Consider the following 72,089-nt stretch of genomic DNA (forward strand, 5'->3'; position numbering starts at 1 on the left):
TGCACTTATATTGCAAAGTTTAGGTCATTTTTAGGTCAAAGTCAATTCGGTCAGTTTTTGTAACCCAAATTTGGCGATTATTTTGACTTGGTAATTGGCATTTCTGGGCTTAGTGGTCTTCGTCAAAGTTGTAGCCCTATGTCTAAGCTTTCCAACGGTATAAATTTCAGGTCATTTGGACCAGTTTTGAGTGAGTTATGGCAAAAAAACTGATTACTATTCATATGGTCAAATTCTGGGTTCATATGTTATGCTAATCTGGATTTGGTCATTCTTTTAGGTCACTTCTACGCAGAATTTGGGCAACACTTTTGTAAGAAAGTTGGCCTATTTTATGTCTAGTTTCACCTCTAATTGGCCTCATACCAGTTGGAGTCACAACTTTACACTTATAACCTAATTTATACACTGCCAACAATCAAAACCTGCATAAGAGAATTTACACTCCCAATTTGACAATCCTCCTCCTCCTAATACTTCAATATTCATTCTTGGCACTTCTATATTTATTCAACACAATTCCATCAAAGTAAACTGGGCAGAATACTCAAGTAATATAGGCTCCCATGGCTGCCTAAAATTGGGCAGTCCAATAACTCAACAATTCCATTAATTTTCATCACCAATCAACTCATCTCAAGCTAAACATAAACTTTACTTAAGAAAGGAAGTGAATTGGACACTTACCTCTTTTGGAGCTTGCTTAAACCTTAACAAAACTCCTTCTTTTTGCTCCCAACATGCTGCCCAAGGTATGAGGATAAAGTTTAATGAAAGAACCTTGAAGATTTCATGGCTTGATCTTGGTGGATGAGAGCTTGAAGCTTTGGCCATCCATGGAGTTTTTGGGAGGATTGGATTCGGCTTGAAGATCAAATGAAGAAGAAGAAGAAGAAGTGGCTGAAGTGGGATATGCTGTCCACTTAATCCATTTTATAGGTCCACTAATTTTAAAATAATAATAATTTAATTAAACTTTTAATTATCCTAAACTTTACCCCTTTAATTTCCCTTAATTACATTTCATTCCAATTTCATTTTTCATGAAATTTTCAAAATTTAATACCACTTTATTTTCATGGACATTTAGGTCAAAAGCCAACTCTAGGTGTCAAATGACCAAAATGCCCCTCTTCGGGTTGCATTTTTTATTTTTCGGTACTGCCGATTAATTCCTTAGCTTGTTGATTTCTTTAATTTTTATTTTCTTTTATACTGACTTACTAATTTTTTTCTTGACATTTTCATTGTAAATTTTACCTCCGTAGACCTTTAATTAGGTCTTGAAAATATTTCCCGGGGTTCCCCATGATCCAGGGCTAGTCAACAGTCCTTGACGTAACTTCCTGGTGCGGTCACCCATCGCTACGGTTTCGGCTCGTTTAGCTTACTTTCATTTCGTCTCTTTTATTTTTTCTTAATTTTTCTTATATTTTCTTTTTATTTATTTCATCATTTTATGCCTGTTTATTATCACTGAAGTGTAGTTCCAGACATTCTGACTTGTCCGGACCTATATTAGGTCACCAGAGTAGTCGAATGTACGGACTACATAAAGTGAAGGCGTTACACCAAGAGCACCACTTGTTCCTCCTCTAGCTTGTCCACCACAAGCTTCCACCAAGATCACCTTAGGCAGCCCTAGTCCTCTCTTTGATGCTTGCCAACCACTAACTTTTAGGGTATTTGCTTTAGGTGATATTCTATGGATGTATTTGAGCTAGAAACCTTTTCTAGTGTCTTTGATTCAAGAAAGAAACAAGCTTTCTTTCTATCATCAATGGAGGAAAAAACACAAGAAGGAGAGAAAAAGAAAGTGCCGTCCAAGGTCTCAAGGAAGAAAAAGAAGTCAATTCTTCTTATCTTGTATTTATATACAAGAAATAAAACCCATTAATGGAGTGCCACATGTCAAGCTCTAATTTAATCTAGCTTTTTATGTGTCTTAATCTCATTATTACACTTGTCAAGACAAGATTAAATTATCAATAATCATCTTCCATCACAAGGAAGACAAATGGCATACATCCATTAGTGCCACATGTCACCATCTCATGGTGCCACGTGTCACCTTATAAAATTATCGTTTTGCCCTTGCAATGAAATTTGAATTCTCAATCCAAAATTGTAATTTCTCCCTCAAATTAATTTATATCACATATAAGTTAATTAATTAATTAATCTCCATTAATTAAACTCACTATTGAATTCATATTTGAACTCTTTAAATATAAATTCAACTTTCATCATACATCTAATATTCAAGATTTGTTTCAAGTCATGCTAGAGACTTGCATTCTTATTGCAAATTGAATCTATTTAATTAATTAATTAAACTCTTTAATTAATCAATTAAATCATAATTTACTTGGTGGTTAACTTATGTAGGTGTGTGACTTACTAGGCTCATTACAAATTGGCAATGAGAAATGATATTAACCCTTAATATCATTAGAACTCTTCCAGACCGCAAATGATTTCCCCAAATTATTTTAGGTATCTCATAGACCATGGTTGACACCTACCATAGCATGCCATGGCCACCCAATTAGCAATAAGGTTTACCTTAAAATGAACCTTTAATCATATGTTACCATGCACTAAAATCCCTTTGTATTATGTCCCAATTGTTAGTAGTATGCCCTAGAGCATATCATTTACTATGTATCTTGTATATATTTTTATTAATAAAAGGCATTTCCACTTTTCCGTTTACATAATATATTTATGTATAATAGAAAAGGTCCATTGATATTTTGTTAGAAATATTATTCTTAAGTTGTTAAGAATATGAGTGACAATATTTCTAGCACAAAGAATCATAAATAGGTTCACAATCGAGGATACTTCATAATAAGGACATGACTTATCCAGAAAGATTGTATTCATGTTTGTTCCCAAGTTATTTATATGAGATATAAATAAGATGGAATGGTGAGTCTCATGCCATATGACAAACATGATAGGCACTTATAAATGATAAGTAGGCCGAACCAGTGACACTTATGACAAGCACATGGAGTTTACTCTTGTCAATGTTTTGTCATAAATCATATCAGTGCATATAATCTTTAGACCTGAGATAGCACAGTTATCTTGTATATAGGTAGTTTGAGTTTGATACTGCTTTCATACTTGTACTGTGTATGGGTATATGGGCATGTGTTGGCTCCTACTAGATATATATGGAGGTAGGTGTTGATCAAGATGGAATCTGTTCCTCTAAGTAAATAGAGATAAAATCCTATGTTCATTTAATTGTTCTTGATGTTTCAAGTTCCTGGCCAGGACAGATAGATTTATTCGAAAAGAGTTTACGATGAGAAAATCTTTTAATCAAGAACTGGAATTAAAAGAGAACATAATATTCATAGCAAATGAAGTTTGACATAAACCATGACTCGGCTTGAGTTGGGATTTTGTATGTAGAGATTCTAGTGCATGGTAACATATGATTATAGGTTCATTTAAGGTAAACCTTATTACTAATTGGGTGGCCATGGCATGCTATGCTAGGTGTTAACCATGGTCTATGAAGTTCATAAAATGATTTAGAGTAATCATTTATGGTAAGAAAGAGTTCTGATGATATTAAGAGTTGATATCATGTCTCATTGCCAATTATTGATGAGCCTAGTAAGTCACACACATACACAAGTTATCACCTATTTAAATATGATTTAATTAATTAATTAAAGAGTTTAATTGATTATTAAATAGGTTTGGTTTGCAATTAAATTGCAAAGTCCCTAGCATGACTTGAAACCAAATCTAGATTATTGGATGTGTAGTATAAATTAAATTTATATTTAAAGTGTTTAAATATGAATTTAATTGATGAGAAATTAATTAATAGAGATTAATTAATTAATTTATATTTGATATAAATTAATTAGAAGAAGAAAATAATTATTTTGGGTTAAGAACTCAAAATTAAGACACAGAGGCATTTTGATCATTTTGCAGTGTGACACGTCGCACCATGAGATGGTGACACATGGGATTACACATAAGCTTGCCAAATGTTTTTTAATCATGTAAGATGATTAAAATCAAGATTAAATATAGGTTTGACACTTGGCACAATGTGATTGGGTCACATAAACCTAGAGCTAATCAAAGGGTGACATGTGGCAAGGGTTTAATGTGTTAACCTAGCTATTTAAGTGTTGTTATGAGAAAATAAAACATAACCAGCAGCCACACTCCTTTGTCACGCCACTTTGAGGGTTTTTATCTCTTCTTCTTCATCTCTTATCAATTCAAAGAGATTAGCCATCAATCTCTTGAATTAAGAACGCTAGAAATTGTTTCTAGTGTCCTGTTTACATCTCTAATCTCTTAAAAGGCAGAACTTGAATTTCTAATTAATAGAAAAAGCTTTAGAGGCTGTTCAAGGGCTGCCATAGGTGTTCTTGGTGTGGACAAGCTAGAGGGACAACATCTGGTGTCGTGAAGACAAATCTCAAAGGTGCAGACACGCTGCAGTGCATCAAGAGGTTAGTGTAATCGTTCTTGATTTAAACTAGGGTTCTAAAATTAATCTGATTAATTTTAAAATCTTAAATGGAAAATACAGATCCAAAAACATATTAAAAGAGTTTTAATATGTTGTTTATCATTGAAATCAAATAGATAAAAATAAATCTTGCATGGTGCATGTGACCCTAGGTGAAAATTTTTGAATTCAATGGTATAATCTTGTGTTTTTCACGCTTTCGTTCCTTCAATTGGTATCAGAGCCACTATATTTGCCATTTAGATTGAAATTTATATGATTTAATTGTGTTTTTGATCATGAGATCAAGAGTTTATTGCTGGTTGCAAAGTCAAAGTGGCGGCACAAATGATGAACACCATGGTGTGCATGGTTGATGCATCACAATGGTGTGCAAAGGTAAATGGATGGTGAATGTGCAATTGTTGTATGATTTAAGATCCATTTTATGTCTAATTAAATTGTTTAATTAGAATTTTTATCACACAATTAAATTATGATTCAAATCAGAATTTTAAAATTGTTTGAATGTGATTCAAATCTGAATTTTAAAAGTTGTTTGAATGTGATTCAAATCTGAATTTTTAAAGTTGTTTGAATCATATTTAAATCTGATTTTTTTTAAAATTGATTGAATAAAATTCAGATCTGATTTTTTAAAAAATATTTGAATGTTATTCAAATCTGATTTTTTAAAAAATGTTTGAATGTGATTCAAATCTGAATTTTTAAAGTTGTTTGAATGTGATTCAAATCTGAATTTTTAAATTTGTTTGAATGAGATTCAAATCTGAATTTTTAAATTTATTTGAATCATATTCAAATCTGAATTTTTAAGTTGAATATGAGATATTCAATTTAATTTAAGTATGTATGTTCTATTTAATTGTTAAATAGTGATATGCATGATGGATGATCATGGACTATAAAAGACCAATGTTATTGGATTTATTTCTTTTATGTTTCTTTGGGATTGTAAATTAATTAATTTATTTTAATTTATTTTGGGCATGTATTATTAAGTTTGTAATAATTTTTGGGTTATAATTTCATTTATTTAAGTTCTTGTAAATTCGCCTTGGTATGCCAAGGATTACTATGTAATATTGGATTGCAAGAAGTTCAAGGAGGTCAAGAGCATTGGTGGGACCAGTGGGAGGAATTCAAGATCAAGTGTTGATTATGTACTCCTTCAACAACTCTTGTAAAATGAATGAATGAAATGCACCTAGGAATGCCCTGATTCAATTCTTGGTGGCTCAGAATTGAATCCCTTAGAAAGTCCATGATCATACCATATTTACTGCTTATCCATGAATGCATGGGATGTATGGGAATGTATGCAATTATATGAAATATGCATGCTAAATGGATAATGTGCAAAGTGAGACCTTAATAGTAAATAGAATGACCATAAAATCTTCCAAACAAATGATTAAGTTGGAAATGCTATAATTAAAGTAATTATAACATAAGCCCTCCATTGGGGCAATTATTTTAAGAAATTTTAAATAGTTGCATGAGATGTAATTAATTTAAGAGATTTTCTTAAGAATAATTGTTAAGCATGAGATGTTGTAAATATGTAAATGGTTTAGTGGCCAATATTGGATGTACCTGAGGACATTAAAATTATTTGCATAATTACTGGCTCAATGGGATCAACTTAACTAATGCAAGATAAGTCAATAATGGATGTACCTGAGATTTTGAGCATTAGGGGCTAGGTAAAGGAATGAACCTCACATGAGATGTGATGGGCAAAGAGTTGCTCACTTATAGTTTATTGTAATTCCAATAATGGATGTACCTGAGGATGATCAATAGAATTATAAGAATTCAATCACCCACTAGAAATCCATCCAACTAGGATTTCTGTTTTCTACTTTGGAAGTGTAGGATTCGCTAAGTTAGTGGGAGGACCAATTTGATTAAAAGACCATAATCATTTTGGTTAATTACATGATACATTTACTAATTAATCTGGTTATTTTCTGCAGTTAATTTTCTGATAAAAATGATCACAAAACAACCACCACCATCCAATATCCTTGCAAGCATACTTGATCACAATAGGTTGACAAGACCTAATCATGCGATTGGCTAAGAAATTTGAAACGTGTCTTGAACCTTGAACATATAGGATATGTTCTAGATTCAAATGTTCCTGGTCCCTTACCTCCAGAGGCCACACAAGAGGAACATGAAACTTTGGACAAGTGGAAGGAGCATGATATGAGAGCTAAGTGTTACATGCTTGCTTCCATGAGTAATGAGTTACAGAAGCAACATGAGAACATGCAGAGTGCGAGTGAGATCCTCCTTCACCTACAAGAGTTGTATGGTGAGCACAAGCAGAATGCTAGGTATGAGATATCTAGGCGGTATTGCATGAGGATGTCGAGGGACATAATGTTGGGGATCATGTCCACAAGATGATTCGGCTGATTGAGCAGTTGGAATATCTTGACTTCAACATGGATTTCCAACTACAGACGGATTTGATCCTTCAGTCCCTTCCTAAGTCTTTTGGGAATTTTGTGACAAATTTCCATATGACTCAACAGGAATGCACCTTACTGGTTTACTCAACATGCTGGTTATTGCCCAAAAGAATATGCCAGGCAATAAAGGAAAAGAGGTAGCTTTGGTTACATCTTCTTCTGCTGGAAAGTCCAATAAGAAGAAGGGCAATAAGAAAAAGAAACCTCAGATTCCTGGTCCTTCTAAGAAAATAGCTAAACAGAAAAGGAAGACTAAAGCTGATGAAGGCAAAGGAAAGTGTTTCCATTGCCAACAGGAAAGTGTTTCCATTGCCAATAAGAAAGTGTTTCCATTACCAGTAAGAAAGTGTTTCCACTGGCCAGAGTATAGCAATCTAAATGAAAGCAATGCCATGGTGAAAAACAACTCAAGTTCAAAATATATTTGGCACTTAAGGTTATGTCATGTTGCAGAAGATAAGATTACAAAATTGGAGAAAATGAGGATTCTATCCTTATTGGACTTTGAGCCTACTCCAACTTGTGAATCTTGCCTTCAAGGCAAAATGACTAGATCACCCTTTGTTGGACAGGGGCTAAGAGCTGAAAATATTTTGGTGCTAATACATAGTGATGTATGTGGTCCATTTAAAGAAATGGCTAGAGGGGGCTTTCATTATTTTATTACCTTTACTGATGATAAATCAAGGTTTGGGTATTTGTATTTGATGAAATACAAACATGAATCTTTTGAAAAATTCAAAGAATTTAAATCTGAAGTAGAAAATCAAACAGGAAAGAGTATTAAAGCTCTTCGATCAGATCGTGGAGGTGAATATTTGAGTACTGAATTTGATGAATACTTGAGAGAGCATGGCATTGTTTCTCAGCTGACTCCTCCAGGAACAACACAACTGAATGGTGTATCTGAAAGGAGAAATCGTACCCTATTGGATATGGTACGTAGTATGATGAGCTATACTGATATGCCAAATCTCCTTTTGGGGTTTTGCATTAGAATCAGCTTTGTATATTCTGAATAGGATTCCATCAAAATCAGTTTCTTCCACACCTTATGAGATATGGCATGGAAGAAAACCAAGTCTTAAATATGTTAAGATTTGGGGTTGTCCAGCTTATATCAAAAAGCTGAACACTGATAAATTGGAGACCAGATCAGAAAAAGGTCGATTTGTTGGATATCCAAAAGATAGTTTTGGATATTATTTTTATTTGCCTACTTCACAAAAGGTTGTGATAAGTAGAGATGCCACATTTCTTGAACAACAGTTTGTTCAAGAAGGAGGCAAAGGAAGGCAAATAGAGTTAGAATTGGAGAATTCTGACCAACCAACAGATCAGATGGATATAAATCCATCTAGTCAACCTATACCCATTGATGAAACATCTACAGCTGTTCCTCGTAGAACAACCAGGGTATCTCACCCACCAGTGAGATATGGTTTTCTTCATGAAGAAGAACAAGAGTTGTCTACTCATGAAGAAGTAGATCATGGAGATGATCCACTTACCTATGAAGAAGCTATATAAGATATAGACTCTTCAAAATGGATTGATGCTATGAAATCCGAGATTGATTCCATGTATAAGAATCAAGTTTGGGATCTTATTGACCCACCTGAAGATATTATACCTATAGGGAACAAATGGGTTTTCAAGAAGAAAATTGGTTCTGATGAAAGGTAGAGACCTATAAGGCAAGGCTAGTAGTGAAAGGGTTTCGCCAAAGGCAAGGAATAGACTATGAGGAGACTTTCTCGCCTGTTGCCATGCTTAAATCAATTAGGATTTTATTAGCAATAGCTGCGTACTATGATTATGAGATTTGGCAGATGGATGTCAAAACAGCTTTTCTCAATGGATACATTGAAGAAAACATTTTCATGGAACAACCTAGGGGATTTGAATCCCAAGATGGTTCCAAGGTATGCAAGCTAAAGCGATCCATTTATGGGTTGAAACAAGCTTCGAGGAGTTGGAACATCCGTTTTGATGAAGCCATTAAATCCTTTGGTTTTATCAAAAATGAGGATGAGCCATGTGTATATAAGAAAGGTTAGTGACAGTGCTATCACTTTCCTTGTCTTATATGTGGATGACATACTGTTGATGGGTAATGACACAGGTATGTTGACGACTATAAAGGTATGGTTGTGAAATACATTCTCCATGAAAGACTTAGGGGAGGCAACCTATATTCTTGGGATTTGCATCTATAGAGATAAAGCGAAAAGAATAATAGGTTTTTCCCAAAGTCTATACTTGGAAAAGGTGTTAAAGAGGTTTAACATGCTTGATTCCAAGAGAGGATTGTTACCAATGAGACATGGTATCCATCTTTCTAAAGAGATGTCTCCAAAGACACCCGAAGAAAGAGATAAGATGGCTAGGATTCCATATGCTTCGGCTATTGGAAGTTTAATGTATGCAATGTTGTGTACTAGGCCGGATATCGCATATGCTGTTAGTTTGACTAGCAGGTATCAATCCAATCGTGTTTGGAACATGGATAGTATCAAGAATATCCTTAAGTACTTGAGAAGAACTAAGGATTTATTCTTGATTTATTGAGTGGAGACTTGCAATTGGATGGTTATCACGATTCGATTTCCAATCGGATATTGATGATAGAAAGTCTACCTCTAGATATGTGTTCATTTGTAATGGAGGTGCGATCGGTTGGAAGAGTTCCAAGCGAGCACGATTGCAAATTCCACTACATAGGCTGAGTATATTCTTTGCATTAGATCTTTGCAAAGGAAGTCGTTTGGATAAAGAAGTTCGTGTGAGAACTTACAGTAGTTCCTTCCATTGAGTCGGCGGTTCCACTACCTTTGTGACAATAATGGAGCGATCATCTGAGCTAAGGAACTAAGGTCTCACCCAAAATCCAAACACATAGAAAGGCACTACCACATTATCGGACATATAGTTGGGCAAAGCGATATAGCCATGCAGAAAAATAACATCGGTGAAAAATTCAGGTGATCCATGCACTAAGCCTTTGTCACAAGCTCGATTAGGTGACATCTTGAGAAGATGGGTCTAAGGTATTATAATGAATGGCTCGTGCTAGTGGGAGATTGTTAGTAGTATGCCCTAGAGCATATCATTTAGTATGTATCTTGTATATATTTTATTAATAAAAGGCATTTCCACTTTTCCGTTTACATAATATATTTATGTGTAATAGAAAAGGTCCATTGATATTTTGTTAGAAATATTATACTTAATATGTTAAGAATATGAGACACAATATTACTATCAAAAAGAATAAAAAAAAGTTTCACAATAGAGGATACTTCATAATAATGACCTGACTTATCCGTAAAGATTGTATTCATGTTTGTTCCGAAGTTATTTATATGAGATATAAATAAGATGGAATGGTGAGTCTCATGCCATATGACAAACATGATAGGCACTTATAAATGATAAGTAGGTCGAACCAGTGACACTTATGACAAGCACATAGAGTTTACTCTTGTCAATGTTTTGTCATAAATAATATCAGTGCATATAATCTTTAGACTGAGATATACAGTTATCTTGTATATAGGTAGTTTGAGTTTGATACTGCTTTCATACTTGTACTGTGTATGGGTATATGGGCATGTGTTGGCTCCTACTAGTTATATATGGAGGTAGGTGTTGATCAAGATGGAATATGTTCCTCTAAGTAAATAGAGATAAAATCCTATGTTCATTTAATTGTTCTTGATGTTTCAAGTTCCTGGCCAGGACAGATAGATTTATTCAGAAAAGAGTTTCTGATGAGAAAATCTTTTTTATCAAGAACTGGAATTAAAAGAGAACATAATATTCATAGCAAATGAAGTTTGACATAAACCATGACTCCAGCTTGAGTTGGGATTTTGTAACAGAGAGATTCTAGTGCATGGTAACATATGATTATAGGTTCATTTAAGGTAAACCTTATTACTAATTGGGTGACCATGACATGCTATGCTAGGTGTTAACCATGGTCTATGAAGTTCATAAAATGATTTAGAGTAATCATTTATGGTAAGAAAGAGTTCTGATGATATTAAGAGTTGATATCATGTCTCATTGCCAATTAGTGATGAGCCTAGTAAGTCACACACATACACAAGTTATCACCTATTTAAATATGATTTAATTAATTAATTAAAGAGTTTAATTGATTAATTAAATAGGTTTGGTTTGCAATTAAATTGCAAAGTCCCTAGCATGACTTGAAACCAAATCTAGATTATTGGATGTGTAGTATAAATTAAATTTATATTTAAAGTGTTTAAATATGAATTTAATTGATGAGAAATTAATTAATAGAGATTAATTAATTAATTTACATTTGATATAAATTAATTAGAAGAAGAAAATAATTATTTTGGGTTAAGAACTCAAAATTAAGACACAGAGGCATTTTGGTCATTTTGCAGTGTGACACGTCACACCATGAGATGGTGACACATGGGTTTACACATAAGCTTGCCAAATATTTTTTAATCATGTAAGATGATTAAAATCAAGATTAAATATAGGTTTGACACTTGGCACAATGTGATTGGGTCACATAAACCTAGAGCTAATCAAAGGGTGACATGTGGCAAGGGTTTAATGTGTTAACCTAGCTATTTAAGTGTTGTTATGAGAAAATAAAACACAACCAGCAGCCACACTCCTTTGTCACGCCACTTTGAGGGTTTTTATCTCTTTTTCTTCATCTCTTATCAATTCAAAGAGATTAGCCATCAATCTCTTGAATTAAGAACGCTAGAAATTATTTCTAGTGTCCTGTTTACATCTCTAATCTCTTAAAAGGCAGAACTTGAATTTCTAATTAATAGAAAAAGCTTTAGAGGCTGTTCAAGGGCTGCCATAGGTGTTCTTGGTGTGGACAAGCTAGAGGGACAACATCTGGTGTCCTGAAGACGAATCTCAAAGGTGCAGGCACGCTGCAGTGCATCAAGAGGTTAGTGTAATCGTTCTTGATTTAATCTAGGGTTCTAAAATTAATCTGATTAATTTTAAAATCTTAAATGGCAAATACAGATCCAAAAACATATTAAAAGAGTTTTAATATGTTGTTTATCATTGAAATCAAATAGATAAAAATAAATCTTGCATGGTGCATGTGACCCTAGGTGAAAATTTTTGAATTCAATGGTATAATCTTGTGTTTTTCACTCTTCCGTTCCTTCACCAATTCCATTTAGAGTCATGGTTAAGTGAAACTGTGACACCCCTTGCCCATTTACAATGTAGCCGAGCAAGATATGCCACACAGTGTGCCGGAGCACCAAATCATATTTCAATTCAATTTACCACTTTTTACTTATTTATTTACAATTTTTTATTAATCTAAATTTTTCCGCAAATTTTATAGAAAATCCGACAGAGTACAGGCTGTAAATTGGAAAAATAGTTCTTTTGAATCTGTTAAAAACACTTCCAATAAAATCATCACATCATTCTCAGTCAACCACCAATATATTCTCAACAATTTCTCAAATGACTTTAGTATCTCAAAATTAAATTCAATTCATATCATAGTCAACTCAATGAGAAATGCTCACACTTATTACTGAACATAGTTCATAAATAATTACAGCAAAAGCATAATTACATGAGTTTATAATAATCATTATAGAAGTTTACAAAATACAAAATACCAAAATACCAAAAGTGGCCTAATGTCTTACCAAATGCACTGCAAAAGTGAGGTGACTCTGAACTCCATGTGCAGATCTGAAAGCTCACCCTGTATGAGGTCTGCTGGACACCCCAGCTATGTCTCCAGTACCTGCCCCTGGCAAAAGTGATGCGCTAAGCAATTCTGCTTAGTGGTGACAATATAAAATAAAATAACTAAAATAAAGTAAATATGCAGAATGTATGTTTACATTTTTGGTAAACTTAATTTCTGATATTTATTGCAATATTATTTGATTAAAATTTAGTAAGATTTATTATCATTGCCCGAGTAACCCCTACTAGTCGACTGGACTAGATAAATGGGTAAACTGGCACTAGGTACTAGGTACCTCGGACCATCACAGCATCGGTCACATTGTGTCTCCCGGTGTGCAACAAAATAGCTAATAAGCTATAATAATTATCAAGGATAAAATTCAAGTACAACAACTCAATTAACATAGCCAAAGGCTATTTTATCACTGAATGGCATGGGTATACTAGGGCATATTACACTTTTAAGTTTCACAATTCTTGAAATTCAAGTTTTGGGTTACTATTCGATTCATTAGTCAACAAAATGTTGAATTTTACATTGAAAATAGGTACATTGATTTTAACACTCCCAACATACCACATTTTGCATTCTAAAATTGTTGGTATTGATTGCCAATACCATTTCTAAGCTTAATGTTAATTGTTCAAAATTTTCAGATTTCAAGCTTTGTGTTTACTGTTCCATTAGTCATTTTTGTAGTGGAAATTTGGCAAAATGATCAACATGAAAGTTGTTCCTTATTTTTTCTAGTTACATTTCCTTTTTTGAATCACTCCATTTGGAGTTTTGTAGCTCAAGTTATGGCCCAAAAACCACAATTGGTCGAATTATAATTTTTTCAGAATTTCTGGACTGACTAAATCTATAGTATTTTGAGCAGTGACTGCATGTCACTTTTTGGATATGTTATGGTCATAATTTGGGTTAGGTTTCTCCTTAAAAGTTGTAGGTATATATCTCAGCTTGTTGCTGGCAAAATTTGAGGTCAATTGGACCTTTCTACACTGAGTTATGACCAAATGACTAAACACTGTTTATTTGGTCATTTTACCCAAGTAGATTGCAGGTCACCCGGATTAGGGCAATCTTTAGGTCAACTTAGTTTGATTTTCTGGGCATGGTTTCTTCACAAAGTTGTGCCATTATGTGTCTAGTTTCATGTCCAATTGGCCTTGCACTAATTGAACCTCTACAATTCCAGTTATTGCAGCCCAAACCTACTGGACTCATGCCCAGTCCTACAAGTCACCAAGGGCAGCCACACCAACTTCAATTCCCACTAAACCAACCACTACATTTCTTATTCAAACAAAACCAAATGGTCACTAATTGACCTTTAAAACCTACTTTCACATTACTTGATCAAAGTCTCATTTTCATTCCAAACCCTAACTCAACTATCTCAAACCATGCATTAAAACTTGCATTTCATTACTCCACTTAAGAGATTAATACTAAGGGTAGCCATACTACCATTGTCACACCCTACCCCTCTGTAAGGCATAACATGAACCCGTAGTATACCTAATGAATTACCAACTCCATCTACTGATAACCTAATAAATACACTACAAGGGATTTTAAAAACTTTTCTTACTTCTTTTACAGTGGTGAGCACTATTTACAGGTGTTAAAAAAATTTGTTGAACTTAAGCGAAAGAGATAACACATTTGAATTATTAGGAATTTCTATAAAAATTTTGGCGGAGTACCATCTGTATTTTGAACAAAACAGTTCTTCAGAAAACCTGTAAAAAGCACTTCAAATAGATTTCTCAATCTCGACTCCAACAGTTAAACAACACAATATATTTCTCAAGTCAAATCCACAATAATTTTTCAAAGACTAAGATAAAAGAAATATAATACAAATTTTACAAGTCAAAATAACTCATAATTTACTTTACAACTTCAATGTACAATTTTAATTTACAACTGCTCAAAACCAAGAACACTATATACATACAGTGAACATACATTACAGTACAAAATGCAAAATGTGGTATACTCAATATACCCGATAATCTCTCGCTGGATGTACTAGTAGCTTAGTCTGCTGCCCTGTACGTCTGTCTACCTGCGGCAGCAATGAAAAGCTATCGCTGAGACGATGTCTCAGTGGTGCACAACATTAACCAAATACAGCTTTAAATCACAGTTCATAAATCATATAAATGATGGATACGTAAAACCATAGTTAAATTCAAGACAATGAACATCATAAGGAATTTAACACAATATCACAATAAATCTCAGTAATCAAAACGTAGCTAAATTCAAAAGACAGTGAATGTCAATAAGAATTTAAACTCCAGTTCACAAATTATCGAAGCTCATAATATCACAATTTAGTCAAATAATTTACGAACACAGTGTTGTCAATTCATACACAGCTTAAGCCATGACATAAAATTTCCAATCAATGCCGCGTTGTACACCACGACAAAGTAATCACAACCCCACTAATCGAAATCATTGAGGAAGGGAGCTAGCTATATAATGAGTACTCATCCGATCACCTCAACTGGTAAACCAGAGAGGGAGAAAAATAAACGATCACGACTCCATAAATGGAGAAGGAAAATAAATGATCACAACCCCATAAATGGAGAAGGAATGATATGATACTGTCATGCTAAGTGTGAACACAAAATCAATTCTAAACATTTTATTCAAATGATTCGTGAGAATCCAATAAATTTCTAAAGTCATAAATTCATTCACAAAATGGCAACACAATTCATAATTAACTTCAAATTTTCACAAATCACACTAAATCAATTTTTCCACAGTTTCAAACCATTTACAATGCTTTTCAAGCAATAAGTATCCATTCAAACACATTTCCATAATTGAAAACAATATTATACAAATAGTCATAATTTATTTCAATCAAAAAATTCAAAAGAAATAACTGTTGTGCACAAACCTCTGAGGACTGTCTCCTCGCCTTGACTCAGTGTTTCCTTCCCTTTCCCTGAGTCTTTGCTAACTGAGAAACACAATTTGAAGTGTTTCAGTACTCATTTAAACTGTCTCTAATGATAATGCTTGATAATTAATTCACTGAATTCTAATATTTACTTAGTCAACCTAAGATGTCGACCCTCGATGCATTCTAGGTAAATTAGGTTTTAATGTTATTAATATGTCACATTAGATAGTATTTTAGAGTTGGTACATGTTACCAAGTTCATTTCCATGTATACTGCATTTTCTTGCAATTTGCTGGATTCCGGGATACTAGTTTGACCTAGCCGGATGACCTAGTTCCCTCTGTTTTCAGGTTTCGGTCAAAACTACAAACTTGTAGATCTATGTCTTATGGAACGCGGGGAAAATTTCAGGTCATTCTGAGTTATGTAGACCAAGTTATGGTTATTTTACTATTGCTGGTCAAAATGCATCAAAATTGATCACTTTAGGTCACTTTAGGTCACTTTAGGTTCGGCCAGTTTTTTGACCCGAACTTGTGGAAGCTATTTGACTTGCTTATGGTCATTTCTGGGCTTTGGTGTCTTCATATGACTTGTAGATATGGGTCTTAACTATTCATGGTCAAAATTTCAGGTTAATTGGACCTTTTTTGAGTGAGTTATGGCCTAAATACTAACTGCTGCCCAAATGGTAAGTTTTCAGGCCTTATTTGCACTTAATCCGGATTTGGTCATTTTTCAAGCTACCTTGCAAGCAGAATTTTGGCAAGCTTTCTTCATGAAAGTTGGCACATTTTGTGCCTAGTTTCACCTCCAATTGGTCTCATACCAATTGGAGCCACACAATTAAAGTTCTAGGCCTAAAACTTAAACTGTCTTATTGCAATTCTTGCATACACATCAAGCATCACTTTTAATACTCACCAAACTTAACATTCAAACCAATTCTGGTTGTACCACAACCTAAACATAATTTACAACATATTATAGGTCATTTTGGTAGCTTACAATTATATTCAACTTGCACCAACAAGTGCAGAATTTGTCCAACTCAATTTACGACAATTCAATCACCAATTCATGCTCATTTACATGTCCAACTTCACACCATCATACATGCACTCAAACTGCCATAACCCCTATCACAAATTAACATCATTATTCCATAAACCAAGCATGAATTCCAGCATTCTTCAAGAGCTAACAAACTGCCACAATGGTACATTTACATTCCATTAATTTCCAAGCTTTAAATTTCATTTCACATTTACATATACTAAGTATACCTCACCCAAACAATTTCCTACACAATATACATTTAATCAATCATTTAATTCACCACTTACAAGCATAAATAAACTGCCTTCAAGGTGTTTCCATGGCTACCAAAAGTACACATTCCCATTCAACATCAAACCTCAAAATTTTCTTCATAAATCAAATATCCATAACATCCTTACAAACTTTAACAAAGCAACAATCAAAAACTCAAACTTACCTATGGATGAGACTTCTTAAATCTTCACCAAAACTTCTTGAAATTGCTATCAAACTCTTCCTTGTGATGTGGGGATAAACTTTAATGAAGACAAGTAAAGAAAGTGTAGCTTGAAATGGGTGTAAGAAGTCATGCAAATGGGGCGGCCATGGGAGGTTTGAAAGCTTTTGGATTTTCGGCAATGGTGGATGAATTGAGGAAGATGAAGATGTTGAGTGATGTGGCTGTCCACTTAGGTGTAGATAATTCCCACTAACTCTCCACTAACTTTATTTAATTAATATTATATGTTAAATTTGTTAATTACTCCATTTACTCTCCACTTTTGGCTATTTACATTAGGTACCCCAAATTTAATTTTTCATTATATTTTCCAAGTGTAATATTATTTATTTTTAATGGACATTTGGGTCAAAAGACAACTCGGGGTGTCAAATGACCACAATGCCCCTGTTCGGGTTGCATTCCCGATTTTTCGGTAACATCGGGTTTTGTCCGTTTTTCGATTTCTCACTTTTCTTTGTACTAATTATTTAATTTTTCTTTGATATTTCTAATGATATTTATACTTCAATAAATATTTATTTGAGTCCTAAAAATATTTTCCAGGGTTCCCCGCAGTCCAAGGCTAGTCAACGGTCCACGCCGTGACTTCCCGGTGCGGTCACCCATCGCTAGGGTTCTCGGCTCGCTTAACTTGGTTACATTTCTTTGCTATTATTTTTCTTTTGTTTTTCTTATATTTTCTTTTCTTGTATTTCATTATTTTATGTCTCCTCAATCATAACGAAGTGTGGTTCTAGGCATCCTAGCTGTCCGGACAACACTGGTCACCGAAACAGTAGAACGCACTACCGAACTTAGGGGTGTTACAATTATTTTAGCTCCATGAAAATCATCAAAATCTTACCACAACCAAGGCTGCTGAAAATATGGGAGGGGCATACACAAGGTATTTATTAAATTTTTTTGTAATTTTGCACTCAATCATACTCCTTCAACATGAATTTAAAGAGAAAATCAAATTTAAGTCACTAACCTCTAATGGAGTGAAATTGCAACTTGATAAGGTTCTTCTTTTTCACTTCTTTTTGCTCCCAAAAGACTCACCAAGATGAAAGATCAAGTTTTTGTGATGGGAAACTTAAGTTTTAATGGGTGAAAACCAAGCAAATCAAGCTTTGGTTAGCTTGAAAATGGTGGACATGGAAGAGGAGTGAGACGGCAATGAAGAAGGGATAAGGCTTTTTGATTTTTTTTCTTTTGTTTTCTGCCCATTAAGTCTTTTTAAATATATTAGTGCCATTTGTCAACATGTGATGGGGTGGGAGAATACTAATGACATCATAATGATGTCATAATCCTCATTTCTCTCATTTTCTATCCTTTTCTTGTCTATTTAATTTCAATTAAATTTTTAACAATATTTATTCACATTTTATATCATATCAATTATTTATTTAACTGGACAAGTTAGCCAAAAATCATCTCTGAAGACGAAATGACCAAAATGCCCTCTGTTTGGCTTAACGAGCCAAAATTATGTGTACTGATAGAAAAAAAAAATTTAAGCATTTTCTTCGCATTCTAATGCCATAAAAAGCTCAATGACCCTTCTCTGGAGTCCCAAAACTTATTTTATAATTTTTTCCTTGGGTTTAAGGTTGCTAACGGCCTTCACCGTAACTTCCCCTTCGGGTTACTCATCACTAGGGTTTCGGCTCGTTTAACCTTAGTGTATTTCGTTTCTAAAAATTTTTCCTTGATTTTTATGCGTATTATTTAGTTTCTTTATAACTCCCCACTTTAGTCTAATTATAAGTTTAAACATTCTAGCTGCCTGGACCGACATTGGTCACCGAAACAGTAGACTATACGGACTAGCTAAAGTGAGGATGTTATAACTCTTTCCCTCTAATAAAAATTTCGTCCTCGAAATTTACCTGATGCAAACAGTTGAGGAAACTGTTGCCTCATCGTCTCTTCACTTTCCCAAGTTGCCTCTTCAGTGTTGTGGTGCCTCCAAAGCACTTTCACTAGTGGAATTCGTTTATTTCTCAATTCCTTTACTTCCCAAGCTAGGATTTGTATAGGTTCTTCTGTATATGTCAAGTCTGGTTGGATTTCAATCTCTTCCATGGAGATGACATGTGAAGGGTCTGAGCGATATCTTCTCAGCATAGAAACATAGAATACATTATGGATTTTATCCAGTTCTGGTGGTAAAGCTAGCCGATAGGCCACTTGTCCCACACGTTCAATGACTTCATATGGGCCAATGAACCTAGGGCTTAACTTACCCTTTCTTCCAAACCGCAGTACTTTCTTCCATAGTGAGACTTTGAGAAACACTTTGTCGCCAAATGCATACTCTATCTCTTTTCTCTTCAAGTCAGCATAAGATTTCTATCTATCTGAGGCAACCTTCAAGTTAGCTTTGATTATCTTCACTTTCATCTTAGTCTGTTTCACCAGGTCTGGTCCTACTAGCTTATGTTTGCTTAATTCAGTCCAACACACTGAGGTTCTACATTTTCTCCCATACAATGCTTCATACGGAGACATTTGAATGCTAGCTTGGTAGCTATTGTTATATGCAAATTCTGCCAGTGGGAGGTATCTATCCCAACTCCCCTCAAACTCAATGACATAACTCCTTAGCATATTCTCTAGGATCTATCACATAATTCACATTGTTACTATCATTTCAATTTATTAACTATGAAAATTCAATTAGCTCTTAGGTTTACCTGGATTACTCATTCTGACTGTCCATCCGTCTGAGGATAAAAAGCCATGCTAAAGCGGAGTTGTGTGCCCAAGGCTTTTTGCAACTTTTTCCAGAATCTCGATGTAAACCTTGGGTCTCGGTAAGATATGATGGAAAGTGGGATTCCATGCAATCTAACTATCTCACTAATATACAATTATGTTAACTTCTCCAGTCAGTAGTCAGTCCTAACTGGAAGAAAATGTGCTGACTTCGTCATTCTATCCACTATCACCCATACTGCATTATGCTTCTTCTGGGTGAGAGGTAGACCACTAACAAAATCCATAGTGACCCAGTCCCATTTCCATTCAGGTATGCTTATAGGCTGTAGCAATCCTGATGGAACTTGATGTTCTGCTTTAACTTGCTGACATGTCAAACACTTAGTCACATAGTCAACTATATCCCTCTTCATACCAGGCCACCAATAATGAGGCTTCAAATCATTATCCATAATGTGTGCTTCTTTCAGAATACTAGTCTTCAATTCCCCATCATTTGGTACACACACTCTTCCTCTGTAGTACAGACACCCATCTGCTTTCAACTCATAATCAGTTTCCTTTCCCTCTGGAATTTTACCCATAATGGCCATTAATTTTTCATCTGCCCTCTGCCCATCTTGTATCTACTGTAGCAGGTTTGGCCTCACTTATAACTCAGCCAAAATAGCTCCATCTTGAGCTAATGACAGACGGGCATTTAGTGATCTTAATGCTGTGATGGACTTCTTGCTTCAAGCATCAGCAACTACATTTGCCTTCCTAGGATGATAATCTATCACACAATCATAGTCCTTTAGGAACTCAATCCATCGCCTCTGTCTAAGATTGAGCTCCTTTTGGGTTGGCAAATATTTTAGACTCTTGTGGTCTATATAGATGTAGCATTTTTCACCATATAAATAATGCCTCCATATCTTTTGTGCGAAGATAATTGCTGCTAACTCCAAGTCATGAGTAGGGTAATTTTGTTCATGTGGCCTTAACTGCCTGGAAGCATAGGCAACCACTTTCCCCTCTTGCATCAATACACACCCTAGCCCACTATGTGAGGCATCACTGTAGACCGCAAAGTCTTTTCCCTATACTGGCTATGTTAACACTGGTGCTTCTGTCAACATAGCCTTCAGCCTCTCAAAACTGGCTTGGCACTTGTCTTTCCAGCCAAATTTCACATTCTTGTGCAACAACTTGGTCATTGGAGCAGCTATAAGAGAGAACCACTTCACAAATCTTCTGTAATACCCAGCTAGCCCCAAGAAACTTCTGACCTCAGTTGTATTTCTATGAAGCTTCCATTCCATCACTGTTTCTATCTTTTTGGGATCCATTATAATCCCCTCAGTTGATACTATGTGTTCAAGAAAGGAGATTTCACTCATCCTGAAGTCACACTTGGACAACTTAGCATACAGCTTCTTTTCTTGCAGGGTTTGCAAAACAATCCTCAAATGTTCATCATGTTCTTCCCTGGTCTTGGAATACACCAGAATATCATCAATGAAGACCACTACAAACTGATCTAAATATGGATGAAAGATATGATTCATGAGGTCCATAAATGCTGCTGGGGCATTTGTTAACCCAAATGGCATCACTAGAAATTCATAATGCCCATACCGGGTTCTGAATGCAATTTTTGACATATCTGCATCCTTTACCCTCAACTGATGATACCCTGATCTGAGATCAATTTTTAAAAATATACCGGCTCCCTTCAACTGATCAAACAGATCGTCAATTCTGGGTAACGTATATTTATTCTTCATAGTTACTTTGTTCAACTGCCGGTAATCAATACACAATCTCAAGGTTCCATCCTTCTTCTTCACAAACAGCACTGGAGCTCCCCATGGTGACACACTGGGGTGTATGAACCCCTTATTGAGTAACTCCTACAACTAAATTTTCAACTCCCTCAATTCAGTGGGTGCCATCCTATAAGGAGCATTAGAAATTGGTGCTGTACCCGGCATTACCTCAATAGCAAACTCGACTTCCCTTTCTGGTGGTAAACCAGGAAACTCTTCAGGAAATACATCTGGGAAGTCTCTTACTGTTGGTATATCACACAGGTTTGGCTTAACCTGCCTAGTATCAATCATGTGTGCTAGGTAAGCTTCATAGCCTTTTCGCGTTAATCTTTTTGCAATTGTGGCTGAGATAACATTGGACAGGAAATCTGTCCTTTCACCCACAACAGTAATCTCATTACCCTCAGAAGTTTTCAAAGAAATCCTTTTCAATTTGCAATCAACTATTGCCTGATGACGTGACAACTAGTCCATTCCCAAAATCATGTCAAACTCGTGGAAGGGCAATTCAATTAGGTCTGCCGAGAATTCATACCCCTGAATCCTCAATGAGCAACCTTTATACACCTTATTTACTACCACACTGTGGCCTAGTGGATTTGTAACCAGAATGTCTTGATCACTCTCCTTTACTGGAACTCCCTTCTCTATGGGTACTTTGATGCAGATGTATGAATGAGTGGATCCTGGATCCACCAATGCATGCACAAAAGTGTTATAGAGGGAGAACGTACCCCTGATGACATCCAGGGTATCTTGCTCCTCCTGAGCTCTGATGGTATAGGCCCTGGCAGGTACTCTAGTCTCTGGCCTCTCAGCTGACTCGGATGCAGGCCTCAGTGATAAACCAACTACCTCAGATTTACCAGGTTTCCTACCCTTTTGTGGTGCAGGAGCAGGTCTATCAGTTTGTGTTGGAGCAACTATAGTAGTCCTCTTTGGACAATTTTTGATCTGATGGTCTGTAGATCCAAACTGTAGACATGCACCAGTCACTCACCAACAGTCCCCCTTGTGCCATTTCTGGCAGTATGGACAGGCAGAAGATGCTGGGGCTGGTCCCCTAAACACCGTCCCTGGAGAGCTGCCTACTGATGGTGTGGACTGGCCTCTCATAGGTGTGAACTGTGGTCTGGGCCCCTGTGACTGACCCTGACCTTGTGGTTGTCCTAAATCCTGAGCAGGAGGACCTTTACTCTTCTTACTGGGAGCAGAAAATGAATTGGATTGACCTGGACCCCTCTTCTGCTATCTTTCCCTTCTATTTTGTTCATTTATTCAGACTGTTTCTACTTTCGTTGCAGCATCAACTAGCTTAGCAAAATCCGTAATCTCCAATGCTGTTATCATGACTTTGATATTGTCATTGAGCCCTTCTTCGAACCTTCTACACCTCTCTGCCTCTGTAGGGACTATATCCTTCCCATAATGGTTTAGTCTGATAAACTCACGCTCATACTCTACCACTGATAATTGCCTCTGTCTCAGACTGATAAATTCTCTTATTCTCTCTTCTAAATATACTTTACTGACATATTTCTTCTTGAACTCTGTAAGGAAGAATTCCCAGGTGATCTGTTCTAATTGCACCTCACTGGTTACTGTGTCCCACTACTGATATGCATTATCCTGAAGTAGGGACACAACACCCTCCAAGTTCTGCTCGGGGGTGCAATTAAGCTGTTTTAGCACTCTGATTGTTCTATCCAACCAGTTTTCTACTGTCATGGGATCATCCTCTTTCTTCCCAAAGAAATCCACCTCCCCATGTTTTCGTAGTTTCTCCATATGGGAATTTTGTGGTGCTGGTGGAGGTTGTGGCTGTGGTTGTGGTGATGGAATTGCCCCCATCATTTATCAGTAAAACTTGGTCATTTGTTGAAATAGTGCAAACTGAGGTTGGGCAGGTGCTTCAGCTGCTGGTGGAGCAAATTCTCCCCTGCCCCCAGATTTAGCCCTTGGTGGAGCATGACTCTCCACCTCTTCATCAACTACTCTTTGAGAAGCAGGATCCATATCCTAATCAAAATAAGAAAACAAATAGATCTGCATCAGTGCCACCTTAACACTTACAAATGCAATACAATGGTATGCACTCTATCTAGGCCTAGAAACGCCTAAATCGATACTCTGATACCACTAAATGTGACACCCCTTACCCAACTACAGTGTAGCCTAGCAAGATATGCCACACAGTGTGTCAGAGCACCAAATCATATTTCAATTCAATTTACCCTTTTTACTTATTTATTTACAATTTTTTATTAATCTAAATTTTTTCGCAAATTTTATAAAAAATTCGGCAGAGTGCCGGCAGTAAATTAGAAAAACAGTTCTTCTGAATCTGTTAAAAACACTTCAAATAAAATCATCACATCATTCTCAGTCAACCACCAATATATTCTCAATAATTTCTCAAATGACTTTAGTATCTCAAAATTAAATTCAATTCATATCATGGTCAACTTAATGAGAAATGCTCACATTTATTACTGAACATAGTTCATAGATAATTACATCAAAAGCATAATTAGATGAGTTTATAATATTCATTACAGAAGTTTACAAAATACAAAATACCAAAAGTAGCCTAATGTCCTACCAAATGCACTACAAATGTGAGGTGACTCTAGACTCCATGTGCAGATATGAAAGCTCACATTATATGAGGTTTGCTGGACTCCCCAGCTATGTCTCCAGTACCTGCGCATGGCAAAAATGACACGCTAAGCAATTCTGCTTAGTGGTGACAATATAAAATAAAATAACTAAAATAAAGTAAATATGCAGAATGTATGTTTACATTTTTAGTAAACTTAATTTCTGATATTTATTGCAGTATTATTCGATTAAAATTTGGTAAAATTTATTATCATTGCCCGAGTAACCCCTACTAGTCGACTGGACTGGATAAATGGGTAAACTGGCACTGGGTACTAGGTACCTCGGACCATCACACCATCGGTCACATTATGTCTCCCGGTGTGCAACAGAACAGCTAATAAGCTGTAATAATTAGCAAGGATATAATTCAAGTATAAAAACTCAATTAACATAGCCAAAGACTATTTTATCATAGAATGGCATGGGTATACTAGGGCATATTACACTTTTAAGTTTCACAATTCTTGAAATTCAAGTTTTGGGTTACTATTCGATTCATTAGTCAACAAAATGTTGACTATTACATGGAAAATAGGTACATTGGTTTTAACACTCCCAACATATGACATTTTACATTCTAAAATTGTTGGTATTAGTTGCCAATACCATTTATAAGCTTAATGTTAATTGTTCAAAATTTTCATATTTCAAGCTTTGTGTTTACTTTTCCATTAGTCATTTTTGCAGTGGAAACTTGGCAAAATGGTCATCATGAAAGTTGTTTCTTATTTTGTCTAGTTACATTTCCTTTTTTGAATCACTCCATTTAGAGTTTTTTAGCTCAAGTTATGGCCCAAAAACCACAACTGGTCGGATTATAATTTTTCCAGAATTTCTAGACTGACCAAATCTACAGTATTTTGAGCAGTGATTGCAGGTTACTTTTTGAATATTTTATGGTCATAATTTGGGTTAGGTTTCTTCATGGAAGTTGTAGACGTATATCTCAGATTGTTGCTGGTAAAATTTTAGGTCAATTGGACCTTTCTACTCTAAGTTATCACCAAATGACTAAACACTGTTCATTTGGTCATTTTACCCAGGCAGATTGCAGGTCACCCGGATTAGGGCAATCTTTAGGTTAACTTGGTTTGATTTTCTGGGCATGGTTTCTTCACCAAAGTTGTGCCATTATGTATCTAGTTTCATGTCCAATTGGCCTTGAACCAATTGAACCTCTACAATTCTAGTTATTGCTACCTAAACCTGCTGGACTCATGCCCAATCCTGCAGGTCACTAAGGGTAGCCACACCAACTTCAATTCCCACTTAACCAACCGCTACATTTCTTATTCAAACAAAACAAAATGGTCACTAATTGACCATTAAAGCCTAATTTCACCATTACTTGATCAAAGTCTCATTTTCATCCCAAACCTAACTCAACTATCTCAAACCATGCATTAAAACTTGCATTTCATTACTCACTTAAGAGATTAATACTAAGGGTAGCCATACTACCATTTTAGCTCCATGAAAATCATCAAAATCTTACCACAACCAAGGCAGCTGAAAATATGGGAGGGGCATACATAAGGTATTTATTAAATTTCTTTGTAATTTTGCACTCAATCATACTCCTTCAACATAAATTTAAAGAGAAAATCAAATTTAAGTCACTAACCTCTAATGGAGTGAAATTGCAACTTGCTAGGGTTCTTCTTTTTCACTTCTTTTTGCTCCCAAAAGGCTCACCAAGATGAAAGAACAAGTTTTTGTGTTGGGAAACTTAAGTTTTAATGGGTGAGAACCAAGCAAATCAAGCTTTGGTTAGCTTGAAAATGGTGGACATGGAAGAGGAGTGAGACGGCAATGAAGAAGGGATAAGGCTTTCTGATTTTTTTTTCTTTTGTTTTCTGCCCATTAAGTCTTTTTAAACATATTAGTGCCATTTTCCAACATGTGATGGGGTGGGAGAATACTAATAACATCATAATGATGTCATAATAATCATTTCTCTCATTTTCTATCCTTTTCTTGTTTATTTAATTTCAATTAAATTTTTAACAATATTTATTCACATTTTATGTCATATAAATTATTTATTTAACTAAACAAGTTGGCCAAAAATCATCTCTGAAGATGAAATGACCAAAATGCCCTCCGTTTGGCTTAACGAGCCAAAATTATGTATACCGATAGAAAAAATTTTCTAAGCATTTTCTTGGCATTCTAATGCCATAAGAAGCTCAATGACCCTTCTCTGGAGTCCCAAAAATTATTTTATAAATTTCCCCTAGATTTAGGATTGCTAATGGCCTTCACCGTCACTTCCCCTTCGGGTTACTTATCACTGGGGTTTCGGTTCGTTTAACCTTAGTGTATTTCGTTTCTAAAAATTTTTCCTTGATTTTTATGAGTATTATTTAGTTTCTTTATAACTCCCCACTTTAGTCTAATTATAATTTCAAACATTCTAGCTGCCCGGACTGACATTGGTCACCGGAACAGTAGACTGTGCGGACTAGCTAAAGTGAGGATGTTACACAAACCTCTTTTAGGAATCTTATGCACTCATTTAAAATCTGATTCTTGACATATAAGACTTTACCATCAGGAAACACCTTTCCTGACAAAGTCATCCATCCTGGCCAGGAACTTAATCTTATCAAGAACAGCTCAAATCAACATAGGACTTTTAACCCTATTTACTCAAGGCTACGGGTCCCCTCTTGACTGAACACCTGTCCCAATATATGACTGATCTAAGCCAACACACACTAAAGTATCCATACATAGTACAGATATGTAAGTGGTATCAAACTCAAACCACCCATATAAGAGACAATCGTGTCATTTTAGGTCTAAGAATTATATGCACTAGTATGACACAGATAATATTTTATTGGCTCGAGTAAATGCCATGTTCATGTTAACTGAATGTCACAAGTTTGACCTACTTATCTCATAAGTGTCCACTGTATTTATCCCAATATCTCATATCAGATGGCATGAGGCTCACCATTCCATATTCATCAGTATCTCATACTGATTAGTGGAGATAAAAAGAGGTAACAGCTCTTTAGATATAATGTACTCACCAAAATATCCTTTAGTTGCAAACTCTAATTTATAACAAATGTCCCATGTATTCTGCCACTTATATTCTTATCTCATAAGAATAGAACACATAACATATTGCTAATGGACAATTTTAAATAAATATGGTATTAAACACACATAATATTTAAATGAAATGTTTATTGCCATTATAATATTTACAATGTTATTTATAAGTTACAAGATTAGCGCATGCTCTAGGATACACATAACTAATAGAAGCATCACTGTATATGGTGTACTTTTTACCCAAAGTAAGCAAGGTTAAGACTAGAGCTTCAGTTAAAGTCCTCTTTAACTCATTAAAACTCTCTTGGTACCGATTAGTCCACTGAAATTTCACATCCTTCATAAGCAGCTTAGTCAGTGGAGATGCTAGCATGGAGAATCCCTTCACAAGCCTTCGGTAGTACCAAGCTAAACCAAGGAAACTCTGAACTTCAGTGACATTTCTGGGTGGCTTCTAATTAAGGAGAGCTTCTACCTTGGTAGGATCCACCTGGATACCTTTTGCAGATACAATATGGCCCAAAAATGAATCTCCTTCAGTTAAAACTCACATTTTGATAGTTTGGCATGCAACTATTTCTTCCTTAAAGTCTGCAATACTATCCTCAAGTGCTTGTCATGTTCCTCTGCATTCTTTGAGTACACCAAAATATCATCAATGAATACCACTACAAACTGATCCAAATATGGCCTAAAGATAGTGTTCATCAGGCCCATAAAAGCAGCTGGAGCATTAGTCAACCGAATGGCATCACTAAGAATTCATAGTGGCCATACCGAGTCCTGAAGGTAGTTTTAGGTATACTCTGCTTGTGCACCCTCAATTGATGGTAGCCCGATCTCAAGTTAATTTTTGAGAACATAGTTGCATCCTTCAGCTGATCAAATAGATTATCAATCCATGGCAGAGGATATCTATTCTTTATGGTCACCTTATTCAACTGTCTGTAGTCTATGCATAGATGGAGAGTACCATCCTTCTTCTTCACAAATAATACTGGTGCTTCCCAAGGTAACATGCTAGGGCAAATGAAACCCTTATCTAGCAACTCCTACAATTGGACAGTTAGCAACCCTAGACCCATGGGGAACCCTGTGAAATAATTATTTGGGATTTAAGTGAAGATTATTGAGGTTTAGATGATAATAGAATGCCAAGAAAATACAAGAAAAATTATGTAAATCAGTATAGACAATTTTAGTTCATTAAACAAAACAAAGGGCATTTTGGTCATTTCACCTTCAGAGATGAATTTTGACCAATATGTCCATTTAAGTAGGAGAGATTTATGGCATAAAATATGAATAAATATTGATGAAAATTTAATTAAAAATAAGTAAAAGAAAGAAGAAAGAAAAATACAAATAAATGAAATTTTATTAGCATTATGACATCATGCACAAGTCATAATGATGTAATTAAAAATCACCACCCAATTAAAACTTGACAACACATAAAACAAAAGACAAAAATTCATTAAAAGGAAGAAAATGGTCTTCTTCCTCATTTCTCTTCATTTGGCCAAAACCCATACTCCCTTTCCTCCATTGTTTCTCCTTCATTAACCTTGCAAATTCTTGATTCCTTACCATAAAACCCATAATTCTGTACCTTCATTAACCTTGCAAATTCTTGATTCCTTACCATAAAATTCCTTACCCTTTCCTCCATTGTTTCTCCTTCATTAACCTTCATTAACATTGGGTGTGCTACCCTTTGTGCTAGAAATTCTGTACCTTAAGTCCAGTGGGTTTAGGTAGTCATAAGTTGAATTGTGTAGCTTCAATTAGTGTAAAGGCTAGTTGGAGGTGAAAATAGGGACATAATTCCACATTTTTCATGAAGAAACCCTACCCAGAAAACCAACACAAAGTGACCAAAAATTGACTTGAATCTGGGTAACCAAATTCTGAATCTAGAAAAAAGACCATATGAATAGTAATTATTCAAATGGCCATAACTTTGTGTAGAGAGGTCTAAATGACTTGATTCTTAACCAATGGAAAGCATAGACATAGTAGAACAACTTTTATAAAGAATAAAAACCCAAATTCGGACCATAACCTAATCAAATTGCTAACTAAATTTTGCTCATCAAAACTGCCAGAACCAAAATTTGCCTAGAAATTCTAGGCATGGACCAATCAGGACAGTTATGGTAAAAATGCTATAACTTGAGCTACAAAACTCCAAATGGAGTGATTTAAAAAGAGAATTAATGTAGAGACATTAAGGAACAACTTTGATGAAGAAAGTTTAGCAAATTCCCACTGTAGATTAGTCCAATGGAACAATAAACATAAGTAACAAAATCTGAAATTTTGAAAATACTTCTAAGAAGCTTTGAATGTTAGTAGTATGCCCTAGAGCATATCATTTAATATGTATCTTGTACATAATTTTATTAATAAAAGACATTTCCACTTTTCCGTTTACATAATATATTTATGTGTAATAGAAAAGGTCCATTGATATTTTGTTAGAAATATTATTCTTAAGTTGTTAAGAATATGAGTGACATTATTTCTAGCACAAAGTATCATAAATAGGTTCACAATCGGGGATACTTCATAATAAGGACATGACTTATCCAGAAAGATTGTATTCATGCTTGTTCCCAAGTTATTTATATGAGATATAAATAAGATGGAATGGTGAGTCCCATGCCATATAACAAACATGATAGGCACTTATAAATGATAAGTAGGTCGAACCAGTGATACTTATGACGAGCACATGGAGTTTACTCTTGTCAATGCGTTGTCATAAATCATATCAGTGCATATAATCTTTAAACCTGAGATAGCACAGTTATCTTGTATATAGGTGGTTTGAGTTTGATACTGCTTTCATACTTGTACTGTGTATGGGTATATGGGCATGTGTTGGCTCCTACTAGTTATATATGGAGGTAGGTGTTGATCAAGACGGAATCTATTCCTCTAAGGAAAAAGAGATAAATTCCTATGTTCATTTAATTGTTCTTGATATTTTAAGTTCCTGGTCGGGACAGATAGATTTATTCAGAAAGAGTTTCTAATGAGAAAAATCTTTTTAATCAAGAACTGGAATTAAAAGAGAACATAATATTCATAGCAAATGAAGTTTGACATAAACCATGACTCCAGTTTGAGTTGGGATTTTATAACAGAGAGATTCTAGTGCTACATATGGTTATAGGATCATTTAAGGTAAACCTTATTACTAATTGGGTAACCATGGCATGCTATGCTAGGTGTTAACCATGGTCTATGAGGTGCATAAAATGATTTAGAGAAATCATTTATGGTAAGAAAGAGTTCTGATGATATTCAGAGTTGATATCATGTCTTATTGCTAATTAGTGATGAGCTTAGTAAGTCACACACATACACAAGTAATCACCTAATTAAATATGATTTAATTAATTAATTAAAGAGTTTAATTGATTAATTAAATAGGTTTGGTTTGCAATTAGATTGCAAAGTCCCTAGCATGACTTGAAAACAAATCTAGGTTATTGGATGTACAGTATAAGTTAAATTTATATTTAAAGCATTTACATATGAATTTAATTAATGAGAAATTAATTAATAAAGATTAATTAATTAATTTATATTTGATATAAATTGATTAGAAGAAGAGAAAAAATTATTTTGGGTTGAGAACTCAAAATTAAGACACAGGGGCATTTTGGTCATTTCGCAGGGTGACATGTGGCACCATGAGATGGTGACACATGGCATTACACATAAGCTTGCCAAATGTCTTTTAATCATGTAAGATGATTAAAATCAAGATTAAATATAGGTTTGACACTTGGCACAATGTGATTGGGTCAATTAAACCTAGAACCAATCAAAGAGTGACATGTGGCAAGGGTTTAATGTGTTGACCTAGCTATATAAGTGTTGTTATGAAAAGAAAAAATAACACAAGCAGCAGCCACTCCCTTGGTGCTGCTACCTAGAAGCTCTCATTCTTCTTTTCTTCTTCTTCTTTAATCAATCCAAGAGAGTAGCAAACAATCTCTTGAATTAAGAACACCAGAAATTGTTTCTAGTGTCCTGTTTACATCCTTAATCTTTTAAAAGGCAGAACTTGATTTTCTAAATAATAGAAAAAGCTTTAGAAGCTATTCAAGGGCTGCCATAGGTGTTCTTGGTGTGGACAAGCTAGAGGGATAACATTTGGTGTCCTGAAGATGAATCGCAAAGGCGCAAATACACTGCAGTGCATCAAGAGGTTAGTGTGTTTGTTCTTGATTTAATCTAGGGTTCTAAAATTAATCAGATTAATTTTAAAATCTTAAATGGCAAATACAGATCCAAAAACATATTAAAAGAGTTTTAATATGTTGTTTACCATTGAAATCAAATAGATAAAAAAATAAATCTTGCATGATGCATGTGACCCTAGGTGAAATTTTTTAAATTCAATGGTATAAACTTGTGTTTTTCATGCTTCCGTTCCTTCAATTGGTATCAGAGCCACTATATTTGCCATTTATATTGTTAATTATATGATTTAATTGTGTGTTTTGATTATATGATGATTTATCCATTGCTGGTTGCAATGGATGTGTGGCGGCATGCTTGAAGAACACCATCAATGGTGCGCATGGTTTGGCTTCATGGGTGGTGCAAAGGTTTGGCTTTTTAATTTGCAATTGTTATATGATCTAAAAGCTCATCCTATGTCTAATTAAATTGTTTAATTAGAATTTTAATCACACAATTAAATTTTGATTCAAATCAGAATTTTAAAAATTATTTGAATGTGATTCAAATCTGAATTTTAAAAGTTATTTGAATGTGATCCAAATATGAATTTTTAAAATTGTTTGAATCATATTCAAATCTGAATTTTTAAAGTTGATTGAATAATATTCAGATCTGATTTTTTAAAAAATGTTTGAATGTGATTCAAATCTGATTTTTTAAGAAATGTTTGAATGTGATTCAAATCTGAATTTTTAAATTTGTTTGAATGAGATTCAAATCTGAATTTTTAAATTTATTTGAATCATATTCAAATCTGGATTTTTAAGTTGAATTTGAGATATTCAATTTAATTTAAATATGTATGTTTTATTTAATTATTAAATAGTGATATACATGATGGATGATCATGGACTATAAAAGACCAATGTGATTGGATTTATTTCTTTTATGTTTCTTTGGGATTGTAAATTAATTTATTTATTTTAATTTTTTTGGGCATGTATTATTAAATTTGTAATAATTTTTGGGTTGTAATTTCATTTATTTAAGTTATTGTAAATTCGCCTTGGTATGCCAAGGATTACTATGTAATATTGGATTGCAAGAAGTTCAAGGAGGTCAAGAGCATTGGTGGGACCAGTGGGAGGAATTCAAGATCAAATGTTGATTATGTACTCCTTCAGCAACTCTTGTAAAATGAATGAATGAAATGCACCTAGGAATGCCCTGATTCAATTCTTTAGAAAGTCCATGATCATACCATATTTACTGCTTATCCATGAATGCATAAGATGTATGGGAATGTATGCAATTATATGATATATGCATGCTAAATGGATAATGTGCAAAGTGAGACCTTAATAGTAATTAGGATGACCATAAAATCTTCTAAATAAATTATTAAGTTGAAAATGCTATAATTAAAGTAATTATAACATGGGCCCTCCATTGGGGCAATTATTTTAAAAAATTTTAAATAGTTGCATAAGATGCAATTAATTTAAGAGATTTTCTTAAGAATAATTGTTAAGCATGAGATGTTGTAAATATGTAAATGGTTTGGTGGCCAATATTGGATGTACCTGAGGACATTAAAATTATTTACATAATTACTAGCTCAATGGGATCAACTTAACTAATGCAAGATAAGTCAATAATGGATGTACTTGAGATTTTGAGCATTAGGGGCTAGGTAAAGGATTGAACCTCACATGAGATGTGATGGGCAAGGAGTTGCTCACTTATAATTTATTGTAATTCCAATAATGGATGTACCTGAGGATGATCAATAGAATTATAAGAATTCAATCACCCACTAGAAATCTATCCAACTAGGATTTTCGTTTTCTACTATGGAAGTATAGGATTCGTTAAGTTAGTGGGAGAACCAATTTGATTAAAAGGCCATAATCATTTTGGTTAATTACATGATACATTTACTAATTAATCTGGTTATTTTCTGCAGTTAATTTTCTGATAAAAATGAGCATAGAACAACCACCACCATCCAATATCCTTTCAAGCATACTTGATCGCAATAGGTTGACAGGACCTAATCTGTCTGATTGGCTAAGAAATTTGAAACTTGTCCTGAACCTTAAACATATAGGATATGTTCTAGACTCAAATGTTCCTGGTCCCTTACCTCTAGAGGCCACACAAGAGGAACATGAAACTTTGGACAAGTGGAAGGAACATGATATGAGAGCTAAGTGTTACATGCTTGTTTTCATGAGTAATGAGTTATAGAAGCAGCATGAGAACATGCAGAGTGCGAGTGAGATCCTCCTTCACCTACTAGAGTTGTATGGTGAGCACAATAGAAATGCTAGGTATGAGATATCTAGGCAGCTGTTCCGCATGAGGATGTCTGAGGGACAGAATCTTAGGGATCATGTCCACAAGATGATTCGACTGATTGAGCAGTTCGAACATCTTAACTTCAACATGGATTTCCAACTACAGACGAATTTGATCCTTCAGTCCCTTCCTGAGTCTTTTGAGAATTTTGTGACAAATTTCCATATGACTAAACAGGAATGCACCTTAGCTGGTTTACTCAACATGCTGGTTATTTCTCAAAAGAATATGCTGGGCAATAAAGGAAAAGAGGTAGCTTTGATTGCATCTTCTTCTGCTGGAAAGTCTAATAAGAAAAAGGGCAATAAGAAAAAGAAACCTCAGATTCTCGGTTCTTTTAAGAAAATAGCTAAAAAGAAAGGGAAGACTAAAGCTGAAGGAGGAAAGGAAAGTGTTTCCACTCCTAGAAGGATGGGCACTGGAAAAGGAACTGCCCAGAGTATCTTGCTTCTCTAAAGGACAAGAAGGATACACCTTCAGAAGGTATGTCCATATCTTGTTATTTAGATTCTGATGAAACTCATAGTTCATCTACAGCTTGGGTTTTAGATACTGGTACCAGTTCTCACATTTCTAATGATATGCAGGAACTAGCAAATAGTAGCAGCTTGCGTTCTCAAAATGTTAGAGTCCGGATTGGCAATGGCTCAACTATTGAAGCTTTAGCCATAGGATCTAAATCTTTTTACATGTTTGGACATATTTTGTGTTTGGATAATATTTTACATGTACCTGATGCTTTTAAGAACATCATTTCTATATCTAGTTTGACTAGAAATGGCTATGAATTTCAGTTCACAGATGATATTTGCAATATTTATTTTGGAAATAAATATGTTGGTTCGGGTTATATGAATGATGGTCTTTATTATTTAGATAATAATGATAAACACAAAATGAATGCAAGTGATCTAAATGAATGCAATGCCATGGTGAAAACCAACTCAAGTTCAAAATATATTTGGTGCTTAAGGTTATGTCATATTGCAGAAGATAGGATTGCAAAACTAGAGAAAATGGGGATTCTATCCTAATTGGGCTCTGAGCCTACTCTAACTTGTGAATCTTGCCTTCAGGGCAAAATGACTAGATCACCTTTTGTTGAACAAGGGCTAAGAGCTGAAAATATTTTGGAGCTAATACATAGTGATGTATGTGGTCCATTTAAAGAAATGGCTAGAGGGGCTTTCATTATTTCTAGGTTTGGGTATTTGTATTTTATGAAATACAAACATGAATCCTTTGAAAAGTTCAAAGAATTTAAATCTGAAGTAGAAAATCAAACAGGAAAGAGTATTAAAGCTCTTCAATCAGATTGTGGAGGTGAATATTTGAATGTTGAATTTGATGAATACTTGAGAGAGCATGACATTGTTTTCTAGCTGACTCCTCCAGGAACACCACAGCTGAATGGTGTATCTGAAAGGAGAAATCATACCCTATTGGATATGGTACGTAGTATGATGAGCTATACTGATATGCCAATCTGCTTTTAGGGATTTGCATTAGAATTAGCTTTATATATTCTTAATAAGATTCCATCAAAATCAATTTCTTCCACACCTTATGAGATATGGCATGGAAGAAAACCAAGTGTTAAGCATGTTAAGATTTGGGGTTGTCTAGCTTATGTAAAAAAGCTGAACACTGACAAATTGGAAACCATATCAGAAAGGGTCGATTTGTTAGATATCCAAAAGATAGTTTTAGATATCATTTTTATTTGCCTCCTTCACAAAAGGTTGTGATAAGTAGAGATGCCACATTTCTTGAACAACAGTTTGTTCAAGAAGGAGGCAAAGGAAGGCAAATAGAGTTGGAATTGGAGAATTCTGATCAACCAACAGATCAGATATATATATATATCCATCTAGTCAACCTACACCCATTGATGAAACATATATAGCTGTTCCTCGTAGAACAACTAGGGTATCTCACCCACCAGTGAGATATGGTTTCCTTCATGAAGAAGAACAAGACTTGTCTACTCATGAAAAATTAGATCATGGAGATGATCCACTTATCTATGAAGAAGCGATATCAGATATAAACTCTTCAAAATGGATTGATGCTATGAAATTCGAGATTGATTCCATGTATAAGAATCAAGTTTGGGATCTTGTTGACCCACCTGAAGGTATTATACCTATAGGGAACAAATGAGTTTTTAAGAAGAAAATTGATCCTGATGGACCTATAAGGCAAGGCTAGTAGCGAAAGGGTTTCGCCAAAAGCAAGGAATTGACTATGAGGAGACTTTCTCGCCTGTTGCCATGCTTAAATCAATTAGGATTTTATTAGCAATAGCTGTATACTATGATTATGAGATTTAGCAGATGGATGTCAAAACAGCTTTTCTCAATGGATACATTGATGGAAACATTTTCATGGAACAACCTAGGGGTTTTGAATCCCAAGATGGTTCTAAGGTATGCAAGCTAAAGCGATCCATTTATGGGTTGAAACAAGCTTTGAGGAGTTGGAACATCCGTTTTGATGAAGCCATTAAACCCTTTGGTTTTATCAAAAATGAGGATGAGCCATGTGTATATAAGAAGGTTAGTGACAGTGCTATCACTTTTCTTGTCTTATATGTGGATGACATACTATTGATGGGTAATGACACAGGTATGTTGACAACTGTAAAGGTATGGTTGTCAAATACATTCTCCATGAAAGACTTAGGGGAGGTAACCTATATTCTTGGGATTCGCATCTATAGAGATAGAGCGAAAAGAATAATTGGTTTATCCCAAAGTCTATAGTTGGAAAAGGTGTTAAAGAGGTTTAACATGCTTGATTCCAAGGGAGGATTGTTACCAGTGAGACATGGTATCTATCTTTCTAAAGAGATGTCTCCAAAGACACCTGAAGAAAGAGATAAAATGGCCAGGATTCCATATGCTTTGGCTATTGGAAGTTAAATGTATGCAATGTTGTGTACTAGGCTAGATATCGCATATGCTATTAGTTTGACTAGCAAGTATCAATCCAATCCAGGTTTGGAATACCGGATAGCTGTCAAGAATATCATTAAGCACTTGAGAAGAACTAAGGATTTATTCTTGATTTATGGAGGTGGAGACTTGCAATTGGATGGTTATACTGATTCTGATCAGATATCGATGATAGAAAGTCTACCTCTGGATATGTGTTCATTTGTAATAGAGGTGCAGTGAGTTGGAAGAGTTCCAAACAGAGTACGACTGCAAATTCCACTACAGAGGCTGAGTATATTGCTGCATCAGATGCTGCAAAGGAAGCTGTTTGGATAAAAAAGTTCATGAAATAACTTGCAATAGTTCCTTCCATTGAGTTAGCAGTTCCACTACACTGTGACAACAATGGAGCAGTCATACAGGCTAAGGAACCAAAGTCTCACCAAAAATCCAAACACATAGAAAGGCGCTACCACATTATCAGAGAAATAGTTGGGCGAGGCAATGTAGCTATGCAGAAAATAGCATCAGCTGAAAATCCAGCTGATCCAATCACTAAGCCTATGTCACAGACTCAGCTAGACCGACATCTTGAGAAGATAGGTCTAAGATACTGTAATGAATGGCTCTAGTGCTAGTGGGAGATTGTTAGTAGTATGCCCTAGAGCATATCATTTAGTATGTATCTTGTACATATTTTTATTAATAAAAGGCATTTCCACTTTTCCGTTTACATAATATATTTGTGTGTAATAGAAAAGGTCCATTGATATTTTGTTAGAAATATTATTCTTAAGTTGTTAAGAATATGAGTGATATTATTTCTAGCATAAAGTATCATAAATAGGTTCACAATCGGGGATACTTCATAATAAGAACATGATTTATCCAGAAAGATTGTATTCATGTTTGTACCAAAGTTATTTATATGAGATATAAATAAGATGGAATGGTGAGTCTCATGCCATATAACAAATATGATAGGCACTTATGACGAGCACATGGAGTTTACTCTTGTCAATGCGTTGTCATAAATCATATCAGTGCATATAATCTTTAGACCTGAGATAGTACAGTTATCTTGTATATAGGTGGTTTAAGTTTGATACCGCTTTCATACTTGTACTGTGTATGGGTATATGGGCATGTGTTGGCTCCTATTAGTTATATATGGAGGTAGGTGTTGATCAAGACGGAATCTGTTCCTCTAAGTAAATAGAGATAAAATCCTATGTTCATTTAATTGTTCTTGATATTTTAAGTTCCTGGCCAGGACAGATAGATTTATTCAGAAAGAGTTCCTGATGAGAAAAATCTTTTTTATCAAGAATTGGAATTAAAAGAGAACATAATATTCATAGCAAATGGAGTTTAACACAAACCATGACTCCAGCTTGAGTTGGGATTTTGTAACAGAGAGATTCTAGTGCATGGTAACATATGATTATAGGTTCATTTAAGGTAAACCTTATTACTAATTGGGTAACCATGGCATACTATGCTAGGTGTTAACCATGGTCTATGAGGTACATAAAATGATTTAGAGAAATCATTTATGGTAAGAAAGAGTTCTGATGATATTAAGAGTTGATATCATGTCTCATTGCCAATTAGTGATGAGCCTAGTAAGTCACACACATACACAAGTAATCACCTAATTAAATATGATTTAATTAATTAATTAAAGAGTTTAATTGATTAATTAAATAGGTTTGGTTTGCAATTAGATTGCAAAGTCCCTAGCATGACTTGAAAGTAAATCTAGGTTATTGGATGTATAGTATAAGTTAAATTTATATTTAAAGTGTTTAAATATGAATTTAATTAATGAGAAATTAATTAATAAAGATTAATTAATTAATTTATATTTGATATAAATTGATTAGAAGAAGAGAAATAATTATTTTGGGTTGAGAACTCAAAATTAAGACACAGGGGCATTTTGGTCATTTCGCAGGGTGACATGTGGCACCATGAGATGGTGACATATGGCATTACACATAAGCTTGCCAAATGTCTTCTAATCATGTAAGATGATTAAAATCAAGATTAAATATAGGTTTGACAATTGGCACAATGTGATTGGGTCAATTAAATCTAGAACCAATCAAAGAGTGACATGTGGCAAGGGTTTAATGTGTTGACCTAGCTATATAAGTGTTGTTATGAAAAGAAAAAATAACACAAGCAGCAGCCACTCCCTTGGTGCCGCTACCTAGAAGCTCTCATTCTTCTTTTCTTCTTCTTCTTTAATCAATCCAAGAGAGTAGCAAACAATCTCTTGAATTAAGAACACCAGAAATTGTTTCTAGTGTCCTGTTTACATCCTTAATCTCTTAAAAGGCAGAACTTGATTTTCTAAATAATAGAAAAAGCTTTAGAAGCTTTTCAAGGGCTGCCATAGGTGTTCTTGGTGTGAAAAAGCTAGAGGGACAACATTTGGTGTCCTGAAGATGAATCTCAAAGGCGCAAATACACTACAGTGCATCATGAGGTTAGTGTGTTTGTTCTTGATTTAATCTAGGGTTCTAAAATTAATCAGATTAATTTTAAAATCTTAAATGGCAAATATAGATCCTAAAACATATTAAAAAAGTTTTAATATATTGTTTATCATTGAAATCAAATAGATAAAAAAATAAATCTTGCATGATGCATGTGACCCTAGGTGAAAATTTTTGAATTCAATGATATAAACTTGTGTTTTTCACGCTTCTGTTCCTTCATTGAATTGTAATTGGCAACTAATGCCAACAAATTTAGAATCCAAAATGTGGTATGATCATGTGTTTAGAATTAGTATACCTATTATATATGAAATAGTAAAAAATTTGCATGATTAGTAATGTGAATAGTAACCACAATAACATCAAATGCAATGAACCAAAACCTAACTTTGCTAATATGCCCTTGTATGCCTAGTGTGACTGGTTTAGACAGATTGGCATGCCAATAGAGTTTTGACTACAATACTACTTATGATTTCGTTCCATTTCATGATTTATGGCTCTTACTACCATTTTGTGATATTATGGCCTTTGGCTATTTTGCTATTCTTTGATGTACACGGTTTTATGCTCGACTGATTTTATGGCTTGTTAGCCATTTTGTTGCACACCTGGCAGACACTATGTGACCGATAGTGTGACGGCCTGAAGTACCTAGTATCCAATGCTAGTTTACCCATTTATCCAGTCTGGTCAACTGGCATATCTTACTCAGCTACACTGTAAACAGGTAATGTAACACCCCTATTTGCATAGCCTGGTATATTTCACTATTCTGGTGACTGGAGCCAGTCCGGAAAATTAAGGGGATTAGAACCACACTTAAGACAACTAGATAAGCCATAAACACAAATAATTAGTAATTGTCAATTATGGTATAAATAAGAAAAATAGAACATAAGAAGTTAAACGAGCCGAGAGTCACAATGATGGGTGACCTTCTCAGGAAGGACTGCGAAGTTGATTTAAACTCAAATTTCAAAGCGTAAAATGTGACGCTGCAATCATTAAGACTATTAAGAACACAGTGGAAAAGAGAAAATCATAAAAAATAATTGTTAAGCCAGTCAAATAATTAGGTCAGGGAGCCAAAAGAAATATGAAATTATTTGCAAACCGAGTTGAATCGGCGAGGGGCAATTTCGTCAATTGACCCCAAGAGCTTACTCCTGACCTGACTATCAAATAAAATCAGAGAAAAGAAAATTTTAGAATCGAAAATTAAATTAAAGAACTAATAGAAAAATAAAAAGAAAATTAAAAAAGTGAAAAGAGATGACATCATGCATGACATCATGCATGATGCCATAAATACTATAAGTAAAAATTTATTTAATTTGATTTATGGTCTTCCATAAGATTAAATTCATAAAAGAAAAAGAAAAGAAAAAAAAAAAGACTTCATCTTCTTAAAAAAAACGTGAACCATCTCTCTCTCACCCTCTCCCTTACCAAACTCCATTAAAGCTTATTTTGAGCTTGATCAAACCCTAAATCCCACCATAAAAACTCCCCTTTCTATCATTAAACCTTGTTAACTCCACTTGAGAAGAAGCTTGAGCAAGAAAAGAAAAGAGGAGAAGGAAGGAATTGAAAGATTTGAAATTCTAAGAAAGGTTAGTAAGCTAAACTTGATTTGTTAGTTGATTTAATTGTGTTTATAGTTGAATAAACTTAGAAATTCGCTTAAAAGGAAATGAAAACAACTCTGGAGGACTAGTTATGGAATTCGGTTAGTTAGGGTTTGAAGTGGAAATGTAAAAATTTGATTGAATTAAACTTGTTAGAATGCTTGAATGATGTATGTAAGCTATGGATTGGTGATTGGAATGTATTAGATTTGAAGTGCATGAAAATTAGGGTTTTAGGCACCTAGGGTTTGGGAGGAAAAAATGTGAGAATTGGTCAAATGTTGTGTTTGACCTTGTTTGAGATGAAAAATGGTCATTTGTGACCCAATGAAATGTGTTGGAAGTGTTAGAAGTGAGTTTAAATTCGGATTGAAAGTGGTCAAGCTACAGGCAGCAGAACCAAGGTCCCTTTGAGGGAACAAAACTGAAAATTTACAAGTCTAATTAGTGTTAAGCCAATTGGGAATGAAAATAGACACAAAATGACACAATTTTCATTTAGGAATCATGCCCAAAAAGTGAACAAAACCTAGTGAAAAAATTGACCAAATCCGGATTTTTGTAGTCTGACCTGTACAAAAATGACCAAATAAACAGTGTTTGTTCATTTGGCCATAACTTGGGCTAGGTAGATCTAAATGACCTGAAATTTTACCAGTGGATAGCTGAGATATAGACCTAAAGCTTTCATGAAGAACACCAATCCAAATTATGCCCTTAACCAAGTCATTTAGCCACCCAAAATTGGTGACCCAAAACTTCCAGAACCAGAATTTGCCTAGAAAATCTGGGTTAAGTCCAATTCGGCAGCCATGATTCAAATGGCTATAACTTGAGCTACAAAACTCCAAATGGAGTGATTCAAAAAGGGGAATAAATTTAAAACAATAGGGAACATTTTCTATGAAGAAAGTTTTACCATATTCTAACAGAAAAATGACCAATAAAACAGTGCAACTTAAGACACCAAAACTGAAAATTTGTAAATTTGCCTAAAAGACTTAGAATTTGAGTAAACAACCAAAACCAACAAATTTAGTTACCCAAATGTGGTATGTGGGTGAAGTTGGAATTCTCATACCTATTAAGCCTTAGAAAGTCAACAAATTGACTTGAATAGTAACCCCGAAACACAAATTTTAAAGAACGTCAAGTTTAGCACATTAAAGCTAGGTAAAAGTGAAGTTAAATTTATTTTTGGATTTATGCTAAGTTATGATACTGAAACATTGTGAAACTGTGTGTTTCAGTTGAAAAGAACACCGGAAAAGAACCCGAGGAATCGAGTCAAGGCCAAGAGGCGACTCGCTTAAGGTTTGGCACAACGTATAATTTCTGTAAATTATCTTCTGTATATTGTTTTGAATAATTTGAAATATTGAATTGTGACATCATTATAATGAAGTATTTATGATGCTTTAATTTAAATTGATGAAAGTTATTTGTGTATATTTGAATTGGCAATGTTTAGTAAATTATTAAGATAAGTTTTGAAACCACAATGTCATGACCATATATTTGAACGCCTCACTAGCATGACTAGTGGGGGTAATCAGTTTCGAATTTTGATTCCTTCTCTGGCTGAAGTGTTGAGGTGTGTGCCAGTAGAAGAAGAAATTGAATGGATATCCACATATTTGAGCTAGCTAGCCTTGTGATGTGACTTCTCCTTAGCCTATGGCTATTGAGATTATATTTGTTTCGAATGGCATGATATAATTGTGGGTTTTATGAAATTGGTTTTGATACATCGAAATGAAATTGTTTGGATTAAAATCTCATAATTCTTGTTTTATATTTAATTCTCATGTTCAGTTCAATTTTTGAATAAATATGATTTAAACTCGGCATAAAGATTATTTTAGTATTTTGTGCACCATTGAGTCCTAGTACTCAACGATGGCTGTTATTGTTGTTGCAGATATAGAGACTAGAAGAGCAGCAGAGTGAGCTGCTGAGGATAGAGGAGCTACTTGCTTTGAAGTTATCGGGTATATTTTATACCCTGACTGTAAAAATTCATTTTGATGTATGTAATGCACGTAAAGGTATGGACATGTAAAACTGGTCTTGAGCAGTTTGTATAACGTTTGTAATAAATTTTAGTTTGAATTTCTCTTAATGTAAATTTTTGTAATGATGTATATAAATTGTTTTATCATTAATGAAATATGAATAGACGTAATTTGTTTTAAATTGAATGAAATTGATTAATGGTATTTTGTTGATTGTTGAATATTGGAAATTATGGATTTAAATTTTTGGAAAGGGATAAATGATGTTGAAATTGATTGGGATGATTATGAATTTGAAGAAGTTGTTGAGAAAAATTATTGGAAGTGCTTTTTCTAGGAATTTGAAAAACTGTTTTCTCAAAATACAGACGGCACTCTGCCAAAATTTTTATAAAATTTGCAAAAAATAAATGGGACAAAAATTTTACTAGATTTAAAACTTTGAATAAATGATTTTAATATCTATTGAGAAATGCTCACCACTTATAAAAGTAAGAAAATTGTTTCAAAATCCCTTGTAGGGTACTTAATGAATTATTGGTAGGTGAAGTTCGGTAGCTCATTAGGTATTCTACGGGATCATGTTATGCCTTACAGAGGGGTAAGGTGTGACAGGTAAGGGGTGTCACATTTAGTGGTATCAGAGCATCAGTTTAGGCGTTTCTGGGCCTAGATAGAGTGTATATGATGAGAATTAAGCTACAACCATGCCAAAGGATTTCATCCAAGGTCCAATTACTGGAGCTAGAGCTAAATCACTTCAGAATTTAATTTGTGCAATCTTAAAGAGCAAGGATTATAAGCTGGAATGGCATGAAGAAAATTATAAAGGATTAAATTTGGTGAAAATTAAGCTTGGAAGTGACCAGGTGTCATGTGGAGCATTTGGTTACGTGGAATAAACTGTGGACATGCATGTACCAGATCCAACGCCTGTACATGAATCTGCTAGCACCTTTTTGAAAGAATATTCCTTACTGTTATAACCACCTCTCTTTTGGACTTAAATGCCCTTATTTGCTGCTGTATTAAATTTACTTTTTGTAAGGAGTTTTTAGACTTTTGATAGATTAATTTTTGTTTGGACTTAAAGCTCCTTGCAGCTGTTATTAAAGTAGGGATATTTTTGTCTTTAGCTTTGGAGCCAATAGACTATAAATACAAGTGTAACGAAAGAGTGAAGGACACACTTTGAATATTAACAAAAGATTGTTTCTGCTCCTTTAGTGAGTAAATTGGTTGTTGCCATTGTTCTTGTGAAGCTCATTAACTTGCTGAGATTTCTATCTTGCAAGGTTTAATGTGCATAATATTCTTGGTTTATTCATTCTCCATATGAATTAGGTCAAGAATCCCATTTCTGATATTTTCTTTGAATTACACAGCAATCTGATTGTGTTGGTTCAAAGAATCAAATTCATAAATCTTGATTTGGTGCTTTCCATATTGTTCCTTTAATCCTTGAATGTGGGTTTTCAAGTTACCAATTACTTGAAGGTTCACATCAGTTTTGGTATCAGAGCAAAGGGACGTCCAAACAAGGTAGATTTTCTATTTGCTTCTTATTCTTTGCGTGTTTGTTACCTTTTTTTCATATTTGCTATTTGGCTCTAGTTCCATATTTGTTTCTTCTTCTTCATCTTGCATCTGGTTCTTTCTTGCTAAACCTTGTTTTGCTTCTTATTGTGTTTCTGTTATTCACTTTTTTTATTCATTTTATGCTTGACCGAAATTGGCTCTTCTGGTTTAGTATGACCTGTTTGTTTAAAAATTTGTTTTGTTGAGTTTGTCTCAGAGTTTTGGGTTAATAAAGCCAAAGCCATTATTCTAGCTATCCATCTTGCTTCCTTCATTTTGATATCAAGCATGAGAGATTATTTGGGTCATTGAGTTCAACTAACCTATTTGGCCTGAAACTGTACCAGCATTATTTGGGTGTATTTAAGATGTTGGATGTAAATTTTAGGGGTTGTTTGATGTTGTTTGCCTGCTGAACCAAAATTTTGTGTCAGATCCGATCAAATTAAGTTCACATAGCAAATAGACCTAGAAATTCCTGAAAATTTACCGGGTGTTTATACCCCATTTCATAAGTTCCCAAATTAAATTTCAGCTTAAAATTCATCCGTTTGGGTAGGGAACCATAATTTTGCGGCAGAATCGATCAAAATAAGTTCACATAGCAAATATGCCCAGAAATTTCTGAAAATTTACCAGGCGTTCAATAGTTCCCAAATTAAATTTTAGCTTAAAATTCATCTGTTTGTGTGTGGAACCAAAAATTTACGGCAAACCCAATCAAATTAAGTTCACATTGCAAATCAGCTCAGAAATTCCTGAAAATTTATAGGTTGTTTGTGCCACATTTGAGCTGTTCTCAAATTAAATCTCAGCTCAAAATTTAACCGTTTGTGTTGGGAACCAAAATTTTGCGGCAGACACGATTAAATTTTGTTTACATTGTAATCCTGTCAAGAAAAGCCTAAAATTCTATCAGCAATTAGTCAGTATTGGTTTGCATTTGCTTACTCAATTTCAGATCAAAATACACTCGTTTGCTTGGTGATCCTAAATTTATGCAATTCTTGGTGTATTGTGTGAACTGCTGGTAATTGTGATAAGTTGGTGGCAAACTTGGATATTTAAGCTTGATATCACTTCTTTAGGTTGTCTCTTTTCTAACTTACTACTCTTTTATTTTTGTGTCTTCTTTCTTGATTCCTTATTGCATTACATTTCCATGCTTGAGCTTTTCTTTTCTTGACTTCTTGAGTCACATTATTGCTTTCTTGATTACTCGTTTTGATCCGTCACGTTCAAGAATTTTATTGTGTGTTAAATTTTTGTGAGTACAGTCTTGGTTTGAGTTACTTGAGTTTGGTAAGAACTTGTGGACATAGCCAAGAGAGGTAAAAGGCACAGAGTGGTGAGTTCATAAGAGGGGAAAAGCCTTGTTGAGCTAAACACGAGTGGAGTGTCCCCTGTTGAGTGTAAACACATAAGGGAGTGAGTGAGGTATTTTCTTTACACTAACCATTTTCTTGCAGGTCTGAAAACATGTCTAGAAGGGGTGATGGTAGTGAGGGGGACGGTGAAAATCCATTCTACATGCAGGCTGTCAGACAACAATTTGAAAGAATGAATGTTGTGTGCAATGGAATCATAGATAGGTTGGAAAGATTGGAGCAAAGAGGTAGGCAAAATGAGAGAAGGCCAAATAGGAGGGATTTTGTACCTCTCGTAGTTGAATCTGATGAAGATGAGGTTGATAACTATGATTTTGAGGTTAAAAGACCTAGGAGGGTTAGGTATGAGAGAAGAGCTGAAGATAGGAGGAATGGGGATAGGAGGATAAGAATAGAGGAAAGAGAGAGGAATAGGGTAGATGACAATATCAAAAGTATTAAAATGAGCATCCCTTCTTTCCAAGGGAAAAATGATTCGGATGTGTATCTAGAATGGGAAAGGAAGGTAGAAGCTGTCTTTGATTGTCATCACTATTCAGAGGAGAAGAAAGTAAAGTTAGCAGCAGTTGAATTTACTGATTATGCTTTGGTATGGTGGGATCAAGTGTTGATTAGTAGAAGGAGAAATTATGAGCAATCAATTGCAACCTGGGGTGAGATAAAAACTATAATGAGAAGGAGATTTGTTCCTAGTCATTACAATAGAGAGCTACATCAGAGGTTGGAAAGATTGACTCAAGGTTCTAAAAGTGTTGAAGATTATCATAAAGAAATGGAAATTGCTATGATTAGAGCAAATGTAGAGGAGGATAGGGAAGCCACCATGGCCAGATTCTTGAATGGGCTAAACAAGGAGATTGCTCATATTGTTGAGTTACATCACTATGTTGAGTTGGAGGATATGGTCCACATGGCTATGAAGGTAGAAAGACAACTTAAAAGTAAGTCAAAATTTGGAGGAAATGCAGGTACTTCTTCATCTTGGAAGTCTAACTGGAAGAAGGATGATAGGGAAAAGGTTGTTAGCAACTATAAGAAAAATGACGATAAGGAAAAGAAGGTGGAGAAGAAATTTGTAGAAAGTAAAGGAAAGGAGGTTGCAACTACTACCCGAAATAGAGATGTGAAGTGTTTTAGGTGTTTGGGCAGTGGACACATAGCTTCTCAATGTCCTAACAAGAGAGTCATGGTGATGAGAGAAAATGGTGAGATAGAAACGGGGGAGGAAATTGTGAGTGATTCCACATCTTCAGGGGAGGAGGATGCAGAGGTAGAATATGCTACGGAAGGAAGTGCTCTAGTGATATGAGAGCATTAAATACTCAAGTAAAGGAGGATGTTGGTGATGAATTGCAAAGAGAAACAATTTTCCATACAAGGTGTCTTATCTAAAACAAAGCTTGTAGTGTCATCATTGATGGGGAAAGTTGTGCCAATGTTGCTAGTACTATTTTGGTGCAGAGATTAGGGTTGAGGACTTTGAAACACCCTAGACCCTATAAATTGCAGTGGTTGAATGAATGCAGTGAGGTGAAAGTAACAAAATGAGTGCTGATTTCCTTTGCAATAGGAAAGTATCAAGATGAGGTTATGTGTGACGTGGTTCCAATACAAGCTGGCCATTTATTGCTTGGCCGACCATGGCAATTTGATAGAAAGGTAATCCACGATGGGTATAAAAATAGGTATTCTTTTGAAATGAAAGGAAGGAAAATCATTTTGGCACCTATGACACCAAAACAGATTTATGAAGACCAAACAAGGCTTAAGCAAGCAATGGGTGAGGTAAAATCAAGAGTGGCGGAAAAGAGAGCAGAGAAGAAAAGAAGGAGTGAAAAGAAATTGACTGAAAATGTTGTGAGTGAGCAAGACAAGGGTGGTTGTGAGGAAAGAAAAGAGAGTAAAGAAAACATTCCAAGAGTGCTTGAAAAAGGTGAAACTTCGGCGCAAAAGGAGAGCTGTGTGGAAAGAGGGGAGAGAAAATTAAGCTTGTATGCTAAAGGAAGAGATGTGAGGAATGCCATGTTTGCTAATAAGCAAATGTTATTAATTGTGTTTAAGGACTCTTGTTTATCTACATCTGACCTTGACCCCAATTTGCCTAGTGTTGTTGTCTCCCTTTTGCAGGAATATGAGGATGTGCTACCTGAGGAGATGTCAGCTGGACTACCACCTATTTGAGGGATTGAGTACTAGATTGATTTTGTACCTAGAGCAGTTATTCCCAACCGTCCAGCCTATAGAACTAATCCTGAAGAAACCAAAGAATTATAAAGGCAAGTTGAGGAATTGCTAGCTAAGGGTTACATGAGAGAAAGTATGAGCCCTTATGTTGTACCCATCCTTTTGGTACCAAAGAAAGATGGCACATGGCGCATGTGTGTGGATTGTAGGGCGGTCAATAAAATCACTGTAAAGTATCGCCACCCTATACCTAGATTGGATGACATGTTGGATGAACTTTGTGGTGCTTGTGTTTTTACCAAAATTGACTTGAAAAGCGGATATCATCAAATTCTCATGAAAGTAGGTGATGAATGGAAGACTGCATTTAAAACAAAGCATGGACTATATGAGTGGTTAGTGATGCCTTTTGGGCTAACTAATGCTCCTAGCACTTTTATGAGATTGATGAATCATGTGTTGCGTGCTTTTATTGGAAAATTTGTTGTTGTTTATTTTGATGATATATTGGTTTACAGTAGAGACATGAATGAATATATGCATCATTTAAGAGCTGTATTCGATGTGTTAAGAAAGGAAAAATTATATGCTAACTTGAAGAAATATTCATTTTGCATGGAAAAGGTTGTCTTTTTAGGATTTGTCATTAGTGCTAATGGTGTTGAAGCTAATGATGAAAAAATTGGAGCTATTAAAGACTGGCCCATTCCAAAGTCTACATCTAAAGTACGTAGTTTCCATGGACTAGCTAGTTTCTATAGAAGATTTATTAAGAATTTCAGTACCATTGCAGCACCATTGAATGATCTTGTCAAAAAGAATGTTAATTTTGTTTGGGAACAGAAACAAGATGATGCTTTTCACAAAATTAAAGAGATGTTATGTTCCGCTCCTGTGTTGGCTTTACCTGATTTTTCTAAGACTTTTGAGATTGAGTGTGACGCATCAGGAATAGGTATTGGAGCCGTTTTAATGCAGGATAAGAGACCAATAGCATACGTTAGTGAGAAGCTTAATGGAGCAGCTTTGAACTATTCTACATATGACAAAGAGTAGTATGCATTGGTACGTGCCTTGGAAACGTGGCAAAATTACCTTCGGCCAAAGCAATTTGTCATCCACACAGATCATGAGTCATTCAAGCATATCAAGGGGCAAAATAAGTTGAGTAGGCATCATGCAAAATGGGTTGAGTTCCTTGAGACCTTCCCATATGTAATCCAATACAAACATGGGATTGTGGTTGCTGATGCCTTATCTCAAAGGTATAACCTTCTTGCCCTTCTTGATGCAAAGTTATTGGGATTCGAATATGTGAAAGAATTATATGCTAAAGATAATGACTTTGCTAGAGTATATGAAGCTTGTGAAAAGAATGCTTTTGAGAAGTTTTATGGGCATGATGGATATTTGTTTAGAGAAAATAGATTGTGTGTGCCCAAGAGTTCCATGCGTGAATTACTTGTGAATGAGTCTCATGCTGGTGGATTAATGGGTCATTTTGGTGTCGCCAAAACTTTAGATGTGTTGAAGGAACATTTTTATTGGCCGAATATGAAAAGAGATGTTGAAAGAGTATGTGTTAGGTGTGTTGTGTGTGCTAAGACTAAATCTAGAGTTTTGCCACAAGGTTTGTATACACCTTTGCCTACCCCTAGTGATCCTTGGGTTCATTTGTCTATGGATTTTGTGTTGGGATTACCTAGGTCTAAACAAGGCCATGATTCAATTTTTGCTATTGTTGACAGGTTTTCATAAATGGCACATTTTATTCCATGCCATAAAACTGATGATGCTACAAATGTTGCAAATTTATTCTTTAGAGATATTGTTAGGTTGCATGGCATACCTAAGAGTTTAGTAAGTGATAGGGATGTTAAATTCCTCAGTCACTTTTGGAAGGTTTTATGGGGAAAATTGGGCACCAAGTTGTTATTTTCCACCATTTCTCACCCACAAACCGATAGTCAAACTGAAGTAGTAAATAGGACACTAACTACTCTTTTGCGTGCTGTGGTTAAGGAAAATTTGAAATCATGGGAAGATTGCATTCCACTTGTTGAATTTGCATACAATAGAAATGTGCATTCTTCTACTAGCTATTCTCCATTTGAAATTGTGTATGGTTTCAATCCTTCAACTCCTTTGGATCTTTTACCTTTGCCTGTGAACGAGCTTGCTAGTTTAGATGGAAAAAGAAAAGCAGAATTGGTGAAGAAAATCCATGAACAAGCCAAGCTTCAAATTGAAAAGAAAAATGAAAAATATGCTAGTCAAGCCAACAAAGGAAGGAAAAAAGTCACATTTCAACCTGGAGATTGGGTATGGGTTCACTTGCGCAAAGAAAGGTTTCCCTCTTGAAGGAAATCAAAATTACAACCAAGATGTGATTTACCTTTCTAAGTGCTGGCCAAAATTATTGATAATGCCTACAAAATAAACCTGCCCGGTGAGTATAATGTCAGTGCCACCTTCAATGTTGTTGATTTATCTCTTTGTGTTGATGCAGGAACAGATTCAAGGACGAATCCTTTTGAAGTGGAGGGGAATGATGAGAATCAAGCTACATCCATGCCAAAGGATTTCATCCAAGGTCCAATTACTGGAGCTAGAGCTAAATCACTTCAGAATTTAATTTGTGAAATCTTAAAGAGCAAGGATTATAAGCTGGAATGTAACACCCCTAAGTTCGGTAGTGCGTTCTGCTGTTCCGGTGACCAGTGTTGTCCGGACAGCTAGGATGCCTAGAACCACACTTTAATATGAGTGAGGAGACATAAAATAATGAAATACAAGAAAAGAAAATACAAGAAAAACAAAGGAAAAATCATAGCAAAGAAATGTAACCAAGTTAAGCGAGCCGAAAACCTTAGCGATGGGTGACCGCACCGGGAAGCCACGGCGTGGACCGTTGACTAGCCCTGGACTGCGGGGAACCCTGGAAAACATTTTTAGGACTTAAATAGAACCTTATTGAAGAATAAATATCATTAGAAAGATCAAAGAAAAATTAAATAATTAGTACAAAGAAAAGTGAGAAATCGAAAAACGGACAAAACCCGGTGTTACCAAAAAATCAGGAATGCAACCCGAACAGGGTCATTATGGTCATTTGACATCCCGAAGTGTCTTTTGACCTAAATGTCCATTAAAAATAAATAATATTACACTTGGAAAATATAATGAAAAATTAATTTAGGGGTACCTAATATAAATAGCAAAAATGGAGTTCAAATTAGATAATTAACATAATTAAACATATAAAATAATTGATTTTATGTAAGTGGAGCACTATGGGGATTAAATAAATAATTGATGAAATAATTCTTCATATATTTGATGAGAAATGATGTTGATCATGATGATTTAATAACCTAGTGAATTACTTCATAATTATATGGTGATTTTTGGCACTTGGATGGGAATTGATGAATTGTAGGACAATTTGGTGTTGAAGAAGATTTTCGGCAGCTTGGGGACACTTGAATAAATGTATGTATTCATGGAAGTGTTGGCAGAATATTGACATAGAAGGATTGATGGATATGTATATGAACTTGTTGTGTAAAGAGTATGTAAAAACTAGCAATGTTATGTGTATGTGTAATTGTGTTTGGACTTTGGGAATTAGAGTTATATTTGGTGTATTGAAGATAATTGTAATCTGCCCAAAGAGATGTTAATGTGAAGTGGGATGTGGTTTTGGTAATGTACCAAAACAGATTTGGTAGGGAAGTAAACATATTGCAAGGTAAATGTGTAATTGATGTGTGTTAAGCAAGGTAACTAAGGGCAGTGTACATTTTAGCCAATAAGTTTAAATGTGTAATCTCAATTGGTATGAGACCAATTGGAGGTGAAACTAGGCACAAAATGTGCCAACTTTCATTGAGAAAACATACCAAAATTCTGCTTGCAAGGTGACCTAAGAAAATTGACCAATTCGGATTAGATGCAATTAGGACCTGAAAAATGACCAATTGGGCAGCAGTGAGTGTTTAGGCCATAACTCACTCAAAACAGGTCCAATTGACCTGAAATTTTAACCATCAATAGCTAAGACCCATACCTACAAGTCTTATGCAGACACCAAAGCCCAGAAATGACCATAAGCAAGTCAAAAAGCTTGTACAAATTTGGGTCCAAAAACTGGCCGAACCAAAGTTGACCAAATTGACCTAAAAATGACCTAATTTGATGGTATTTGACCAGCAATACTATAATGACCATAACTTGGTCTACTTAACTCGGAACGACCTAAAATTTTGCACCGCGGTCCATAAGACATAGATCTACAAGTTTGTAGTTTCGACCGAAACCCGAAAACAGAGGGAACTAGGCCGTCCGACTAGGTCAAACTAGTATTCCGGAATCCAGCAAGTTGCATTAAAATGCACTAAACAAGGAAATGAGTTTGGTAACACATACCAACCCTAAAATACTATCGAATATGACATATTGATAACGTTAAGACCTAATTTACCTAGAACACATTGAGGGTCAATATATGGGTTGATTAAGCAAACAAAGGTATTCAGTGAATTGTTTATCGAACATTATTGTTAGAGGCAAATTAAATTAGCACTGAGACACTTCAAATTGTGTTTCTCAGTTACTAAAGACTCAGGGAAAGGAAAGGAAACACTGAGTCCAGACCAGGAAGACAGTCATCAGAGGTTTGTGTACAACAACTATTTCTCTTGAATTTTTCAATTGAAATAAATATTGACTATTTGTATATTATTGTTTTAAATTGTGGAAATGTGTTTGATGGGCACTTATTGAATTGAAAAGCACTGTAAATGGTTTTTGTGGAAATTGAAGTGAATTACGAATTGTGTTGCCATTTTGTGAATGAAATTATAACTTTGGAAATTTATTGGATTCTTACGGATCATTTGAATAAAATGTTTGGAATTGTTTTGACTCACAATTGGCATGACACTGATACTATGTTCCTCCTCCATTAATGGGGTGAGTGTGATTATTCCTCCCTCTTTGACTTATCAGTCTGGGGTGAGTGTGATTATGTTCCTCCCTCATTGACTTCCCAGTCTGAGGTGAGTGTGGATGAGTTCTCATTATATAGCTAGCTTCCTCCCTCATTGATTTCGATTATTGGGGTGAGTATGTCTTGTCGTGGTGTACAACACGGCATGTACGGAAAAATTGTGTCATGGCTTAAATTGTGATATTGATTGGCAACACTGTATTCTTCAGTTATTTGATCGAATTGTGTTATTGATTTGCAAAACAATATTATTCAGTTATTTGATCGAATTGTGTTATTGATTTGCAAAATGATATTATTTAGTTATTTGATCGAATTGTGTTATTGATTTGCAAAACGATATTATTCAGTTATTTGATCGAATTGTGTTATTGATTTGCAAAACGATATTATTCAGTTATTTGATCGAATTGTGTTATTGATTTGCAAAACGATATTATTCAGTAATTTGATCAAATTGTGTATGAATTGGCAATACGGTATTCTTAAACTATTTGACTAAATTGTGTTATTATGAATTTTGATAATTTGTGAATTGGAGTTTAAATTCCTTATGACATTCATTGTCTTGAATTTAACTATGGTTTTACGTATCCACTATTTATATGGTTTATGAATTGTGATTTAAAGTTGTATTTGGTTAATGTTGTGCACCACTGAGACATTGTCTCAGCGATAGCTTTTTATTGCTGTCGCAGGTAGACAGACAGACAGGGCAGCAGACTAGGCTGCTAGTACCTCCAGTGAGAGATTTTTCGGGTATAACGAGTATACCGCTTTTTGCATTTTGTACTGTAATGTATGACCACTGTATGTACATATTGTTTTGGTTTGAGCAGTTGTAAATTCAAATTGTAACTTGAGGTTGTAAAATAATTATGAGTTATTTTGACTTGTAAAAATTTGTATTATATTTCCTATATCTCAGCTTTTGAAAAATCACTGTGGATTTGAGTTGAGAAATATGTTGTATTGAGAAAAATGTTGGAGTTGAGATTTGGAAAATAATTGAAGTGCTTTTTACAGGTTTTCTGAAGAACTGTTTTATCCAAAATACAGATGGCATTCTGCCAAAATTTTTACAGAAATTCCAAATAATTCAAATGTGTTAGTCCTATCACTTCAGATCAAAAAGGTTTTTAACACCTGTAAATAGTGCTCACCACTGTAAAAGAAGTAAGAAAAGTTTTTAAAATCCCTTGTAGTATATTTAATGAGTTATCAGTAGAAGGAGTTGGTAATTCATTAGGTATACTACGGGATCATTGATGCCTTACAGAGGGGTAGGGTGTGACATGTTTTAGTGGTATCAGAGCAATGGTCTTTAAATTCTGTTTTCACATGTTATTTGAATGTTCTTTCTTCACAGTACAACTGCTCAATATCATTGTTTGATACATACAGTACATTACATTATAAATATGCACTAACGGGAGGAAATCTCCTTGTATTATTGTTCAGGAGATCTAGAATCCTCGCATTGAATATGGAAGAGGGTGATCGTTCAGTCGATCAGTCTATTGAGGCTGAGGTGCAAAGGGATGCCCCAGGCCTACAAAATGTCGATGGTTGATGAGTACCACCGCAGCATCGCAGCTTTCTCGCTCGCTCGTGAGCAGACACGCAATGTTCCAACAAATGGTCGTAATGTGCCTACTCAAGTCCCAATGACACCGATGGTACAACCACGTCTTACGCTAGACAATATGACAAATTGATGAAATATGGGGCTCTGAGTTCAAGGGACAGAGATCCTCTAGAGGCGTAATGATGGTTAGAAAGGATGGATAGGGTATTCAAGAAACTGACCGCATGCAGGAGCTTAGATTTGAATACTCAGTATCTTTGCTACAGGGGGATGCTTATGACTGGTGGAAAACCATTCCCCACAATCTGGTAGAACCTGCAGTGCTAACATGGAACGACTTCCTCAGGGAATTCAAGCAAAAATATGTCCCTGATGCTTATGTAGACCAGAAGCTGCAAGAGTTCCTAAGTCTGAAACAGGGGAGCAGATCAGTGGCTGAATATGAAAGGGAATTTTTCCGCCTGAGCCATTATGCAGTAAGTCTACTTTCTACCAGTAGGGAGAGATGTAAGTGGTTTGAAACTGGCTTGAAGCCTAGTATCAGATTACAAGTGGTCGGATTCAAACATAACAACTTCTCTGAACTTATTTCTCAAGCACTAGAATTAGAAAGAATTGAATCTGAAGCGGCTCTTGAGAAAAAGAAATCAGAAAAGACGGAAAAAGAGGGAAAGTCAGCAGAACAGAGTTCTAGTGGTCCTACTGGAAAGAGGAAAAACTTTGGGGGATACGACAGAGATAGTAAGAAGTCCGGTAGAGATAGATCTTTTAGACAGAAACCACCTCGATCAGATCAGCAAACTCAACAGAAACCCAGGAATGCGCTGTCAGATCGACTTTGTGAAACTTGTGGTAAACCACATAGTGGGGTATGTTATAGAGCCGTAGGAGCATGTTTTCACTGTGGAGAGACTGGCCATTTTGCTAGGGATTGTGTAAATCCAGGTCGTTCTGGATCATTTACTACACCAAAGGGATCAACCCAAGTTTCTAGCCCAAATAGTTCACCATCAGTTAGTAGAGGCAGAGGTAGAGGTAGGGGCAGTACACCTAGAAGTCAAAGTACTGTGAATCAGCCAGAACAAGGTGATGCTTCAGCTAGAATATATGTTATACAGCAGAGAGAAGAGGCTTAGACTTTTGACATTATTACTGGTACCTTCTCAATTAGCAACTAAGATATATATATGTATTGTTTGACCTGGAGTTTGCATACTTTTATGTTAGTGTTAGAACTACATGTTCTATTGTTATTCCTTTACAGGGGAATAAATTTTGATGCATTAGTGATTAGTCCTTAAGATAAGGATTGTGATAATAAGTGAAATTAGTTTTGAAAGAGTTTATCGGCGAAAAGTATTTTCTAACACACCATAAATTATAAAGCTAATTAGTGAGCCTACTTAATGTAAGGCAAGAGGACGTAAAAGTAAGATGCAGTAATGGAATTGCTCTTGATAAGGGCAAGGAGGTTACTGTTAGAAATTGCTAATGGATATTGTAATCAGAATAAGATTCGAATATCAGTGAATTCAAAAAGGATAAAAGATAGGAAAATTTGATCTATTGGGATGTATCGTAGTAACTATGCAATGTTCATGATGTTTATACTGTAAGCTGCAGATTACAGTACTGACTTGAGATTATTGTGTAGAGCTACGTACTACCCGATAGTATACCTAGCTAAGAATAGTTACCAATGGCATCTGTTTTGGTATAGTTATGCCAGGACATAATTTAATTGTTAGAAATAAGTTTGAAAATCCTACTTAGGGATCTAAAACTTAAAAGTTAGAATATCGAAAGGTTATAGTTCAGTACAAAAGGAAGTAAGTTATAGAATATTGACAGATAAAAAGAGTTATGGAAGTAGAGATTTGAACAGTTGATTCATATATAACAAAGAAATATTACGAATGTGAGGAAGACTATGGACTAGAATGGTCAGAGAACCAATGACTGATGAATGATTCTAACATGACCTCAAGGGTCATTCAAGAAGGAACGTGAACCGAAATATTAGACAACACAATAGTAAGAGGAGATTAGTATTATACAAACAAATTAAACGTTGTATTAGATTGTTAAAAGTCTTATACAAATTTGAGGAAAAGAAGATTATACGATCATATAGAAAGGAGAAAATAAACGTATGACTATTGTAAGATAGCTATTGGGTAAAATTTCGTGGACGAAATTTATTTAAGGGGGGGAGAATTGTAACACCCCTAAGTTCGGTAGTGCGTTCTCATTGGTGACCGGTGTTGTCCTGACAAATTAGGATGCCTAGAACCACACTTTAATATGAGTGAGGAGACATAAAATAATGAAATACAAGAAAAGAAAATACAAGAAAAACAAAGGAAAAATCATAGCAAAGAAATGTAACCAAGTTAAGCGAGCCGAAAACCTTAGCGATGGGTGACCGCACCGGGAAGCCACGGCGTGGACCGTTGACTAGCTCCTCGGATCATGGGAACCCCGAAAACATTTTTAGGACTTAAATAGAACCTTATTGAAGAATAAATATCATTAGAAAGATTAAAGAAAAATTAAATAATTAGTACAAAGAAAAGTGAGAAATCGAAAAACGGACAAAACCCGGTGTTACCGAAAAATCAGGAATGCAACCCGAACAGGGGTATTATGGTCATTTGACATCCCGAAGTGTCTTTTGACCTAAATGTCCATTAAAAATAAATAATATTACACTTGGAAAATATAATGAAAAATTAATTTAGGGGTACCTAATATAAATAGCAAAAATGGAGTTCAAATTAGATAATTAACATAATTAAACATATAAAATAATTGATTTTATGTAAGTGGAGCACTATGGGGATTAAATAAATATTATGTGGGACACTTAAGAGCTAAAATGGGCAGAATATTTCATCTTCTTCTTCATTTTTTTCATTTGCCGTATTGCTTTCCCATAGAAACCTCCATTGATGTCCCTAAACCAAGCTCCATGCATCCATTTTCAAGCCATTTTCCACATGATTTCCTTTATTAAATTTAGTCTACACAGCTTGGGAAGTGTTATGGCAGCAAAAAGAAGCATGATTGGTGAGGTTTTAGCAAACTCCAACAAGAGGTAAGTGTCCATTTTCTTCCCTTGCTTAATTAAAACTTGTGTACATGTTATGGGTGATGGATTTGTGAAGAAAATTTTTGAGTTTGAAGAGTTATTGTTGTGTTCATTTTGGACAGCCATGAAGTCATGTAATTGATGAAATAATTGTGCATATATTTGATGAGAAATGATGTTGATCATGATGATTTAATAACCTAGTGAATTACTTCATAATTATATGGTGATTTTTGGCACTTGGATGGGAATTGATGAATTGTAGGACAATTTGGTGTTGAAGAAGATTTTCGGCAGCTTGGGGACACTTGAATAAATGTATGTATTCATGGAAGTGTTGGCAGAATATTGACATAGAAGGATTGATGGATATGTATATGAACTTGTTGTGTAAAGAGTATGTAAAAACTAGCAATGTTATGTGTATGTGTAATTGTGTTTGGACTTTGGGAATTAGAGTTATATTTGGTGTATTGAAGATAATTGTAATCTGCCCAAAGAGATGTTAATGTGAAGTGGGATGTGGTTTTGGTAATGTACCAAAACAGATTTGGTAGGGAAGTAAACATATTGCAAGGTAAATGTGTAATTGATGTGTGTTAAGCAAGGTAACTAAGGGCAGTGTACATTTTAGCCAATAAGTTTAAATGTGTAATCTCAATTGGTATGAGACCAATTGGAGGTGAAACTAGGCACAAAATGTGCCAACTTTCATTGAGAAAACATACCAAAATTCTGCTTGCAAGGTGACCTAAGAAAATGACCAATTCGGATTAGATGCAATTAGGACCTGAAAAATGACCAATTGGGCAGCAGTGAGTGTTTAGGCCATAACTCACTCAAAACAGGTCCAATTGACCTGAAATTTTAACCATCAATAGTTAAGACCCATACCTACAAGTCTTATAAAGACACAAAAGCCCAGAAATGACCATAAGCAAGTAAAAAAGCTTGCCCAAGTTCGGGTCCAAAAACTGGCCGAACCAAAGTTGACCAAATTGATCTAAAAATGACCTAATTTGATGCCATTTGACCAGCAATACTATAATGACCATAACTTGGTCTACTTAACTCGGAAAGAGCTAAAATTTTGCACCGCGGTCCATAAGACATAGATCTATAAGTTTGTAGTTTCAACCGAAACCCGAAAATCGAGGGAACTAAGCCGTCCGACTAGGTCAAACTAGTATTCCGGAATCCAGCAAGTTGCATTAAAATGCACTAAACAAGGAAATGAGTTTGGTAACACGTACCAACCCTAAAATACTATCGAATATGACATATTGATAACGTTAAGACCTAATTTACCTAGAACATATTGAGGGTCAATATATGGGTTGATTAAGCAAACAAAGGTATTCAGTGAATTGTTTATCGAACATTATTGTTAGAGGCAAATTAAATTAGCACTGAGACACTTCAAATTGTGTTTCTCAGTTACTAAAGACTCAGGGAAAGGAAAGGAAACACTGAGTCCGCACTGTGAAGACAACATCGAGGTTTGTGCACAACAACTATTTCTCTTGAATTTTTCAATTGAAATAAATATTGACTATTTGTATATTATTGTTTTAAATTGTGGAAATGTGTTTGATGGGCACTTATTGAATTGAAAAGCAATCAGAAATGGTTTTGTGGAAATTGAAGTGAATTACGAATTGTGTTGCCATTTTGTGAATGAAATTATAACTTTGGAAATTTATTGGATTCTTACGGATCATTTGAATAAAATGTTTGGAATTGTTGTGACTCACAATTGGCATGACACTGATACTATGTTCCTCCTCCATTAATGGGGTGAGTGTGATTATTCCTCCCTCTTTGACTTATTAGTCTGGGGTGAGTGTGATTATGTTCCTCCCTCATTGACTTCCCAGTCTGAGGTGAGTGTGGATGAGTTCTCATTATATAGCTAGCTTCCTCCCTCATTGATTTCGATTATTGGGGTGAGTATGTCTTGTCGTGGTGTACAACACGGCATGTACGGAAAAATTGTGTCATGGCTTAAATTGTGATATTGATTGGCAACACTGTATTCTTCAGTTATTTGATCGAATTGTGTTATTGATTTACAAAACGATATTATTCAGTTATTTGATCGAATTGTGTTATTGATTTGCAAAACGATATTATTCAGTTATTTGATCGAATTGTGTTATTGATTTGCAAAATGATATTATTCAGTTATTTGATCGAATTGTGTTATTGATTTGCAAAATGATATTATTCAGTTATTTGATCGAATTGTGTTATTGATTTGCAAAACGATATTATTCAGTTATTTGATCGAATTGTATTATTGATTTGCAAAACGATATTATTCAGTAATTTGATCAAATTGTGTATGAATTGGCAATACGGTATTCTTAAACTATTTGACTAAATTGTGTTATTATGAATTTTGATAATTTGTGAATTGGAGTTTAAATTCCTTATGACATTCATTGTCTTGAATTTAACTATGGTTTTACGTATCCACTATTTATATGGTTTACGAATTGTGATTTAAAGTTGTATTTGGTTAATGTTGTGCACCACTGAGACATTGTCTCAGCGATAGCTTTTTATTGCTGTCGCAGGTAGACAGACAGACAGGGCAGCAGACTAGGCTGCTAGTACCTCCAGTGAGAGATTTTTCGGATATAACGAGTATACCGCTTTTTGCATTTTGTACTGTAATGTATGACCACTGTATGTACATATTGTTTTGGTTTGAGCAGTTGTAAATTCAAATTGTAACTTGAGGTTGTAAAATAATTATGAGTTATTTTGACTTGTAAAAAAATTTGTATTATATTTCCTATATCTCAGCTTTTGAAAAATCACTGTGGATTTGAGTTGAGAAATATGTTGTATTGAGAAAAATGTTGGAGTTGAGATTTGGAAAATAATTGAAGTGCTTTTTACAGGTTTTCTGAAGAACTGTTTTATCCAAAATACAGATGGCATTCTGCCAAAATTTTTACAGAAATTTCAAATAATTCAAATGTGTTAGTCCTATCACTTCAGATCAAAAAGGTTTTTAACAACTGTAAATAGTGCTCACCACTGTAAAAGAAGTAAGAAAAGTTTTTAAAATCCCTTGTAGTATATTTAATGGGTTATCAGTAGAAGGAGTTGGTAATTCATTAGGTATACTACGGGATCATGTGATGCCTTACAGAGGGGTAGGGTGTGACATGGAATGGCATGTAGAAAATTATAAAGGATTAAATTTGGTGAAAATTAAGCTTGGAAGTAACCAGGTGTCATGTGGAGCATTTGGTTACGTGGAATAAACTGTGGACATGCATGTACCAGATCCAACCCATGTACATGCATCTGCTGGCACCTTTTTAAAAGAATATTCCTTATTGTTATAACCACCTCTCTTTTGAACTTAAATTCCCTTATTTGCTGCTGTATTAAATTTACTTTTTGTAAGGAGTTTTAGACTTTTGATAGATTAATTTTTGTTTGGACTTAAAGCTCCTTGCAGCTGTTATTAAAGTAGGGATATTTTTGTCTTTAGCTTTGGAGCCAAGAGACTATAAATGCAAGTGTAACGAGAGAGTAGAGGACACACTTTAAATATTAATGAAAGATTGTTTCTGCTCCTTTAGTGAGTAAATTGGCTGTTGCCTTTGTTCTTGTGAAGCTCATTAACTTGCTGAGATTTCTATCTTGCAAGGTTTAATGTGCATAATATTCTTGGTTTATTCATTCTCCATATGAATTAGGTCAAGAATCCCATTTCTGATATTTTCTTAGAATTACACAGCAATCTGATTGTGTTGGTTCAAAGAATCAAATTCATAAATCTTGATTTGGTGCTTTCCATATTATTCTTTTAATCCTTGAATGTGGGTTTTCAAGTTACCAATTACTTGAAGGTTCACATTAGTATACCATTGCATTGCATTTGTAAGTGTTGAGGTAATACTGATGCAAATCTGTTTGTTTTCTTATTTTGATTAGGATATGGATCCTGCTTCTCAAAGAGCAGTTGATGAAGAGGTGGAGAGTCGTGCTCCACCAAGGTTTGAATCTGGAGGCAGGGGAGAATCTGCCCCACCAGCAGTTGAGGCACCTACCCAACCTCAGTTTGCATTATTCCAGCAAATGACTGAATTTTACGGGCAAATGATGGGGGCAATTCCACCACCACAACCACAGCCACAACCTCCACCAGCACCAAAGAAGTCCCATCTGGAGAAACTACGAAAACATAGGGCTATGGATTTCTTTGGGAAGAAGGAGGATGATCCCATGCTAGCTGAAAAATGGTTGGATAGAATAGTAAGAGTGTTGAAATAGCTTCATTGCACCCCCGAGCAAAACCTAGGGGTGTTATGTCCCTATTTCAAGATGATGCATACTAGTGGTGGGACACAGTATCCAGTGAGATGCAACCGGATCAGATCACCTGGGAATTCTTCCTCACAGAGTTCAGGAAGAAGTATGTCAGTAAAGTGTATTTACAAGAGAGAAGAAGAGAATTTATCAGTCTGAGACAGAGGCAATTATCAGTGGTAGAGAATGAGCATGAATTTGTTAAACTAAGCTGGTATGGGAGGGAAATAGTCCCTACAGAGGCAGAGAGGTGCAGAAAGTTCACAGAAGGGCTAAATGAAAATATCAAAGTCATGATAACAGCATTGGAGATTACGGATTTTGCCAAATTAGTAGATGTTGCATCGGAAGTAGAAAGAGTCCGAATAAATGAACAAAATATAAGGGAAAGACAGCAGAAGAGGGGTCCAGGTCAGTCCAGTTCATTCTCTACTCCCAGTAAGAAGTCTAAGGGTCCTCCTGCTCAGAGTTTGGGACAACCACAAGGTCAGGGTTAGTCCCAGGGGCCCAGAACACAGTTCACACCTAGGAGAGGCCAGTCCACACCATCATTGGGCAGCTCTCCAGGGATGGTGTTCAGGGGACTAGCCCCAGCATCTTATGCTTGTCCATACTGCCAGAAGTGACATAAGCGGGACTATTGGCGAGTGACGGGTGCATGCTTATGGTGTGGATCTACAGAGCATCAGATCAAAAATTGTCTGAAGAGGACTACTACAGTTGCCCCAACACAAGCAGATAGGCCTGCTTCTGCACCTCAAAGGGGTAGGAAGTCCTGTAAATCTGAGGCAACTGGTCCATTACTGAGGCCTGCATCTGAGTCAGCTGAGAGGCTAAAGTCCAGAGTACCTGTCAGAGCCTATGCCATGAGAGCTCAGGAGGAGCAAGATGCCCCATATGTTATAAAGGGTATGTTCTTCCTCTACACTTTACCTGTGCATGCATTAGTGGATCCAGGATCTACCCATTCATATATCTGCATCAAACTACCCGTAGAGAGGGGAGTTTCAGTAGAGGAGAATGATCAAGACATTCTGGTCACAAATCCACCAGGCCATAATGTGGTAGTGAATATGGTGTATAAAGGTTGCCCGTTGAGGATTCAGGGGTATGAATTCTCGGCAGACCTAATTGAATTGCCCTTCCACGATTTTGATGTGATTTTGGGAATGGACTAGTTGTCACATCATCAGGCAATAGTTGATTGCAAACTGAAGAGAATTTCTCTGAAAACTCCTGAGGGTAATTAGATTACAGTTGTGGGTGAAAGGACAGATTTCCTGTCTAATGTTATCTCAGCCACAATTGCAAGAAGATTGATGAGAAAAGGCTGTGATGCTTACCTAGCACATGTGGTTGATACTAGGTAGGCTAAGCCGAACCTGTGTGATATACCCACAGTAAGAGACTTCCCAAATGTATTTCTTGAAGAATTGCCTGGTTTACCACCAGAAAGGAAAGTCGAATTTGGTATCGAGGTAATACTGGGTAGAGCACCAATTTCTGCTGCTCCTTATAGGATGGCACCCACTTAATTGAAGGAGTTGAAAATTCAGTTGCAGGAGTTACTCGATAAGGGGTTCATATGCCCCAGTGTGTCACCATGGGGAGCTCCGATGCTGTTTGTGAAGAAAAAGGATGGAACCTTAAGATTATGCATTGATTACCAGCAGTTGAACAAAGTAACTGTGAAGAATAAATATTCGTTGCCCAGAATTGACGATCTATTTGATCAGTGAAAGGGAGCTGGTGTATTTTCAAAAATTGATCTCAGATCAGGGTATCATCAGTTAAGGGTAAAGGATGCAGATGTGTCAAAAACTGCATTCAAAACCCGGTATGGACACTATGAATTCCTAGTGATGCCGTTTGGGTTAACAAATGTACCAGCAGCATTTATGGACCTTACAAACTGTATCTTCCATCCATATTTAGATCGGTTTGTAGTGGTCTTTATTGATGACATTCTGGTGCATTCCAAGACTAGGGTAGAACATGATGAACATTTGAGGATTGTTCTGTAAACCCTGCGAGAAAAGAAGTTGTATGCTAAGTTATCTAAGTGTGACTTCTGGATGAGTGAGATCTCCTTCCTTGGACACATAATATCAGTTGAGGGATTAGAGTGGATCCCAAAAAGATGGAAGCAGTGATGGAATGGAAGCCTCCCAGAAATACAACTGAGGTCAGAAGTTTCTTGGGGCTAGCTGGGTATTACAAAAGATTTATGAAGGGATTCTCTCTCATAGTTGCTCTAATGACCAAGTTGTTACACAAGAATGTGAAATTTGGCTGGAACAACAAGTGCCAAGCTAGTTTTGAGAGATTGAAGGCTATGTTGACAGAGGCACCAGTGTTAACACAGCCAGTGATAGGAAAGGACTTTGTGATCTATAGTGATGCCTCACATAATGGGTTAGGGTGTGTATTAATGCAAGAGGGGAAAGTGGTCGCCTATGCTTCCAGGTAGTTAAGACCACATGAACAGAACTACCCTACTCATGATCTGGAGCTAGCAACAATTATCTTCGCACTGAAGATATGGAGGCATTATTTGTATGGTGAAAAATGCTACATCTATACAGACCACAAAAGTCTAAAATGTTTGCTAACCCAGAAGGAGCTCAATCATAGACAGAGACGATGGATTGAGTTCCTAAAGGACTATGATTGTGTCATAGATTACCATCCTAGTGTAACACCCCTATTTGTATAGCCTGGTATATTTCACTATTTCGATGACCGGTGTCGGTCTGGACAATTAAGGGGATTAGAACCATACTTAAGACAACTAGATAAATCATAAACACAAATAATTAGTAATGTTCAATTAGTTAAGTATAAATAAGAAAGACAGAACATAAGAAGTTAAACGAGCCGAGAGTCACAGCGATGGGTGACCTTATCGGGAACAACTGCGAAGTCATTTTAAACTCAAATTTCGAACCGTAAAATGTGACGCTGCAGTCTTTAGGACCCTTATGAACACAGTGGAAAAGGGAAAATCACGAAAAAGGACTGTTAAGTCAGTCAAATAATTAGGTCAGGGAGCCAGAAGAAATATTGAATTATTAGCAAACCGGGATGAACTGGCGAGGGGCAATTTGGTCAATTGACCCCGAGAGCTGACTCCTGACCTAATTGTCAAATAAAATTGAAGAAAATAAAATTTTGGAATCAAGAATTAAATTAAAGAACTAATAGAAAAAAAAAAAGAAAGAAAATGAAAAAGGTGTAGGGAGATGACATCATGCATGATGCCATAAATGTTATAATTAATATTTAATTAATTAGATTTTTTTTGGGGTCTTCCATAAGCTAAAATAGATAAAAGAAATAAAAAGAAAAAAAAAATCATTTTGGGTCATTTTTTTCCCTTGTTGCCGCCTCCCATCTCCCTCTCCCTCACCATAGTTAATCCTCTATTAAAGCTTGTGTGTAAGCTTTTAAAACCCCAAATTTTCCCATAAACTCCCCAAAAATTATGGATTACACCTTGTTCTTGCAACTTGGAAAGGAGAACTAAGGAAAGAAAAGTGAAGAAAGTGAAAGATTTGAAGATTGAAAATTCAAGGAAAGGTTAGTAAGCTAAACTTGAAATTTCTAGTTGAATTAATTGTGTTTATAGTTCAATTAACTTAGAATTACGCTTAAAATGAAAAGAAATTAATTGTTGGAGGATTAAAGAAAAATTCATCCAGCTAGGGTTTTGATGTGTGTGCATGAATTTGATGGATTTGAATGAGTATATAAACCCCAATTAACTTAGTGATTATAGTTAAAAGCATTAAATGTAGTTAAATACAACAATTTAGTAAGTTAGGGTTTTGGGACTTAGGGTTTATAAAAAAAAAATTGTAAGAAATGAGTAATGGTGTCTTTGACCTATTGTGAAGTGAAAAATGGTCATTTATGACCAAATGAGTTGTGTTGGGATGATTGGAATTAAAGCTAAATTCGGAGGGAGTGTGGTCATGCTGCAGCATGACCAAGTCAACTTTGAAGGACCAAAAATGAAATTTTACAAGTCCAATTGATATGGGACCAATTGGGGATGAAAATATACACAAAATGACACAATTTTCATTTAGGAACCATGCCCAAAAAGTGACCAAAACCTAGTGAACAAATTGACCAAAGTTGGAAAAGTGCAGGCTGCCCTGTACAAACTGACCAAATGAATAGTGTTTGTTCATTTGGTCATAACTCGAGCTAGGTAGGTCCAAATGATGTGAAATTTTACTAGTGGTTAGATGAGATATAGACCTAAAACTTTCATGAAGAACACAAACCCAAATTCTGCCAGCAACCAAGTCATTTGGCCACCCTAAATTGATGACCCAAAACTGCCAGCACCAAATTGCCCAGAAAATCTAGGTTGTTTCCAATCCGGTAGCCATAGTTCAAATGGCAATAACTTGAGCTACAAAACTCTAATTGGGGTGATTCAAAAATTAGAATAAACTTAAGACAATAAGGAACATTTTCTATGAAGAAAGTTTTGTCAAATTCCAACAGTAAAATTACCAATGGAATAGTACAACTAAGGACACCAAAATTGAAAATTTGACAATTTTGCTTAAAGGACTTAAGCTTTGAGAAAATGACCAAAACCAACAAATTTAATGACCAAAATGTGGTATGTGGGTGAAGTTGGAGTTCCCATACCTATTAAGCCTTAGAAAGTCAACAATTTGAGTTGAATAGTGTAGTGAATAGTAACCCGAAACACAAAAACTTCGAGAACGTCGAATTTAGCACGTTAGAGCTAGGTAAAAGTGAAGTTAAATTTATTTTCTAGATTTATGCTAAGTTATGGTACTGAAACACTATGAAACTGTGTGTTTCAGCTTAAAAAGACTTGGAAACTCGGAGAGACTGAGTCAAGGCCTAGAGGCAACTCACGTCAGGTCCGTGCACAGTAATTTTTGTTTAAATATATGATTCTTGAAAATTTGATTTTTTTTTTAGTTAATTATGAATTGTGTTGCCATTTATGATTGTGGATATGACTTTGAAAATTTACCAGATTTCCAATAAATTATTTGAACAAATTGTTTTGAATAGATTTTGTGTTCACACTTAGCATGACAGTATCACATTATTCCTCCTCCATTTATGGGGTTGAGATCGTTTATTTTCCTCCCTTTCTGGCTTGCTAGTTGAGGTTGAGATCGGATGAGTACTCATTAGCTAGCTAGCCACCTCCCTCATTGATTTCGATTAGTGGGGTTATAGATTTCCTTGTTGTGGTGTACAACATGGCATTGATCGGAAATTTTGTGTCATGGCTTAAGTTGTGTATGATTTTGGCAACACTGTTTTTATTAAATTATTTGACTAAATTATGTTATTATGAGTTTGATAATTTGTGAAATGTGATTGAGAAATATTTAAATTGTGTTTCATCAATGAATGATTTATGTATTGCATTTTAAATTTTTATTGTGCACCACTGAGTATTTTTATACTCAGCGATAACTTATTTTGCTATTGCAGATAAGAGCAAGGAAAAAGCAGCAGAGTGAGCTGCTATTGAATTTGGGCCTGCACTGATCTTTTGTACGGGTATTATTTTATACCCTTGTAAATTTTGATGTAAATATTATAACGCTTTATGTATCAATGTAAAGTTGAGCAGTTGTAAAATAAATTGTAATAATATTATTTTTCGATTTTCTTCTATAAATTAATATTTGTATTTGTGAATTTCATACTTTATGCCTTGTGAATGAAGTTATTAAATATTTTGAGATGATAAATTTTGATTGGATTGTGGAATTATTTTGAAGTGAGTTGAATTGAGTTGATTTGAGATTTATTGGAGGTTGGGAGTTGATAAAATTATTGGAAGTGTTTTTTTTTTTTTTCAAGTATTTGAAGAACTTTTTTCTCCAAATACAAACGGAACTCTATCAAAATTTTTATAAAATTTACGGCAAAATTTAAATGGACAAAATTTTTTACTAGTATTTATACTTTGAATAAATGGTTTTTAATTCCTACCAAAATACTCACCACTTTCAAAATGTAAGAAAAATTGTTTTAAAATCCCTTATAGGGTATTTAATGAGTTATCGGTAGGTGAAGTTCGGTAGTTCATTAAGTATTCTACGGGATCATGTTATGCCTTACAGAGGGATAAGGTGTGACATGTTTTAGTAGTATCAGAGCATGGTTTTTTTCAATAAATTTTGACTATGTGTATGAATATTTCTTTGATAAGTACAACTGCTCAAGTGTCTTTAATTGATACATATGACGTATTTACATCATGAATATGCACTAACGGAGGTCAACCTCCTTGTGTTTGATCTCAGGAAATAGAAAATTTGGGAAAACGGAATGGAAGGAGGAGATCATTCCGAAGAATAATCTGTTGAGGCTGAGGTTCAAGGGGAAGCCCCAAAGACTCGTAACGTGAGTGGGTCGGCTACTCGGCTCCTACTCCAAAGAACGCAGCTTCCTCGCCATTTGTACAGCAGATGGTTGCATTTTTCCAGTAAATGGCGGGTAATGTGTCGCTCAAGCTCGAATGCAAGCACCAGAGCACAACCACAAATTTCACTCAGCAGTATGAAAAATTGATGAAATTTGGGGCCACCGAGTTTAAAGGCACTGTGGATCCACTAGAGGCAGATCAGTGGTTGGAAAGAATGGACTGGGTTTTCAGAAAGCTGCAGTGTACTGAAGAATTAAAATTTGAGTATTCAGTATCTCTTCTCTAAGGGGATGCATATGAATGGTGGAAGACCATCCCCCACAGCCTGGTTGAGCCACCTGTGCTGACATGGATAGACTTCTTGAGGGAATTCAGGCAGAAATGGGTTCCTGATGCGTATGTAGATATGAAATTATACGAATTCTTGAGTTTGAAACAAGGAGACAGAACCATAGCAGAGTATGAGAGAGACTTCTTAAGGCTAAGCCACTATGCTGGAAGCTTAGTCTCCACCCCCAGAGACAGTTGTAAGAGGTTTGAGTCTGGGTTAAGGCCGAATCTGAGAATGCAAGTTGTGGGTTTTCGACATCAGAATTTTGCTGAGTTGATCTCACAGGCCCTGGAACTGGAAAGGATAGAATCTGAAGGGGCAGTAAAGAAGGGTACACAAGAGAAAGAGAATACTGAAAAGACTACGGGGCAAGCATCTGAGAGTGGCTCTGGAAAGAGAAAACATTTTGGGGGATCCAGCTCTCGTAGATCTGGCAGAGGCAGATTTTCTGGCCAAAGACCACCCCGGTCTAGTCAGCAGACTCAGCAAGCACCCTGAGGAGCTCTATCAGTACAACAGTGTGAAACTTGTGGTAGAACTCATGGTGAGGTTTGTTTCAACGCTACCGTTGCATGTTTTAACTATGGAGGGAGCGGACATTTCGCTAAGGATTGCACTAGTCTACGCCGGTCTGGACCTTCTGCTACATCTGAAGGATCAGCCCAAGTCTCTGCACCTTGAGGGTCACAGTCAGCTGCTAGAGGTAGAGGCAGAGGTAGGGGTCCTAGTAACACTCCTGGAAGTCAAAGCACCATTAACCAGCCAGTACCCAGTGGCGCACCAGTCAGTGTATATACCATGTGTCAAAGGGAGGAGGCTGAAACATCAGACATTGTAGCTGGTAATTTTTCCATCCTTGACCAAGATGTACATGTGTTATTTGATCCTGGCTCCACACATTCGTATATTAGTGCTAGTGTGATGTGTTCTACTGCTATTCAGTGTGTACCAATGGACTATGATGTAACACCCCTCACCCGTCTGCAGTGTAGCCGAGCAAGGCGTGCTACACGGCGTGCAGGAGCACCTGATCTTATTTGATTTCATTACAGTTCTTGATTTATTTATTCAAAAACTTTATTTAAGGTTTAGGCTATTTTTAGTTTTATCAAAATCTAACTAATTTGGAAAATTCAAATATTTTAATGATAATCCAACAGAGTACCGGCAGTAATTTGGACTAACAGTTCTTCTGAACCTGCCAAAAATAATTTCAATATATACTCAAATTCACAACTCATAATCAGTCTCAAAATTTTTCATACTCAATCTCAATCAGAATCATCATGATCAGATACTTAACTCATATATTAAAATTCTTACATTTTATTATTTTGCATAATTTGCCAACTAATTACATAAATTTCTCAACTACAGGATGTACAAATAATTTACATTATACTTAGAATGAACAAAATACATAACATGTGTAAATATGAGCCCTATCTACATGCATTGCTAAGGAGGTGACAACCTTCAATTCTTCTGATACTTCTGCAGATCTGGACTCCAAAAATCTCAATGATACCTACTAGTTTTACCTTCAAGATACATGAGGAAGCAATTCCATCGCGCTAAGCGTTTCTGCTTAGTGGTGCAATAGTATAACAAGAAATAATATATACAATTAAAGAAAGAAATAAATCATAATTCAGATACTCAAGAATCAATTTAATTTGGTATGGTATTTCTAGTATCAACAATCTTATATACTAGTTTGTTCCTCTTTGGAAGTGCTTAGTTTATAACTTTTCAGTAATACTACCCAGTATAGAAATTATTCTAACTGTATTGTATTTCAAGTCTCTACGGTTCTGCAATTTATATTTTTGTTATGTTTCTTTTGCTAATCTCTTTTACTCATTCATTCAATACGTAATTTAATTGTACTGAAATTTCATTATACTTAACTTAGCTTCCTGAATTGAATAATGTTTTAAATGACTGCTAACTTAGCTTCCTGAATTGAATAATGTTTTAAATGACTGCCCATATAGCCTATACACTGACCAGACTGGATAAACGGATACACTAGCACTGGGTACCTAGTACCTCGGGCCGTCACACCATCGCTCACAAAGTATCTCCCGGTGTGCAAACACTGTGGCTAAAAAGCCATATAATCAATCAAGCATTAAGCCGAGTATAATAACATAATCTGTATAGCCATAGGCTATTAAAATCATAATATGACATAATAAGCCATAAAACACAGTATGACGTAAAGTCATTTACAGAACAGCTGTCAGAATCGTATTGGCATGCCAACCTATCCAAACTAGTCAACTAGGCAAATTAGGGCATATTACAATGTTACATATTTAATTCTTTATTCATAGGGTTTATACATTTGTATGCCTTTCACTGGTCAATAAAATTATTGACCTTTTTTATGCATCATGGATAGGTTGATTCTAGCATCAACATGTCACAATTTACAATTCAATATGTTGTCAATATAATGCAATTTACCCTTTTCACAAGTTGGCATTCATTGCCAAATCACTTCAAGCATCATTTTATGTAATTACCAATTTTCAATTTTAGTATGCTAGATTGGTCTAGCTTAAAGTCCTATTTTCCTTGGTTTTTAGCTTCTGGTCAAAGAAGCAAAATTGTAGCTCTATGTCTTATTGCACGCAGGGCAAAATTTTAGGTCATTTCGAGTTGTATAGACCAAGTTATGGTCAATTTACTAAAGCTGGACAAATTGCACCTTTACTTCAAAATTTGGTCAATTTCTCAATTTTTGTGCGCTAGATTTGTCTAGCTTAAAGTCCTATTTCTCTTGGTACTATTCCCTTCAATTCATTTCCTTAGTCAACCTATAATGTTGACCCTTGATGCACTCTACGTGAGTCAATTCTAATGTTACCAATATGTCACATTTTATAGCCCTTTAGTGTTGGTATATGTTACCAATTTCATTTCTAAGTGTATTGCATTTTATTTCAATTTACCGAATTTCAGTGTACTATTTTGACCTAGCCGGA

The sequence above is a fragment of the Hevea brasiliensis genome, chromosome 6, assembly GCF_030052815.1.
Source record: "Hevea brasiliensis isolate MT/VB/25A 57/8 chromosome 6, ASM3005281v1, whole genome shotgun sequence".
Classification (NCBI taxonomy): domain Eukaryota; kingdom Viridiplantae; phylum Streptophyta; class Magnoliopsida; order Malpighiales; family Euphorbiaceae; genus Hevea; species Hevea brasiliensis.